We start from the raw sequence: 66,512 nt of genomic DNA on the forward strand, positions 1-66,512 counted from the left end.
CTTGTCCAAAATGATCAGTCACACTTGCAGGGTAAGAAGCGGGATGTTTCCTCACATAAGAAAACGCGACATTTTAATCCACAATTTAATCGATACGAGAACACACAAATTAATACTAGTTAGGGTTAGGAACAGCACTTTCTATCGAGCATGTTTTCGAAGTGCACTGAACCTTTTCGATAATGAAACTTGAAGTGGAAAAGAATAATGATTTGCAGGTGGGTGAAAAGCCTAAATTTCCCGCTCTATATTCCTCTTGTGCAGTGGACAGACTTTACAGGATTGGTTGTGCGTCTGTTTACTTTAAGAACAGGTCAGCGAAAGTATTTCGAGATGTTTGCACCTTTTTGTTAGAGGCTATGCAGCATGTTTTGCGTTGAAGTGATATATATTGAGATAAACTTGGAAAGATGTCCTCAGTCTATTCTGAGATGAATTTAAAATTTAATATGACGTTTGATGAATAACCAGATTGGGATTAGATTAAATAGATGGCATTTTCTCTCGACTCATTGAAAGTTTAAGCAGTTTTGGAAGGAAAAATATAAAATTAAAATAAAATAAAAACAATTTTGCTTGTTGTCATAGATTCCTGAAAGGGTGGTTCTATTTCTATATCCGAATCCCACGAGTGTGTTGCTCCGAATTACAATGTTGATCTCCCAAGGACATTCGGACCCTTAATGAGTTGAACACTTGATGTTGGATAAGTGCGATGACAACTGGATCAACAGTGAAGAATTAATGTGGAAATACAGTGAGATCAAACGTAATAAGACCATTTTGATACTAAAAGAAAGAAAAAGATAACTAATAAGCTTGTGCAAATGACCATTTCAAATCTTCTTTCGACACAACGCAAGGAATTTGGTTTTAGAAGTTACACTTTAACTCGGTAGGGAATAATCTTCCGGAGGGAAAAAAGATGAGGGATATCTCACTTCCTTCCTGCGTTAGAAAGCCCCTCAGAGGGCATTTTCAACGATGCCGCACTGAAAAAGAGATCTATTTTCGATTGAAAGAAGTGCTCTCAGTGCACCCAAAATTATGCTGAAAACATCAGAAAGCGATTTATGGAAAACCAGCCGAAAACTGTTGAGAATATCCAAAGCTTCGCGAAGAAAATATCTGAAACTATCGTTCACTCACTCTAAACCAGTATTTCTCAACGTTTTTTGGATTCATGCCCCACCTCAACGCCTCAAAGATTTTGATGTCCCCCCCCCCTCGCCGACAATGGTGAGTGTTTTGAGAATATCAGTGATGAGGTGACGAATGCAACATCATTTTCTAATTGCCCCCGAAAATGTTCAAATTTCCCCTCTGTGTGGCGTACCCCCCATGTTGAGAAACACTGCTCTAAACAAAACTAAACACTCTAAACATAACCAGTGCACGTGTAAAAAGTAATATATATATATATATATATATATATATATATCGAAATATTTCAGAATTTCTGCTTTAAAACTAATCAGACACATTAACCCAATCCTTCGGTTTGTATTTGTGTCTTGCAGAAATAGGCTGCATTTCATTTCATATGATTTATAAGGCGAAATCGGCGAAGAAGGGAGTGAAACAGGTAATAAAAGGGCGAGGAAATACAACATGAGGAGAAAAGATTGCCAAATCAGGAGGCAATGACGTTAGCCGAGGGCAGTTGGACGAAGGATAACACTCGTGCCTCATACAAACAGGGAATCCTGCTGTAAACAAGGTTAAGACTAACGTGCGCTCCATTTGAGCTCACGCAAACCACCTTTGTTTCAATTAACGCTGACACAGGCGAGCGGGAAAATGAAATGCGTGACGTCAAATCCAACGGGTACATTTCCGGTTCAGTCCGGGGTCGTCTGCTCAAAGTAACGACCCTTATAAGGAAGAAAATTTTCTTCTGCGGTTTGAATTTGAACTGCGAAGGGGTTGAATAGCCAGTGGACGTGTTTTAACGAGATGATCAGAGAAGTGTGGAATGACTGATGCCAGCAGCGATGAGGGGTCACCAAGAAAATGTTTGTAAAACGTAAATGCTCTTTGTTCGAAGCGGAGCATTTTTGGAGACCTCAGGGAAATCACCCCCAAACGGATAGCAGTATTCAAAGGTTAAACAGATTTACGAAATGTAAAGAGTTAATAGCTGTGCACAGTTAAAGTAAAACATTGAGTGAAAGAAAAAATCTCATTTCTTGGACGATGAGGACGCGTAACATTTATGTTACAGCAATCCCAAGAGGAGAAGTCCCTTCTCTTATAGAGATTTGGATGTTGTCTCAAACAGGACTGAAAGAAAAAAAAAAACTTTTTTTTTTCTTTCAGTCCTGTTTTTTTTGCAAGAAATTAAAACAAAACTGAGAAATAAGAAAGATTATTGTAATAACCATTTCTTAAATCTCATTGGTGATGTTCGAAGATTAAATTTCCAGGTGAAAACTAGGTTTTTTAAGTCTTTCTTAAGTCGTGCTATTGTAGTCAATGCTCATCCTTCGTGTGTAGAATTCACAATGAAATCTTTCTGTAAACAGAATAAAGGTTTAAATGAAAATTTGGAGGAAGATTCAAACGATCTTGCATTGATTATAAGAAAAGGTGTTTTTTCTTGTAAAGTTGGAGGAAACCTCTTTCAAATGCGTAAAACTTCCTTTCTCCCAAGAATTTCGTTTCAAAGTGTTCGAAAAGTCGCGATTCAGTTTCTCAGCCTCTTCAGAAAGAGTAAATCCTCGGTTTAAAGAATTCCGTGCATCTTATCAGGTGTAAGAAGATGATTTTGAGTAATTGTGAAAAAAGTTGAAGTGCGTGAGGAAAGTTTGAAAAGAAAAGATCGATTCCTTTCAAGGAAAAGGGGGGAAATTATCAAACTAGGAGCGACAGTTAATGCGATTTTGTTGTTGAGAAGTAAGGCTGATTTTGAATTAACTGAAGTTGAAGAAGTCGCCTGTGAAAGGGCTCATTTTTAGGATCTAAGTAAATGATTTTCTTGTTTGTCATACTTTCCAAGCTTGACGAATCCAAATTTATTCTACATCATAACATGAAAAAGTTGAATATAAAAAAAGGATAACAAGGAGAAGGCGTCAGAGCTTCCTTTTTTATATAAATCTCAGCCCACGGAAGCCTGTTAGCCCTTAGCGTATTTGTGTTACATTTTATAAATGGTGTTCTACAGACTTTTCACTTTTTTAAGCCAGTTTCGATCTTCAGGGGTGGAGATCTTTTACCGCATAATGAAGTTTGCTTGTTAGGTAAAAGCATCTACAAACATCTGTGCTGTGATGCGATTCGAATTGAGATTCAATGGATAATTTTAATGTGACACTGATAAATGTTGCCACTGAAAACTAAATTGATAAGTCAGTTAACTGAATAGCTTGGTGGACGAGTGCAAATTTTACTTCTTCTCAATATTAAAGACCACTAAAGAGTGGCGGATTTCCTGCTATTTCATAAACAAAATGAACTGGTCTCAAAGAAGAAACAAACGCTCACGTTTCTTTTCTACATCCCCTATTTATGAATGCGTTTTTTCTGTGCACGTGTCTTCCTATTTTATTCTCTGTTTACAGTCCGGCTTCACCCTACTGATCGGCTCGATGCACTAACTGTCAATTGCAGAGCCATCATGGACTGAGCCGAACGATGGATTCATAACTTGATTTTAGGAATGGAAACGAAGGCAGCCACCCTATTTCCAAATTCCCAAGTTCCAAATTGAGTAGAGCCACTTTCATTTTTAATACTTACTGGCAGTAATTTATTTAAGCTGTTCCAGAATTCTACGCTGTTGTTTTTCTCTTTGCACTGCATTTTATAAGCTTCCCATGAGGAGAAAAAAAAATTATATTGGATTAGAAATGATGCTTTGCCGTTTGGCAATCGTTGCTATAATCGATGAAGAAACTATTTAAATCTACTGGAATAAGAGCAGGCAACGAGTGCCTCATACTTCTTTTGTACTCGAAATTGAGGAAGGGATGAAAGGTGGCGCATACTCTAAGGGGTTGCGTGCAATCAGAATTCTACTCAAAGAGAGTTCCTTGTTGTTATCAATATGAGGTGGATTCCGATGTCGAATGTGGATCATCAGTCGTGTTTAATGGCAAAAAGGAAAACTAGAATTACACACCACACAGTGTTCCTGATACACTTTCTGAGCCTCTAAAAGCGCTGCCTCTTTAATCTCAAAGTAGAATGGCTGAGCAATGTGAGTATGCGTTCGCTGAGAACATTGGCGTAAATTACGCATCAAATATGAGTTATATTCCCCCCCCCCCCCAAAAAAAGTCGCTGTCTATTGAATACAGTGTTACTTTTAGGAAGCTAATTAATGTTTTCTTTAACTTAACTACCAAAACATATTATTATTTATTCACGTAACTTCAGAATCCAGAAAAACTGACATATGCTGTATATATATATATATATATATATATATTTTTTTTTTTTTTAATTCATTGATGTTATATTAATTTTAAATGCAGTTATATTAATTTCCATTATTAACGTCTTCGTAGAAGGCAAAAATTCTTTGTGAACTGATTCACTTTATTTTAGTCAGACTAGGCACCGCAGACAGAACTGGAATTCTGGATATTTTTCTTGATCTTTGGCAATTAAATTTCCGTCGTTCATCCCCCACTAATATGTTTGACTCTACTTTTCAGATTCTGGATAATCAGAGTGGGTCGCATCTCTACAAGAGACGGGACTTCTTTTCTTGGGATTGCTGTAATCTCCAATCTCTCTTCGCTTAAACACGCCACAAATATCTTGTCCTCAGATTCCAAGAAATGAGATTTTTCTTTCACTCAATGTTTTTCTTTAACTGTGAACTGCTATTAACTCTTTACAATTCATAAATCTGTCTAACCTTTGAATACTCTGCTATCCGTTTGGGGGTGATTTCCCTGAGGGCTCTTAAAGTGCTTCACTCAGAACAAAGAGCATTTCCGTTTTATAAACGCGCACCATCGCCAACTCATTCCACTTTCTCTCGCATAAATTTTGGCATTTTTCATGATGACCTTTTTTTCTTCACGGCGTATCAGCTATTCCAGCGTTTCTCAACCTCTCTAAGCCCAAGGACCAGTAAAATGCCTAAATGCCTTGCTGTCTATGCCAGGGGTGGCCAAGACGTCGACCGCAAGGCACCTGAATGTAGAAAATTATTCGTTTCTTAACGAATGTAGCAAATTGAACGAATAAAGAGATTGAAAATGAATAGATACATGATAATCAAAATTATGAATTGATAACAAAATTGTCGAACTAATTTATTTCTAATCTGATGTAAAGTTTATAATTTAGCGGTTAACAACGAAGCCATCGCTTTTCAGCAGTCACGTGATTCGCGGCCAATGGTAACACGTTTGATGACGTGTACACTGGCAGTTGACAGTCCATCTGTGTATTGTTCTTGATCGACACTCTTGCAGCCAAAGTGTCCCGATTATCTAGTATATTAGTACCGAGTAATCCCATGAAATCGTTTTCCGTTTTCATGGGATTATTGTGTATTATTTTAAATGAAGCAAGCGAATGCAATTAGTATTGCTAAAAAATAAAAAATTAAGGATAACAATGAGTTAGCCAAGAACAAGTGTGAAAAAAATAAAAGTTTATCACTATCATAAAGAATGGGACGAAGATTTTTTCTTTATTATGATGAAAGACACTATCGAACTGTTCCTAAAAACTACGAAGAAGATTATCCACAGGGCACTGCCTTAAGAAAAGCAAATGTACATCAGATAAAGACACTGCTGACATATTTTGACGAAAATATTTTCAACAAAATATTTTCGTCAAGTATAACGCAAGTGTAGCGCAAAGGCTGCTACAATTGCGTCATTCAAAGTTGCTGAAACTTTAATTAAACGTAATAAGCCGTTTCAAGATGGAGAATTATGGGAGGAAGATTTCATCAAAGCTGGTGAAATATTATTTCAAAATTTTAAGAATAAATCAGAAATAATAACTGCTATTAACAATATGACATTATCACGAAACGCAATCATGCGCAGAGCAGAAGAAACCACCCGGAACCTTCAAGTGCATGAAAACATAAAGAAGTGCAATTTTTGGTCAGTACAGTTTGACGAATCCACTGATTGCGCTGGCACTGCACAATTGTGTATTTTTATTCGAATGCTTTTTGAGGATATGCGGCCACAGAAGAATTATTAACCATTATTACAATTCAAGGACGAACAAGAGGTCAAGATATCTATGATTTATTTAAGAATTACATTCTGCGTACAAGTTGGATGGAGCGCCTGTAATGGTAGGCAATAAAATCGGTTTCGTCACTCTTCGTAAAAACGATGAAGATATGCCAAGTGTTGTGAACTATCATCCATCAGCAGGCCTTGTGTTCAAAAGTACTGAAATTCAATCATGTTATGAATGTTGCTTTCAAAATCGTTAATTCAATAAGATCAAATAGCTTGCATAATTCGGGCTTTGCTAAAAGAATGCGAGAGTGAGCATCGTGAATTATTGTTACATACTGAAGTAAGATGGTTAAGCCGGGCCACATTTTTAACAAGATTCAGAGAACTTCTTCCACAAATAAATTCGTTTTTGAAAAACATCCAGAATTAAATGATAAAGAAGGGCTACTTGACCTCGCCTTTTTCTGTGACATTACAGAAAACCTAAATAACCTAAACTTAGAATTACGAGGAAAAAATAAAACCATCATTGATATGATAAGCTCCTTAAAATCATTCAAGGAAAAAATAAACATGCTTGAAATACAATTAAAGCGGTGCGAATTGAAACATTTTAAAAATTTGGCCGACCAGTCAAGGGATATACAAAACGTCGCCTTTAATAAACACGCTGAAAGCATAAGACTTTTAATGAACGAATTCGAGGTAAGATTTGTAGGAATCAGTAAGCTCGATGATGTCGCTACTTTTTTAACACATCCCTTCAATGAAAATATTAATGTTGAGAATACAGCTTCAATATTGAATGAATTTCTCGACACAAATAGAGTAGATTTTTTGAAGAAGAAATAAATGTGAAATGCGATATCCACCTCAAATCAATTGCTTCAAATAATAGTTTTTGGAAGTTGATCCACAAAAGTAAATATCCAAATATTTGGAGAATCACCCCTTATTTTAACGCATTTTTGGATCAACTTATCTGTGCGAATCGATATTGTCATGCTCGTATGAATGCTATGAAGACAAAGCATACATCGCAGCTAAGTGATCAACATCGGGAATCGTGTTTACGAATTTCTTCAAGTTCGTACGATCCAGATTATGATCGCTTAGCTGCATCTATGCAGTGTCAGGTATCGAATGATATAATCACGTAATCACAAGAAAGATATTTATTTAACCAAATATTTCGGTCTGGAAATAGCAGACCATCGTCAGTGGTATTACAAGAACAGTTTAAAAAATACAAGCTAGAATACTAACAATAGATCGTTAAAATTAGAACATACCACGTGATGTTATATCACTAAGTATGAAACGGAATATTTTGAAGTAGAAACATGATTGAATTTGCTATCAAAAAAAAAAATAATTAATTAATGTGTAATCTTGATTAGACTTTCCCAGATTTTTGATATAGATATACAGTCATTACGATTCAGGTTGAGGCGATGGAGCAAGGCCTCCACGCTTTCCTTGAACAAACGTTCGAACCTCAAACGGGATCTATGTAAGAGGCGAGTCCTGGACCAAAGGATGCTGTGGTCAGTTTCAATCCCGTGATGAGCCAATCCAGACTTTTCAGGTTTGTTGTGAAGAATGGGGGATTGATGTTCTCGGATTCATTTTTCAAGAGAACGTCCAGACTGTCCAAAATAGGAAAGATCACAGTTGCACGAGATTTGATAAACTCCAGGAAGAGATAAAGTTCAGCGTTTGTCTTTAGGAGAAGGAAAATAAGAAGAAAATTTGTTAATGGGTGAATACGTAGTTGTTAAATCATATTTCTTTAAAATTCTTGCGATAGGTTCAGAAATACCCGAGATATAAGGAATAGGCACTCGACGTGTTGAAACTTTGTTGTTTTGTGGAGGATTATAAGAATTGAGAAGACGTTGAGTACTTTTTTCAGAAAAGCCATTGAGTTTCAGGTGTTGTTTGATAGTAGAAAGTTCTTTTTGTAGATAATCAAAAGTAGAACAATTAGTTTGGGCTCTTCTGATGAGGCATTTTATAATTCCTGTTTTTTGACATGGATGATGGGCTGATTCTTTAAGAATATAATGACCTGTGAACGTTAGTTTCCTGTATACTGTAGTTGTAAGAATATTTGAAGGTGATCGGATGAGGAGAACGTCTAAAAAAGATAACTGGTTGTTTTCTTCTAATTCCATAGTAAACTTTATGCGATGATGCAAGGAATTAATACTGTTTAAAAAGGAAGGTAAAGCGTTTTTGCTGTGAGGCCAAATAGTAAATATGTCATCTATATATCTTACCCAAAAAGATGGTTGAGGGAAAATAGATGTGAAGAGGACTTTTTCTGAATGTTTTAAATAAAAGTTGGCTAAAGCCGGAGAAAGAGGACTTCCCATGGCCGTTCCTTCTACTTGGCTATAAAATTTGTTTTGATATACGAAATATCCAGAATGTATTACGAAATCAAATAGTTTTATAATATCTTCTATATTCTATATCAAAGATTCTATATCAAAGCTAACCATACGATCTGTAGGTTGTAATGAGACATTTTTTAATTTTTCTAAGAAATCTGAGGAGTTTTTTAAAAACGAATTAGAGTTGCCAATGTAAGATTTCAATAATTTAGCTAGATATTTGGCTATGCAGTAAGTAGGAGAATCAATACAATCTACTGTTGGATGAAGAGGATAGTCAATCAATGGATTTCTGGAAGGTCATAAAATCTAGGAGGTCTTGCAAAATGAGTTTTAAATCTTTAAATTGTGTCTTTATCCAAACTGATGACTTCATCAAGGAGAGAATTTAATTTCTTTAGTTGTCTGTTGGTTGGATTGTAATCAATTTCTTGATATGTGGAGCGATCTCGAAGCAAAAGAGAAAGTTTTCTTTTGTAATTTGCTGAGTCCATAACTACTGTTGCTTTCCCCTTGTCAGCTTTGGTGATAATGAGGTGATTGTTTTTTCTCAAGGACTGTAAAGATTTCATTTCAGAAGGAGATATGTTGGAAGGAGGAAGTTTGGCCTTAAGTAGAGAAGAAGCGACTTCTAGGCGAAGAGCATTAGCTTTATCACTGGTTAGATGATTGAGATTCCTTTCAATGTTAACTAGGAAATCTAGATACGGTATCTTATTAGGAACAATAGAAAAATCATGTCTTTTTGACAGGATGAGGGTTTCGCTTTTAGTCAAAGGACGTCCGGATATATTTACAATCCAATTATCTGGAGTTATGAATGGCTTGGATTGTCTAGACGAAAGAGCTTCGTATTTACGGTTAAGATGTTGACTTAGTTTATTATAAGCACGTTGAGCAGAACGTTTAGCCACATTTAGAAGTATGTGAGAAAGATGTGGATCCAAATTTGTGGAAATATAGGTGCGCAGATCAGAAATCTGATGACTGTGAATAGCAAGGTTACGTTTAGCAGCTTTAAGTTGATTACGGATTAGAGATAAACTAGTGTTCCAGTAAATATTATGAGCTCCAGGAGATTTTATTGTTTCTTTAATCTTAGCGAAATTGGGAATAATCTTGTTGTCGCGGCACTTTTTTAAGAAATCACATGCTTTCTTATCTGTCGCTGTACCAGTACTAGCTTGATTTTTGTTGTCGCTTTTTTGCATTATTTTTTATTATTAATTTGTATGATGGATCCAGTACAGTCAACAAGTTCTGTTGTTACACGTTTCAGTAGCGCTTGCAAAAGAATATTGAATAATGTGCTGACATTCTGCGAAAGAGAATCGTCTCCTTGTTCCCCTTTCTCAAGTCATAAAACGTGCAAGTGCAATTGCGGGCGTATCGGGGTCGACTGTTAAAAGAATTCGTAGGGAATCAAAAGGTGAAGGTAAGCCAAAATTTAAATGTCCTAAAAAAAGAAAAGCGCTAGAGAAAGAAAACCATCGAAACCGTAGCTTTGAATGATTTTGATGTAGACATTATAAGAAGAACTATTCACGACTTTTACGTGGTCGAGAAAAGAGTGCCAACTGTTCCGAAATTGATTTCTGTGCTTAAAGAAAAAATTAATTTTCCTTGGAAAAGAGAAACTTTAAGGAAAATACTTCATGAAATCGGATTTTGTTTTAAAAAGTCCCAGAATAAAAGGAAACTTATCATGGAGCGAAGTGACATTGCTTTATGTAGAACGCAGTATTTGAGAGCAATAAGACGTCTCAGGAAGGAGAAAAGACCGATTGTGTATCTAGATGAAACTTGGATTGATAGTATTTTGACTTATGAAAAATGTTGGCAGTCTAAAGAAGAACGTTGAGTGCTACAAACCGGATATGCCTCGCGGCGCATAATAATTTCGTGTGCGGGTGGAGAAATAGTTTTTTTTTTACCGAATTCAAACTTGCTATACAAAGCCAATTCAACTATTGGAGATTACCATGGGAAAATGAATTCTACGATCTTCGAAAAGTGGGCAGAAGAAAAACTGATTCCAAACCTTCCTAAAAATGCTGTTGTTATAATTGATAACGCTTCATATTACTCTATTCGATTAAAAATTGGTCTAATAAGAAGCAAGTTCTTATGGATTGGCTCTCTGCAAATAACATTTCTCATTCCCCAGATATACGAAAAATTGAATTGCTTAATTTGGTCAAAAGAAACTCGCCCACAACTAAACTATTTAAATTCGACACGATGCTCAAAGAGCATGGATTTCTAGCTTTGAGGCTACCACCATATCATTGCGATATTAATGCTATTGAGTATGTTTGGGCAGAAGTGAAAAGTTTCATTCGCCATCGCAACGTAACTGGGGATATTGACATGTCGAAACTTTTTAAGCTTTCAGAACAGGCAATTGAAAGTATTACAGTTCAAAACTGGGGAAAATATTGCTCTCATGTCACCTCAATGGAAAATATGTATTGTTACACAGACGGAATTATCGAAGAATTATGCGAACCTTTGGTGATCAGTTTAAGTGAAAGTGATGGCGATTCGGACACCGATTCAGATGACTCTGAAGATTAAAAGGATTTGATAATGGTATTTTTTTTCCAACATTTTTTTTCCATGGGTTTGTTAAAAGAGTCACAACAAGTCATAAATAATTAATCGGTTTAGGACATTAAAGTGTCTCCGTTCTCTCAACTGTAAGTTTAGAATATCTAAGTTCATTTGAAAAAATTCCTGTTTTTCTGTATAATTAGTTTTATTTTATAGAAAACTTTCTTAAAAATACTCTAAGTTACATTTTTGTTTTATGCTATACCTTTTTTAATTTTGTTAATACTCTACGTACATTTTTCCAACTGTTATACAAGCAAAATAGTTACACTTTAAAAACAGCAATGTTCATAAAAGAAAAGCTAAATTTTCCGACCTGTAATAATAAACAAACTCATTCCAGAAGACAGATTGATTACCCTATTATCGGAATGGATTCCCCTTTTTCTGACATGTGCGGAAGTGTCGAGGGGCCTCTAATCGGTGGGCGAACTATAGCCTCAGTCCAGCTGCCTTTGGCTAACTTCATTGCCACCAAATAATGCAATCTGTTCCTTTCATATGCACTTGCTCGACCTCTAATCTTTGAACTGCTATCCGTTTGGGAGAGGGGGTTGGGTGATTTCCCTGAGGGCTCTTAAAATGCTTCACTGAGAACAAAGAGCACTTTTACGTTTTAAAAAAAAGCACCCATCACTAACTCATTTCACTCTCTTTCGCACAAATTTTTCTAGTTTGCATTTTTCATGACTTATCTTGGATAACCCCTCTCGCTCGCTCCCTTCTTCGCCGATTTCTCTTCACAAACGACACAAAATTGAAGACCGCAAACTATTCCTGCAAGTGGCAAATGCAAACGTGTCGTCTTCTCCAAAGGATTGAGTTTAGTGTGTGTCTGATTAGTCTTAAAACAGAAATTTTCGCCTCCCCCCCCCGCTACGCTTTAAATTAGTGTCATTTCTCGGAACAAATCTGCTCTAAAGTCCTCTTGAAGCATTTCTGATGTTTTCCGAAATGCACATCCTTTCAGATGCAGAAAAAAAGTATCCGCAGCAAGGGTTTAAATTTTATTCCTTCTCCAAAATCTATCCCAAGAGAATCATTCCTCACCAAGATAGAAAAGGCTGCTTCCTTCTTCCCTTCACAAGATGCAAAACTTCTCCGGATTGAATCCATCTTTATCGTTAACAATGCTAAACCACCCACAGATAACATCTCTTCGTCGGAACGACAGGCTCTTTAGAGTTTAAAAAATAACAGAAATATACTTATCCTTCCCGCAGATAAAGGCAATGTCACAGTTGTGCTAAAGTTTGAAGATTATAAAACTAAGATGCTTGAATTACTACAGAGCGACACTTATTAAATTCTTGAGAGAGAGATCCCACTCGTGAACTTCAAAATCGTACCAACAATTTATTAAAAACATGTTCTGAACTGTCTGGAAACATTTGCCTTTCTCTTCGCTCTCTCCATCCGCTCCTGTCACGCTTATATGGAGTCCCCAAGCTCTACAAGGAAAACACCCACTTCGTCCCATTGTTGAAGGCATTGATTCACCAACATACAACCTTTCAATATATCTCGCAAAATACCTTAAATTCTTTTCTGGCAAGTCATCGTCTTTTATTAACAACTCTGCAGATTTTGTGTCATACATTAAGGATATTACTGTTCAAGAAAATGAAATCATGGCTAGCTTTGACGTAGTATCCTTGTTTACAAATGTTCCTACAGACGAAGTCCTGACACTTCTCAAAGATAGGTTATCTAAAAAAATGTTAGCCTTACTTACTTATTGCATCAAGTCTGGATACGTTAGATTTCAGGACATCATCTACAAGCAAAATCATGGTCCAGTAATGGGTAATCCTTTATCTTCTGTACTTGCCAACATTTATCTGAAAGATTTGAAGTTAAAGCTATCTCTTCCTTAACACCTCGAATTTGGAAATGATATGTGTACGACATTTTCCTCATTTGGAGCAACGGACATGATTCTCTCCCGGATTTCCTTGAACATCTCAATAGTCAACACCCATTAGTATGAAACTCAGCCGTGAATATCCAATTCACGGCTGAGTTTGATACTAATGGTTCCCTGCCTTTCCTGGACGGTTCTTCTGAAAAACTTAAAATTTCGATGTACAGAAAACCTACACAGACCAACAGATCTCCATAATTAGCCCCATCAAAATCCCTCCTCATAAACTTGGAGTTATTTCTACTCTGGGACATAGAGATCGCTCTCTTCTTGACGACCGAGTTGAACTTCGTAAAGAAATCAATTTTCTTAGATCTACTTTCAGACTGAATGGTTATTCTCAAAATATTACTACAAAATTCCTTTTTAATCCTCCTAGTCGCCATTCTGAAGAAATGAATGATGTTAAAGGCAATATAGCTATGCCATACATAAGCTCACTCTCTCAAAAATTAGCCAAGGTTCTCAAAATAATAACATTAGAACTTTATTCACTCCACTTCCTAAGATCCGCTCTCTAGTGAGCCTCCAAAGTCCAACCATCACAATCTAAAATATCCCGGTGTGTACAAGATATGTGACTGCGACATTCCTTACTTTGGCCAAACGGATAAGTCTATTGAATTGCGCATGGAGGAACACAGGAGGGACATCGCTTACAAGAGAACACGTGCCTGTGCTTTATCCAGCCACATCCTTTTTTCTGCCGATTCTGATGATCAAAACCATCGTCATACAATCATTTGAGAGAAAAATAGTAAAATCTAAAGAAATCATCCTCAACCCTGTACTTTTAAATAATAATTTAAGCTACAACCTCCCAGACCCTCATTCTGCTGTGATCAAATACTGGCGCTCGCGAGATGCTATACGCACGCACTCACCCAACAATGTGGCCAACGAAGGAACAGCTTTGAATATGTTAACTAACTACAACGTTTTAACTTTAAATATGTATAGTGACTTTCCTGTGCTGTTCACAGTTTTTATCTTCAATGTTTAATGTTTTTTTCTTTTCTTTTATAAAAACACCTGAAGAAGGCTGTAAAAAGCCGAAACTAGTCGTATGATACCATTAAACTTTTTTTCCTTTTCTCTCGGTTTATGTTATTCAAATTCTTTTAAAAATATGTTTAACAACCGAGTAAATCAACCTCAATGCGTGTATACACACACACACACACACACACACACACACACACACACACACACACACACACACACACACACACACACACACACACACACACACACATATATATATACATACGCGTTTCCTTATAGGAGGAAACACCCTGGTTGTCTGTAATAGTGACTGATTATTTCAGACAGGAATATATTTCTGCGGAGGATTAGGAAAAATGTCCGTTTTCTTTTCTCCCGTTCTCTCTTCCCTGATGCCTCTGAAATCGTCAATAGCCGCAAGCTCGTCTATCAAGGATATTCGCTCGCTCCCTTTGGAAATAAAAGGAGTTGCACAATATTTATTTATTTTATTTATTTAGGATTCTTTTAGAAGCAATTTGGTAAATATACATTTTCAACTCCTCGCCGCCATCTTTTCTTCCCTTATTCCCAGGAAGGTTTTTTCTCTCTGTTCTCCTCCTTCACGCAGTGATTTTGTTATCATGCAACATCTCAGTTTTGTAACATTTTCCAGTTTAATCCCCCCCCCCCTTTCTAATTACTGCGATAAATTTTATACATTTTCGGCATTCAAGTCAAAAGTTACTGAATGAACCCGTAACGGTTGCTTTAAATGTACAAGTCTCGTTCAGTTCCTGAACTTTTTAGCCGAAGCGAATCCCTCGAAAACAGCTGCACACCCCTGAGAGCTAATGCGAATCGTTGAACGCTCAAGTGTGTCGAATCTTAATATTGGGATGAAGTGTGACAGATGACAAAAATGCACGACAATTTCTGAGAACAATCCTCCTCCTCTTCATGCTGAGGGGAAAATAATAAATAGGGATAGTTGGTTGATTGCAAATTATTGGTTTCTCCCCTTCCCAAACCAGGGGTTCATTCTGCCCTGTTACGAAGTTTTTCTGAGGAGATACGCACAAGTATTTTACGCACAAAATAATCGGGTGGAAATAATCTCATTATGTTAATCTTTTCCCTATTAATCTTGCAAAGTTATGTTTGCCATGATAATAATTAATAACTGTAGTTGCCATAGATATTCTGAGCTATATCCTCACACTTTACTTGCGAACGATATATACAAGGAAAATAAATGACTTTATACCGTGAATGACAAATTTATTGTTAAGATACAATTAGTTTCGTTGAAATACAACTTCTTCAGGTATCATTGGCAAAGAATAAAATAAAAAATAACAGACACATGAAAAAACACATTAATAGATCTAGTATAAAACAAGTACATTTACAAGGAATGCGTGCTAGAGTTCCAACTGAAGTTGATTACGTGCGTGAGCTGGTATTAGTGCGCCAGTATTGGACAGTGGCAACGTGCGCATCAGAAATATTATAGCTAAGGCTGTTATTATTATTCGTCTCATATTATGTATTAATATGAGACGAATCAAGTGATATTTCTTTAGATTCAATTATTCTTCTTTCCAGGTCATCATAGCACACATGGATATTAGAGGTTTTTTGCCAGTGAACGACGTGTTGGCGGCCATCATCTGTGTTGATGGAGAAGAGAACGTGGCTAGAGAGCGCTGGCTCTGGTTCTGTTGTAAGAAATTTCTCTTTGATGTTCTTCCATGCGTAAAATGATGGATTTAGCAGTTTGGCCGTAATATGGTTTGCCACAATCACACAAAATCTTATAGACTTCTGGATACTGAGTAGGAAGATGTTTCACTTTAGGTCTACTTAGTATGGATTGAAGTTTTGGAAACGTAGTGAAGCAAGTTCTAATGTTGAATTTCTGAAGCATTTTTGCCAGTTTCGGGGAGAGAGAGAGAGAGAGAGAGAGAGCTGATGTATGGTAACGAAATGAAACCTCTTGGTGGAGAAGAATCTTCAAGAGCAGTTGAGTGGTGGACAGAGAGAAATTTATTAATCTTTTTAAGAGAGAATCCATTGTTAACGAAAGACTTTTTGAGAAAATTGAGTTCATATTCAATTTCTGTTTCATCTGTTAATAAAGATCTGGCACGATGTGCCAGAGTTGAAATAATGCCAAACGTTTGTGGAGGGTAGTGATGGGAAGAAGCATGAAGGTATCTGTCTGTGTGAGTGGGTTTTCTAAAAATGGAGATTTTGATGTTCTCACCGCATCTCGTAAGTTTTAAGTCCAGAAAGGGAAGACATTCGTCGGATTACAGTTCACAGGTGAAATTGATTTTCTGATGAAACTTGTTGAAGTGGTCCAGAAAAAAGTTGAGGTTGTCGACGCCGCGTTCCCAGATGAGGAATACATCGCCAATATAGCGATACCCTACTTTAGGTTTAAGAGTCGAGGAATTAATTGATTTTTCTTCAAAATCCTTAAGAAATATATCAGCAAGAATCGGAGAGAGCGGACTGCCCATTGCTAAACCTGAGTTTTGTTTATAAATCTTGTTATCGTATTTGAAGTATTCTGAGTTCACACAGTGAGAAAGTAAGGAAAAAACGTTTTTGAATAGTTTCTGCTGGAGAAGGTTTAGAACTTCTTGAGTAGGGACATTCGTGAAGAGGGAACCAATATCGAAACTTGCCATTAAATCTGATGTGTTGAGTTTGATGTCTTTTATTTTGGAGACAAAATGAGCTCAATTTTTTACATGAGAAAAGGAAGTACCACAAAGGTTTTTTTAAAAAAGAATGCGAGGTATTTAGAAAGGTTGTAAGTAGGGGGAGTTTATGCCCTCAACGATTGGTCTCAGTGGAGAGTTTAATTTATGGATCTTAGGGAGTCCATATAACCTAGGGATTAGAGGATGAATCGACTTAAGGGAAAGACGGATGTTTCTTGGTAACTCTGAGCTGGTTTTCAGTAAATTGTTTGTCCCATTGTGCAGTTCTTTAGTAGGATCACTATTTAGTTTAGAGTAAGTGTCAGTGTTTAGTAGTTCTAAAATTTTGTTATGCTAATCCGATCTATTTAAGATGAGAGTAGCATTCCCTTTGTCTGTAGGAAGAATAATGATGTCATTATTGTATCTCAAACTTTTAATGGCTGATCTCTCAGAATGAGAAATGTTATCAGAATACGGTCTTGCATGATTTATGGTGAAAATAGCTTCCATACGAAGAAGGTTTGCCTCTGGGATTGGTAATAGGGATGCTGCTTTTTCTATCTTTGTTGAGAATAGTTCTTTAGGTATTGAAGTAGGAGCTATAACAAAATTGAGACCTTTAGCAAGTACACTTTCTTCTGCCGTTGAAAGTGGATGGGAAGAATTATTAATTACAACTTTTTTAAATAGGCAGAATTAAGATTGGAAGCGTGACGATCCTGAATACATTTTAGATAATTGATATCTGATACCTAGGATACCTGAAGAAGTATTTCAACGAAACTAGTCGTATCTTAACAATAAATTTGTCATTCTCGGTATAAAGTCATTTAATTCCCATTTTTATATACAGTTCTACCGAATAAATAATGAACATTAATATATATATTAGTGTTACCAAGCAATTTTATAAGCTTGGTTATTTAATTAATTACATATATGTGTGTGTGTGTGTGTGTGTGTGTGTGTGTGTGTGTGTGTGTGTGTGTGTGTGTGTGTGTGTGTGTGTGTGTGTGTGTGTGTGTGTGTGTGTGTGTGTGTGTGTGTGTGTGTGTGTGTGTGTGTGTTCCTGCCATAAAAAACTGTCTTAGTTTGATCTTTTCATTGCTGATCTTTATGCAGAATTTCTTACATCTGTCATTGAATTTAGTTAGTGAATCCTGGAGTCTTGCACTAGATGTGTTTTGCAGTACATCATCGTCTGCATAAAGCAAAGAGCTAAGTTCGACATCTACAATTCTAATATCAGGTTTGATGCTACTTTCTTTCATAATGTGATCCATATGTAGATGATGAATAATAGTAGAGATAATGTGCATCCTTGTCTTACCCCTGACGTTACATTAAACCATCTTCCTGTATTTCCTACTCAATTCTAACTGCTCACTGACAACTTAAATACAAACTGTGGGTTGCTCTGTATAATGTTTCATGTATAATGTCCTCTGCATAATGTCTCCATGTAACTGTAGTGTTTCGAAAAGCTTTTTTGTAGGCACCCTGCCATATGAGTTTTCCAGATCTACTAAACTTGAGCCGAGCCTTGTAATATTCTTATGATTTCTCAACTATTTGTCTTAAATTGGAAATCTGATTTAACAACCTCTATTTTGCTGTCAGGAGTGCGTAATTCAAGTTTTTCTAGTTTTTAGGGCAAAAATTAAAAATATAACACAAGCAGATGAAAAACAGAAAAGCAAAGCAAAAGATGTCGTACGTCTGGTAGATATACCAGTGATTTCATTAGCGATAAATTCAGTAGGAGAGTGGACATGAAGGTTGTTGGAAGAAGCGAGAGTGAAGAGTGAGAAAGTAAAAATCGTTAGCATATTACCTCGATGTGACGGAGACGAATTACGAAGAAAGGCTAGGATATTTGCAAATGGTTAGCTACAATGTTAGATAACTGTGTTAAAGAAGGAAATGGTTATTATTATTATGGAAATGATTATGAAGTCAGAACGATTCTGCGTTCGTCCAGTTCGGACCTGTGAAGCATGTGTAAACGATGCCTAGTAAGGAACTAGATAAGAACAGGGATTTGCAAGTTGTCCAACTGTATCACGCAAAGTGCAGACAAAATATACCAAAGAACAAACAGGTAGATTATTATGTTAGTGCACGAAAGCTAGGAGTATCAGAAACAAAGGAATAGAGTTTGGTTTATATCTTAGGACCTCATATTATAGGCATTAGCGAGACCTGGCTATCAGGAGCAGACGTGCTAACTGGTATCGAGTGCAAAGGGTACAGGATAGACAAGATAGGAGAGGAGGGGAGGGGGAGTTCTGCTAATGATATAAAATAATTTGAATCCAGTTAGAATTGAGACCGATTACTGCAATACTACAGACAGTTTTTCCTGTGGTAGTGAGTTTGAAGCCATTTGATGTGAGGTGGAATCTAACGAGATCAATTACATAGTGGGGCGTTGTTACAGAGCAGGTGAATCGGTTGCTAGTGATGAAGAAATGCATCACCAAATAGAAAAGGTGAGCGCGAAAAGAGCAATCATCATGGGAGACTTTAATTATCCAAATATTGATTGGGTAACAGTAGAATCTCGTGAGAAGAATGAAAATGCATTTATTGAGCTGCTGCAGAACAACTTCCTCAAGCCGAAGGAACTCGAGGTCAAAGAGTGTTAATTTGAGTATAGTGTCAGAGGGCGTTTCAGTTAAAGACCTAACTATTCTGCCTCCGGCTGGTGAGAGTGATCATGCGGTACCCACTTGGATGTGACTAAGTTTATGAATGTTCCATTCAGAAACCGTTACGTGTTGTGAACTACAAAGCAGGAAATTATGACCAACTGAGGAGTATTCTGAGTTCAATGGAATGGGATCGGCTGCTGGATGGAAACGATATCGACAGTGAATGGGAAGCATTTAAACAATACTTAAACGATGCGATATGAGAGGGTGTCTCGAGAGTTCGAAGAATAAATAAATAGGGCATGAGCCAAACGTGTAATCTTATCAAGAAAGAGACTCGTAAGAAAAAGATGATGTGGAAGGAATATCTTGCGAATAAGAATGATGTCAGTTATGTTAGTTATAAGCAGGAGGACAGAAGAGTCAGAAGTGTTGTACGAAAAACTAAGTCAGAATATGAAAAGAAACTAATTCTGCAAGTTAAAGATAACCCACAAGAAACACAGAATAAATTTGAAAGAATAACTACTGAATGCAAATGGTATGCCAGTGGCTGATGCAGAAGTGAGAGTAGCCATTTTGCTAAAAGCTATTAACCTGGTATATACAAAATTGAACTCACTGCTACCTCTTCACCGTATGAGAAAACTCATGGATGAGAAGGAAGTACAAAATCTGTTGCACAAACTGAATAAGAATTCTGCAACAGGAACTGATGGGATATCAGCACTGATGGTAATAGGGTGTTCAGATGAAATGGCCATTCCTTTCACTAGGCTGTTTAATATGAGTCTCAGAACAGGGAGGATTCCGCAGGAATGGAGGAAATGTATGGAAATCCCATTGCACAAGGGTGGTGCAAATACCGATGTACCAGCTATTGAAAATCAGTATCTCAGGAGTGTTGGTTATGATTTTGGAAATGTTGGTTAGGGCTCGCATTCAAAAACTGGTTTACAGAGAATCTCTACATTGCAATGAACAGCATGGGTTTACTAAAGGAAGGACATGTTTTAACAAATTGCTCACATTCTATAACAATGTTACCATCGAACTAGACAAGGGGAATGGATACACAATGACACTTTTGGATTTTGCTGAGGTTTTTGACAGAATACAGCATGGAAGACTGTTGCATAAATTGGAGAATATGAATCTGCATTATACAATATTAGCGCGGATAAGAGTATAGCTGACTGACATATCAAAAACTGGTATTCGGGGGATGTGAGTCTACAAGATTTTCCACTTTAGCTCTTGTTCCCTCTGTTCATGACAAGAAGCTTAAGGTCGAGACTATGGTGTTTTCCCTGCAAGGGAGGCCACTGCATGCCTTGATCATCCTGGAAGAGCATAGATACCTCAGAATCATGTTCACCGCAACGGAAAGGTTTTCTTTCCTAGAAGCTGGGATCGCTTCTTTGAGGAAAGCTACTCTCAAGCCCCAGCAAAGACTGTTTCTGCTTTCCTAATATCTCCTACCTCGCTTTTACCACAAGTTGGTGTTTGGTAGGACATATATCTCGGTACTGTCCCGAATGGACAGGGCTATCCGTTCATCTGTGAGATAATGGCTCCGACTGCCGCCTCACACCCCTACTGCTTATTTCCACGCGAGGGTGAAGGACGACGATCTCGTGGTTCCATCACTTAGATGGCTGATCCCACTCCTCCGGCTGTCAATAATCGCGCAGTTAGAACTATCTTCTTCCCCCATCTGCAGAGAGGCTTTCTATAGCCCATTAATACAAGAAGACTTTAGGCTGGCCAAAGGCTGGTCCCATTATCAAGGTACTTAATTGAGTCAGCACCCGCAGAACACAAGAGGTGAGCATTTCTGCTGCACCCTGCTGTAGATGGTGCTCCTTTAAAAGAGTCATATCTGGTGAATTCTCAGCATCATTGGATAAGAGATAGCACCAGACTCCTCCCTGGGTTCGAGTATATTGACCTTATTAGGTCGAGGATCAATGCTCTGTCCACTCGAGCCCGCACAACTCGATGGGGTAGTGGCGACTCAAACTGTAGGACTGGCTGCCATTACAGTGGGACATTGTCTCATATAGCCGAGTGTTGCTTATGCACTCATGCCTCCGCACGCGGACGCATGACGCTGTTGTGTCCATTCTGAACAACCTCTTTAAGAACAAAGGTTGGGAGACCGCGGTGGAACCACATTATAAAACCTCCGCGGGTTTGCGTAAGGCAGACTTTGTGATTAAAAGAGATGGTGACGTTTGGTAGTTGATGCCCATGTGGTGGGAACAGGGCGCCCACTAGCCTATAACCATAATAATAAGGTAAACTATTACAAGAATAACCAAGATCTAGTTAGTAAGATATGGGAGGAACATTGGGCAACTCCGAGATTTTCCAGCGCCACCATCTCTTTACATGGCGTATGGAGTGCAGATAGCTATAAGAACTTAAAACCGCTTGGGCTTATGCACGAGGATATAAAAGTTCTTTCCTTGAGGACCCATTGGTGGCATGGCGTTGCCACCAGAGAATGACAACAATGATAACTAGAACAGACATCGGGTAAAACACTTGTAAAAGCTTAGGCCTATATCAAGTCTGGACGAGATGTCTGGAAGTGATGTAAAGGTAGTACTGTCCGTAACCAGTACAAAGATTAATAAAAAAAATAATAATAACCACAAGGATCAGTGCTTGGCCCACTGTTATTCAATTTGCACATTAATGATATTGGGAAGAATTTGACATGTGACACGCAGCTATTTGCTGATGATGCAAAGATAGGTAGGGTAATCAGGAATGCTGCTGATATGCAGCACTTGCAGAATGATTCGAATAGGCTGAAATTGTGGGCATGGGAAACCGGGTGTCAGTTGAATGTCAGTAACCGTAAAGTCGTTCACTTCAGCATGATCAGATATCCAATGTCGTATTATATTGATGGGATTAGGCGAGAAAAAACTGATGAGGCTAGGGATCTTGGAGTGTTAGTAGACAGGAAGTTGAAATTCAGGTGTCATGTACCAAAGATTGCAAATACAGTTCAAACATTCAAAAGATAACTGCAATGCCGAAACGAACGTTCACATGTAAAGATAATATTGTCATTTGGCCTCTTTACAAGGCCTTGATAAGACCTCACTTGGACTATTGTGCGCAGGTGTGGTCTCCAGGTTTCCATTGTGATTCTGATATATTGGAGAACGTGCAAAGGAGAGTGATAAAATGATATCACGATGTGGAATACTGATTATGAAGATAGATTGAGAATTATGAAGACAGAGTAAGAATTATGAAGAGAGATTAAGAATTATGAAGACAGATTAAGAATTTGTAGGCTGCAGACACTAGCAAACAAGATAAAGAGGGGCGATATGATTGAAACTTACAAACTACTGAAAGGGTCATACAAGATTTCAATTGATGGAATTTTTCAATTTATGTAGGGTGGGGAAAGCACGAGAAGACATCCTTGGAAGCTGAGATTGAAGGTCGCCAAGAACTGAGGTGAGGGCTAGATTATTCTCTCATAGGGTGGTGCATGATTGGAATGGATTGCCATTGGATGTTGCTTTTGCAAGTAGAGTGTATGAATTCCAGAAGAGTTACGACAGCTGTAGAGAATAATACAGCCTCTCCCGATGAGCCTCTGACTCTCTGGAGGTCACTTCTATTGATAATAATGATGACATCGTCTACTCCAGCTGCCTTTGCACATCTCATTTTAGTCATTTACACGTAAATAAATGACTCCAGACAGCTAAGATATCCTTATCTTCAGTTTACATGTCACCATTATCATTATTAATTTCTTTTTAAGTGCTCTTCCCTCCATTAATAAGGATTTCAATATCCTCTCCAACATTTTGCGGCAATTCTAATATTTTATATTCTTTTCGAAGTCTTTCACTGCCTTTGTTAACTACTTTTAGACATTTTCAAAACTTCAGAAATCCTTATAAATACTTCGAGTCATCGATGGAATCCGCACCTCGATCTTTCCAACCAAACAGCAACTCTCTTCATGACTGAGCTCACGAGGCTGCCGAATACTGTTGGGTGTTCGCAGTCCACAATCTCTGAACTCACACTGCGCAAAGCCTAGTCCGCTACCCTACGTTACGTGAAATACAGTTAATAATCATCGACGTATTGTTGAGTGGTGGGAATATTTATTTGTTGTGTTTCTTGTAAAAGTAGCTGAAAATATTCAGAAGAAAAGCAGAACTTCTAACGTCTGCTATTTAATGAAGTGACACATATTCCAAGAGGATCCATATGACGCCGGAATGATGTACGCCGTGAGCAGTGCTGGGCAGAGATGCAATTGTGGCTGAAGGAAATGACGGAAAAACCTCAGAATTTGTTGCTGATTAGTCTGGCAAAGAAAACAACGAGAAGTAAAACAGAAATGTCTGTCAATAAATAAAATACTTTATTTATTTATTTTTTGAGTTATTACACTTGAAGACGTTAATAAGTTAAATGGATTCATTATTTCGAAACATCAGAAAGTCTTTGCTCGTATGAAGGCAAAACGCTGGGGTTGTACATTTTGTTTTTTGAAATCATCTTCACCGCTGCATCAAATTACAATGGAATGTTTATCGTAAGCCGGTGGTATTTTCTTCAATCCATTTGAGAAACTCCGATACTCTGGTGTACACTCCCGGAAATCCAGGCTCGGCACATCTGTACCCAAAGGAAACGATGCCGACCAGAGTCCATCCACCATCTTCAAACATCACCAAAGGACCGCCGGAATCTCTCTGCAAACGACACGAAAACGAACTCAATTAAAGTGGTGATAAAACGAAATTCAAAAGGAAACAAAACATTACATAAGAAGACCGCGTTCAGCTTTTATTTTGTAATCTTAATTTGGCGTTCACATGATATGCACGTGAATGTGAGATACTCTCTCTGAATCGGGTTGGACTGTTTTAGAAGAAAATATGCCTGCTTGGATCAGAAAATAGACTGACACTCCTTTACGGTATCTAAAACAAATAAAATGCTTTAAATTTTTGAAAAGGAGGTGGGCGAAGTCCTAAAATATAATCGGTCATAAAGTGTTATGTTTGCAAGATTTATTTCTTTATTTGGTGTTACAATTTATGCATTTGAACTGGTTTAGAAACAGTTGAAACGTGTCACTTGTTTTCTGTGTTCTTCAAGGAGAATGCGGTTGATGTTTTCTCAGTTCCTTCTTATTTTCATAGTCGCTCTCTTCTTTTTTTTTTTTGTTGATTTTCACCAGTGTTTTTTTTCTTTGTCTTCAGTTATTGAGTTTAGTTAAGCAGGTCCTGGAGTGAGCGTTATGATATCACAGTAGATTGTCTCCTGTTAAAACTTTTAAGCAGCGGTTCTAAGTTTTTCACATGTATAATCCCACTCATAAAAACCTTTAAACAAGTCCAATGAAGCTTTGGCATCTTCGTAATCTCCGTAAATCACGCGTGCTGGGTTTCTGCGGTATTATCCTGTCAAGGTTCCAAAATCATTGGTAGCCTTGAACCAGCTATCTGTGATGGCTAACGGTGCAGAATGGCTTCGCGCTGCTCTTTAAAAGTTAGATAAAAGGCTTCTTTCTGGAGAATAAAAGGCTTTCGAAGATTTATTTATTTTGTTTTATTTTTTTCTATGCTCCTCCCGATTGAACTTGTCGATTTTGTTTCCTGCATTTATTTCCTCTTTAAGCTGTGACCGTAAAAATAAATAAAAAATAATCACAATCATAATTGAAGTAGATGGACAACTAGTACAGCTTTCAAAATAAATAACTAAATAAAGAAATAAGAAGTCGAAGCAACTGTTTTTGTACTTTCGGTTCGTAGCACTGAATTTAGCTTTCGATAAACGATGGTGGCTTGCAAAAAGAGTATTGACGGAATTCGGTTCTTTTATTAACACTTCACTGTCCTTAAAACTATGAGACGAAGAGAACGAAAACATTTCCCGTCCGTACTTTACCTGGCAGGCATCCTTTCCTCCTTCGGACAGTCCTGCACAGAGGAGGTCATTGGTTATCCCTCCAGGAAACGAAGCCATCGATCGCCGACTGTAGGAAGTGTTGCACTCTCTGTTGGGAACCACTGGAAAGCTGGCTTCCTGAAGAACGTCGCTACTAGGACCACCTGAAAAGAGATCAAATAGTCAGAAGTGTCGTGATGTAAAATCTCGTACGATAAATTGTTCGGTAACTTATCGAGCGCGATTTTACAAGGGTCTCAAATCAGAATATTACATAAATTATAATGCAAAGTGATGTGAAATGTAAATGAGAAATCAATTCTATTTTTGTATGATTTAATGTCATCTGTAAAAACTATTTTGTTCAAAACAAATGAGAAGTGATTATTCTTTGGGATGAGGCACCAGTCAAGTTGCCCAGATTAGGAGAGAACAAAAGAAACACCCTGAAGGTAAAGGCGCAAGGATTTGCGAAAATTGTAAAAAACATCAAGAACAAACACCTCTGAAAAAAAGGACGCGAAAGTGAATTCAGGACGCCTGAGGATAGCGTGAAATTTGCGGAGGAGAAGACAAAAAATGAAGGAGATATTTCAAGGACTGGGTGAGTAGGAGAAGACGTTCAGTCGTCCTTCAGCGGTGCACTCTTCCATTAGGGTTTACGAAAGCTCCCGAGTGTTACGTGAATCTCCAAAAGTAAGTGGTGTAGCTCTAGAGCTTTTGCCGCACGATACGACCCTTGAGTTTGCCGCCCCTTTCAATACACGGCAAAAATGCTACAAAAAGCCAAAACGACCTATTGGAAATAAATTAAAACGCTATGTTTATTTTTGAAGTAAAACTTTAATTTCAACATTCTAAAATGTTATTTTCCTTTCTTTTCTGTTAGCAAGATCGTCGACGACATTGTCGAAGTCAATTTCATAGTAACCTAGGTAATTCGTAATCTATTTTATTTAGAAAAACTCCTCTCACAACTAACAACACTTACAGCAATTGTGAGGAAAATTCGCAGTAGTATTACAATATTTGGAAATGAGTTCCAGACTGTATTTTAGAATTAACTGCAAAATTTCAAAACGGTTCAAACTGCCGTACGAGGCGGAGTGCCCCCTCCCTCTAGTTACGCCTCTGTCCGAAGTTGCTGTGTTTCTTGCTGACCACCAGCACCTGTGGCCGGGAACAGATGGAACGGTATCAAGAGGGGATATCATCCAAGTCTCCCCAGGATTTATTCTTAAGAAAAAGCATCCAGTTGTCGACTGCAGAGGAAAAGAAAAGGAAACATATCGCTTGAGCCACCACTAAAGATGAATGAATAGCGTTCAAGTGAGAACAAGAAGCATCCTAATCAAGGCAAAGGTATGAGGTGTCCTAACGGAACTTTCGCTTAATGCAACTTGCATAATAGAGTAATGTAGAGTATTGCAATGTAGAGTGACAATCAAAATTTAGGTAAACTATGAAGGAAAGCCATAACCAATTACTTGTCTAATATGTACTTACATTTTTTTTTGGGGGGGGGGGTTAAAATATGTAACTTGTTAAGCAACACGCTGATCTGAGTCTTACCAATGCACGATCTCGAAAAAAATTACGAACTTTTACGAACCCGACTAGCTTAAGTATTAAGCAGGATGAAGACAAGTTTCTGTTAGAGTTACAAGCTCTTGCATTGTCGATGTTCCAAGACGTCAATCCTTCACTCCCGGAAATTCAGTCTGGCTGGTGCAGTCGAAAAACAAATAAATTTGCCAGGCTGAAGGGCTTAAGGGACTGAATAAGTCGCAGACCTACTGCTGGCCTCAATTGAAATTAGAGCGGTCATTTTTGCAATTTAGGATTAAGGAAAGGATGAAAATGGGAGGGGGACAAAAATCGGCATAGGTGAATTAAAAACATACATTAATTAAGGAACAATTAAATTAGAGACATAAATTATAAAGACACATTTTACAAATAGCGCAGCAGCCGATGTGGATAAAAAATTATAACCAGAATTGTTGCATTACAGTAATACCGAAGTGTAATTTAACAGTGAAATAGAAAGATATCTGGGAAAATCTAATAGAGGATACTTTGGAAAAGCCAGAATACGCTAATCTATTTTCTTTTTTTTCGCACTGAATTCCCATTAGCGCCATCTAAGACCGAACTTCACATTATTTGAAAACCTAATAATTTATCCCCCCCCCCCGGTCTAGTTATCATATTCAGCTTTCCTGTACTTACTGAAAGAAGTGTCTCCCCATCCAGTGACCGTGACGGAGCGGCCCTCAATATTTCTTGTAGACATTTCTGGGGTCGGCAGACAAACGTGTCTCATCCTCTCCGAGTAGGGAACGCTTTCTCTGAGACGGATCACCGCAATATCGAAGTAGTTTTGGCTCGCGTCGTACCTTTCATGTATCTTGATGCTCTGAACGGCGTAGTCCGTACCCTCATCGACTCTGTGGGCTCCTAATCGGACCACGAACCTCGAAGGATTCCTGGACAGTAGAGAAGCAGGAACATTGAGAAGAGGATTTTGTTCCTTCGTTCAATTATGTTTCTATTCGGAATAAAAACAGTAACAAGAAGGAAATGAATACTCACAGACTGGGTCTACTAGGAAAGCAGTGTGCGGCTGTGAGAACGTAGTTGGGACTGATGAGAGTCGCTCCACAATGCAAGCGATATCGGGTGCCTCGCACCCTCATGAGGGCTGCCTGAAAAACAAACGCAGAAAAATTTTATTGAATTCATTGAAATGCATTATTTTGTGGCGCCTTGCTTTGATAAGTTTGAGATTTTAAAAAAAACGTAATAAAGTGACGAGATTGGTTTCTCTTTTTATTTATTGATTTCTGTCATGTTTCTCGCATCACAGACTTTCTCTCTCTCTCCCTCTCTCTCTCTCTCTCTTTTCGCTTATTCACCTAGTTGCTATTAAACATACGTACCATCCATGGCCAAGAGTAAGGGTCTGCTTCTACGCCGCCTACAACTGTTATGTGGAATTCACCGTCGTCGTCTTCATCAGGGGGATTCGATATCGTAAAGTTTTCATCTGCAATAAATTCATTACAATTTCAGTACATTTTCGACTCTTTATGTTAGCCAAATATCACTAAACTTATCTAAGAAACAGATTTTATTGTTCGTAATTAAAATCATTCAAATACAATGCCACCGTTATTCGTCCCTGATCGCACCGAACGGTAAAAATAGAGCCGATTTCACTCTCCGATGCAATTCAGATGATCTGGGAACTTAAGCTCTGCATACCAGCACGTGCCATTCAAGGCCAGGGATGAGGCGTAGTTTTTTTTCCACCCACAACCTCTCTCTTCTGAAGAATAATTTCACGTCTTCTTTTGACTTGAGTGAAAAGGCACCAGTTGGTCGGGGGTTCTCGGATGAGCTTAAAGTGGCATCGCCTGGAGACCTCAACAGATTCGTATATCAACGCTGACCATGTTAAACATTGTGTTCACCATGTTTCGTGAATTTAATTCGATATCAGAGTGCGTTTGGTTACCGAGATGTTGAGAGACTTGCACTCATTTGCAGCATTTCATCGTGATCTGGAAATTAAACTCCAGCAAGCAAACCGTAAGGAATTGATACGAACTGTGACGTTTGTTCCTCGAAGGCGGTTTCGGAAATGTAGTATGAAATGGGATAATAATACTGGGGTGAGAAAAATCGCGTCTTTGCCAGCGCATTTCACCATAAAGGGCATAAATTCTCTCTACCTTTTCTGGATTTAAAAAATAAAAAAATAAAATAAAAAAAAATAATCGAAAACATTCTAGCAATCAATCGTCCTTGAGATTAAGTTCCTCAAGAAATTTCCATGCCATCTTTATTCTTCATCAAACAGAAAGCAAAGTCTTGCTTCCCCAGCACTCGCTAATGCAATCATTCATTCCTCTTTCTTTGACAGCTTTTCTTATCCGAGAGTATTTTCGCGACATCTGCGCACATTTTCATTCTAACCACGCGTCTTCTCCATTTTTAAACATCCAAATTTGTCTTGGGTGCTTCCAGTTTTCTCATGTACCGCGTTCGCTCTGTTCAATAACCCCCAAATCTTAGATCCCCCTTTCTGCAAGAATCATCTTCCTTGACTGCATTCTCCGTAACTAATGAGGCCCCTGGACTGTAATGCCCACGCAGCCACTCGAGAAGTAACCGACGCCAACTCGTAAACTATAATGAACTCATCGCTTCGTCAAGCTGAAACTTTCATCATCTTTGGGAGCATCCAAATTAGAAAGTGCCGATTGGATCCTCAACAATACCCTCCTGAAAGATTCAGATAATAAACACTCAGACTTTAATAACTAAATTCACTCATTCGATAGGAAATACAGAACCAACGAAAACATGGTGGCCTCATCTAAAATCACGAATAAAATCCTTCACGAAGATCTACAGTCACTAGAAAAATCCAAAGAGAAATCTCAGCATCCGATAACTTGAAGAACAGTTGAAGTATCTCCCACAAGAAAGCCCTGAATATAATTCAGCCCCCACCCAAGTCATGCAAAGACACTTAGAGTTATCGGCAAAAGTGCCCTACTCTTAGCTGGCGGCATACACATATAAATCTTTCGGATTCACTCACGAAATATCTTTTCTTTTTGAAAAAAAAAAAAAATACCAGGCAGCAAACTGCATCTCCGCTATTAGACTACAAAGATGGCAGCAACACAGAAGATCCAAGTAAAATCACCTCTGAAATCCTAGAACACTACAAGAATACATACAGCTCTACAGGGACATCCCTTCACGCTATTCACGAAAGACTGAAAGAAAACCCATCGAAAAAAAATCCTAACACAGACATATAATATTTATTGTATTTATATTCAATACAAAACATACACACCAAGCGTATTTCTTTCCCGCTCATCGCCGCACCTGTATACACTAGCAATGATACATTAATTTAAAGCACGAACAACTTGGTCCTTTTAAATGAGCGCAAGATTTTTCGTTTTTAGCCTTTTTTTATGCTTCTTATCAATACCTTTGAAATTAAACTTATATGAATAAGTTTAATATATGAATATATAAATTAAACTTATATTCATTAAGCGCCGAAATATGCAGGACTCAAAATAAGATAAAAAAATATCTACTTAGTCTTAAACCATTTTACATTTGTTTTCATTATTTCACGGCCCCCCCCTCAAGAAAACTAACGGCAACCAAAGGGGCCGCAGCCCATAGTTTGGGAATCACAATTATACACACTAGCTATGGAACCTTTCTTTAAAAAGAATACACAACACCATGGTCGCAGAACCACATAAAAAAATAAGCCTATGAGCATATGCTGATGACGTCACCATAATGACGAAGAAATGACAGTAACCGATGAAGCACCCAGGTTATATCCACGAGCCTCAGGGGCCAAATTAAATTCCTCAAAAACCACTGGCTTGTGGTCAGGCAAATGGAAGGCTTGAAATGATTCGCCGATTGTATGTACCGTTCAAATGAAAGGCAAACATACTTCAGTGTTCACCTTGGCAACACCAAAACATATAACACATTGAACTGGGCGACACAGCTCTACAAAAGATTTAAACAGGTGCTAGTAAAATGGAACAGCATTCGTTCAATGTCTTCACTTAGAGGAAGAGTCCTAATAATCAACCAGATGGCTGCTAGTGTGCGATGGAATACCCTCAAGGTACTGGCACCGCCTGAAGACTTTCTCCATCACATTCAACAGGCAAGCAAACGTTTCCTCTGGAAAAATGGACAACTTATTCTGTACTCTGCAAGCCACTCAATAAGGAAGATTAAGGCCTGATGTCCCTTAAAAAGAAGATTAGATCCTTCAGGATAGTCTTTCTCCTAAAGACACTTCAGTCCAATCACAGTTATGTAACCAGCCTCGATTATGAAATCCTCCACCAGAGGACATACACTTTCCACAATCCTCCGAATGGCCAGTTCTGCGCTATCACCTCCTAAGGTACCCCATTTTTTACAGAGATTCTCTACAGCAGTGGAAAAATACAGAACTTCATCACTGACAAGATCAACAGAGTCAGTTAAGCACAGTTTTCTGTTCGAGAACAGTGCTTAAGTATAACTGGCCACCCTTTCTTTTCCCTACATGGAACTAGGCAGTAATCAGAATCATATGCGACCTTCTTATCCAGATCCTAATGTGGAAAACATTCACATGCCTACCACTGAAAAACCCAAAATATGAAAAGAAACATCAACAGATGCAAGCTACTATTATAAAATGCCTTTCCAGATATTGCTGCACCTCAGGGAATCCGTATTTCTTTTAGTAACTGTGGAGAGCCCGCCTTTCATCTTGTATCATCTAAGGCCTGTCTTCCAATTCTTCCTTCCAACACAAGAAAATATACCACTGCCTCATGTCAGGGCCTCCAACTTCGTCCTTCTATATTCATCCTTATCCCTCTCATCTACAAACCTACTAACCGACCACTCCGTTTTCAGTGGGATTTGCATATAAATCGAGGTGTAGCAAACCAGATTACGACATACAGTAGAGGCTATGGCATAACATCTTGCCAAATCGTACAAATTTCAACTTAGAGAATCGGATATGTGTGTTTCTTCTGCGAAGTTTCAGGAACCTTGACACACATATCTAACCTGTCCTGCAAAAAAGGCGATGAACACCTATGCCTTGAATACTGCCTCTAGTACTTGAACTACACACACACATACATACAGCCAAGAAGACCACTGGAATTTAGTTCATACAGCAGAGAACAGATACAGAATATGTAATTTCCTTTTCATCTGCGCCAAGGCCGTCATCTACAGCAGCGCTTCCCAAACTGTGAGCCGCTGCCCCCTTGGGGGCCGTTAATTTTGTTGAGGGAGCCGTGAAATAATGAAAAGAAATTTAAAATGTTTTAAGACTAAATAGATATTTTTTATCTTAAAAGAAACGTATTCAATTTTTATTATTTATTATTTCTCTTCTGTTATTTTTATATTTTAAAGGAAAAAATCACACATCGGTGTTGGTTCACAAATTTTGTTTCCTGCATATTTCGGGGCTTAATGAATGTTAGTAAATATACGCTTATTCATATAAGTTTAATTTCAAAGGTATTGATAAAAAGCACAAAAAAAGCTTACAAACGCAAAATCTTGCGCTCCTTTAAAACGGCCAAGTTTTTCTTGCTTTAAGTTAAAGTTTCGTTGCTGATGTACACAAGTGCGGGCGATGCGCTGGAAAGAAATACGCTTGGTGTGTATCTTTCGTATTGAATATAAATACAATAAATATTACAATAATATATGTTTGTGTACGGATTTTGTTTTTCGATCGGGGCAGTGAAATCTTTTCATTTTTCCAAAGTGGGGCTTAACATCCATAAGTTTGGGAAGAACTGACAGTTCTACAAGAACCGTCGCGAAATTCATAGAAGAGTGGAATCCTACTGGTACCCTGTTCTGGATTGCCTACGAAAAAACACTTTAACTGAAAGGTAACTAAGAGTGATGCTGAACTGTATTGTTGACTATTGCATATATATATATATATATATATATATATATATATATATATATATGTAATAAAGTTTTTAACATGGGGATATTGTATATTAGGATAACCAAGCAATTTTATATGCTTTGTTATTTTAACTCCTAATCCCAAGTATGCAAACAGTTAAGCTTGCGCCTGAAACAAAGTTCAAGTCAAAAGATGGTGCAATACCAGGGCAACTCATTGTAAAGGTGGGTAAAGCTCTGATCACTATTCTTAGTATTTTCCCATAATTTATAGCACATCTCACTAGAAGATGTATATACTGCAATGCATTATGGGTGGGGTCACTACCCAGACCGGTTTCAACCTTTTTTGAGGTCTCCTCAGTGAGTAGCTTGACCCTAAATACCAGGGTTATAGTAATACGGAGCCTTATCAACTTTACCTATAGAAGTTGCAACAAGATGTATTAATTTTTAATAAAAATCTCCGGATGAGATATAGATGTAATAAAGTTTTTAAATTGAGGATATTGTATATTAGGAGTTAAAATAACCAAGTTTAAAAAATAACTTGGTTATCCTATTATATATATGTCTTTTGTAGGAAGCTTAAGATTCGAGTGAAATCAGTGACATTAAAAGGGAAGAATGCACTTGAGCTGTTTTCATTAAAAAATCAAGACGTATCTATTTAAAGCGATTAGCTGCTACTTAAACAGTTCAGGATTCCTTTTAAAGATAAATCTTTTTTTTTCTTTTTCAGCGAATCTTTGCAACTTTTGTGTTTATGCTGAACTCGTCCCTAAGAAGAGATCATTCAAACTGTAGTGCGTTAGCCATATGGAAAGAGAGAAAGGCGAAGAAACGGAAGAAAAGAATTGCTAACGCTGGAATTAAAGACCTTGAGACTGTACTCTTTACGAAGGGTTTAAGAGAAGAGGGCGTTTCAAAAGAAAGCGATAAAAAGAATGAACGAAGAGGAAGAAAATGAATCGCCAATGAGTTTGGAGTTGAATTGTTGAATGAGTGTCGAACTCGTTTTCACAGATTTAGGAAGTAAGGAGTTAGGAAGGAATTATCGATGCTATTTCTCATGAGCATAACAACGGGCCACGTGCTTAGTAGCGTGTTCGACCTCCAAAATTGCCGAGTAATTCCGCTCATCTTGGCATTGACTCCGCCAGGCCACGGCAAGTGTCCGAAGGTGCACTGCACCAACTTGACAGAATCCCTTCCACAGGTCAGCGACCGAGTGACGAACTGAAATGATGCGTTCCACTTGAATCCGCAAATGTTTGATGGGATTCAAATCAGAAGAATTAAGTTGTTAGTGGAACCACACTAGACGCTGGATCATCTATTAAACCACACTTGCACGATGCGAATCTTGTGAAGCGAGGCGATTTCTTTCTCCTTCAGGCTGCATTCTCATCGAGTTGGATTCCGAAACAATCTGCAGACACTCTGCAGCCCTCGCCTGGTTTCCTGCAGTCTAGCGATTCGTTGACAGTCTGTGTGGTGTTTAGGAGGGTGTTTGTTGAAAATGCAAAGAATGCAAAGCAATCTGTCTGCACAGAAATTTGGTGATGTCAAAAGTAACAACAGGAGATGTTTTGCGGAAATGAAACAGGAATGCGTTTTACTGGCACCGAAATTATCAATTTCTGAGAATCCCGTTGAAGAATGGAGTGGCGATCACAAATAAGATTGCATAAGGGGTTGGTATTCTGGAAACTTTGGCGGCTTGTGTAATAACAGAGGGATTGCCGTATGGGAAGAGGCGTGAAGTGCACTTTCATCAACTAAACTGTGGGTTGGATTATGCAGATGACATACAGAAGAAGGAAGAGAGCATTCGCAAGCAGTCATGCTCTTATAAATAACAAGAACGAGGATAAAAGAAACCACTTTTTATCTGGGATGAGTGATATTAGTCCCTGAGAAGTGGCGATATTCTCTTAGAAGCAGGTTTCCCAAATATAGCAAAATTAATAATCTTATCCCACCCGCTAAGCGGAACAAACCAAGACAAGCTTTTGTATTCATTTTCACGTTTTTGTACACGAAACAGCAAACAGGGAGCTCTGGATTCTTTTATTATATCATGCATCGCTAAATATTACCTTCAGCGGTACTGACAGGATTTTAAAGCCCTGATGAAAACCAATCAAGGCATCGTTTCTTTGGTTTTCTAGTCATAATTTAAGGATAATGCGGCATTCTCCAGGGGACGGCGTTTTACATAGAGGTAGACGGGTAAGAATACCCTGACACCTCTCCATAAAACCGCCAACACGATTGCAGCTAAAAATCCCTAACAAATCATGAGGTAAAAGCAGTTCGAACTCAAGTGTTTCACACCCAAGAACATCATCGAATTCGTCTGGGCCAGGAGGGTTCCTAAAATATTCATTTCGTTTCCGTAAAAATGGAAAAATAAAAGTGTTCAATGTAGACCTAAACTTTTATTTATCTTTCTATTATGGCTGTTTTCTTTAGTATACTTTAAAGTGTACGATATGTCAATAATGGAAATGCAATCCGAAATATACGCATAACAAAACTGGCAATCCAGGTCTACTCACCAGTACGCTTCACTCTTACGTAAAGTGGTCGAAACACCGCTGGTTGATATGAATCATCATCATCATCCGTTATTAATGGCCGAATTCCACAATCTACAAAAGAGAATATAGCCAATAATCAAATGAGGGATCTCTCTCTCTCTCTCTCTCTCTCTCGTACGCACGCACACACACACACACACACACACACACACACACACACACACACACACACACACACACACACACACACACACACACACACACACACACACACACACACACACACACACACACACACACACACACACACAGAAGAAGGTACTTGCATTTCACATCAGTGATTGAAATCACATCGTTTAGTTCTGCGCTTGCACAAAATGAAAATATTTGCCTTAAAGTAAACTGGGAGCAATTAACAATTAACTTTAGATATTACGTAGTACGACGTTAGATGTCGTACTACGTAATATCTAAAGAGAAAGAACAGATAGTTCTGAAATTAGTTTTTCATTGAACAGACAGCTCGGTTCAAATGATTCCCAAGTGGAAAATGCTTCTCAGAGCTGACTTGCGATGAAATGCAACACACGACAAGGCATCGCCATTGTAATCATCGAAAAAGATTGACAGAATGAGTTACTTAACAAAGAATCCTGGGATGGATCTAAGCTCCGGTTAAACAAAAGAATTCTTCGAAAAAAAACTTTGTGATCTTAATTCATTTTAGAAATTATGGAATTTACAACCTTTATAAATAACTGTTTTAATATCCCGACGTTTTGACTTTCATAATAAATGATCATCTGGAGTATATACAAGTATATAAGGACAAGCTGAGTTACATTTCACACAGTAAGTCAAAAAAAACAAGGATTTCATCAACGGGTAGTGTACTGGCATGACATCTAGTGGAAAAAAATATTCAGATAAAATTAAAAAATTAATTAACTATTTAGAAACTACATGAAAGCTAAATTCTATTTAAGATAAGATAAGAGAAACATTCTTTCTTATAGAAGTTTTCTTACACTTACAATGACGTCCTATTTTTAACATGACAAGTGTTATATTAGATTTAAGATTCTGGATTATCTACAGTCCTGTTTATAGTTAACTCTTAGAGAGAAAGGCTCGGTGGGTCGAATATGTGCCTGCCATATGCTTGGGATTTTTAAACCATCATGATTGTTCAGATTGGGGTAGTTGATAAGAATCTCACAGGCTTCCTTAAATTTGCATTCACATCATGTTTTGGTGATGTAAACAACTGGTGCTTTTCCAGTCAATTTTATGTAAAGTGTTCAGGGCATGAGCAGAAACGGAACCCTTTTCATAGAATTGATGCAATGCAAACAAACTGGTTCATCACAATCATGATGGTCTAAAAATCCCAAGCATATAGAAGGCACATATTCGAACCACGGAACCTTCCTTCCTAAGAGCTAACTATAAACAGGACTGTAGATAATCCAGAATCTTAAATCTAATATAACACTTGTCATGTTAAAAATAGGACATCATTGTTACTTTGAGAAAACTATCTATAAGAAAGAATGTTTCTCTTATCTTATCTTAAATAGAATTTAGCTTTGATGTAGTTTCTAAATATTAATTTTTTTTTAATTTTAGCTGTAATTTTTACATTTTAATTTCCCTAGAGGTCGTGCCTGTCGAATAACCGTTGATCAAATCATTTATCATGCTGTGTGAAATGTAACTCAGCTTGTCCTTGTATATACTTCAATATGAAGGTCGAAACGTCAGGAAATTAAAATGGTTATTAATATCACGGGTGTAAAGTCCATAATTTCTAAAATGAATGCTGATCACCGAGCAACACTAAAAAAAGGATTCGTACTCTTGAGCAAGATTCATGCTTACCTGCGAGCCTCAAATTTGGCGCCGAAATCAAGCGTGAAGAAACGGATGCACAGCACACGAAAGGAATATTTCCGTGCCAGTTGCAAGGGGGTTCTCCGCAGTTCGGTGTCCATCCGGAACACTCTGTGACCATTTTACATACTCCGGCTGAACCATTGATGGTAGTACAAGGTCCATGTGGATCTTTGTCCTGTAATACTAACCATGCAGAGGACCTGACACTTCTTAATGGAAGTTTGCCTCGTGAACCTGAAAGATGCAGAACAACTTGTTACTCTACAAATAAATTAAAAAAGAAAAAAGAATAAATTAAAAACAGATTTAGTGCAATGTTTCGTTTTTACTGACACAAATACAGCAAAACAACAGAAAAAAAATAAAATGTGACATACCGCGTGGAACAAGGACGGTAGCTAAGCAGCAGGAGGTTGTTACTGCTGAGGTCAGTAAAAGCATCCACGCGGGGTTCATCTCTAAAAAGAAAATTCAACATGAGTTTCGACAGTGACTGCAAAGACTTTGTAATCAAAACATTTTTATAGCTTTTGGGATGATGTTTGCAAGCTACGTCAGAAGCGAATCATTTTTCAAAATGAGATTGCACTTTTCTTATTTAGGATGGTTAGCTCAATCAGTTAATGATGCGTCTAACTTAAGCAGCAGCTTTCATTTTTTGATTGATAACAAAAACTGCATCCTTTATGTGCATCTTCCATTCTCCAATCAGAGCAAGGAACTGCAGGTCAGAGTGGCTTCTTTGATGTCTGCTCGCAAATAAAGTAGAGGAAGACAACAATCCAAAGATGGATATTAAGATTCCGCCATTGAATGTGTACTCATAGTAATTTGAAGGGGAAAGTTAGGACAGGATCGCTCTGAAAATGGAAGCAGTCTCATAAAACCTCTAAATAACACTCTTACGACATTCTCACAATATCCTTGTCTACTCGTGCCAGATATCCAAGAATCTTCTCCACAAGAAAGTGCGCTTCAAAATTCAGATATGACAGACTTCGTATAAGTCTGTCAGATGCGATCCTTGGATGTCTCTTTATTTCGAATGACAGGAGAAAAGCAGAACGGAAGGAGGTATTAGAAATACCTTCAAAGTTTCGATTTAAGTAAAAGAATTATTGCACGTCCATTGAACTCCAAAGTTTCAGCGAAAGTCGAATAAGCGATTGCTGACGGCAACATTCAAAAACGTAGCTGCTAACCACCCAACAAGTTTGTAGTCGTCCATCACATCGTTCAGTAGCAAAATATGTGTGTTTGACCCCTGAATAATCGGTTATTTTAATGCAGTTTTAATTCAAAGTCACTAATATTGTTCACTCATGATAAACTGGAAAAAAAAATGGAATTATGATCCCAAAGTGTTGGTTACAGAGCAGAGACGCTATCCATTTGACCAACACGGAACTGTTTAATAGCAGCGAGAATTGGTCGGGTTTAGCAAAATGCCCTTAGAACCAGAAGCTAATGGAAAAGAGGACGAGTCAAATACAGCTCTTGATGCAATGAGTGCAGATTTTATTATTATTATTATTATTATTATTATTATTATTATTATTATTATTATAACTAAGACGGACCTCCAAGGAGTCAGAGACTCATCGAGAGAGACCACATTCTACACGCACTAGCTATCATACTTATTCTTTTATTCATTCACACTGCTTGCATTCAAATCATCCAATGACAATCCATTCCAATCACGCACCACCTTCTGAGAGAAAAATCTTGCCCATGTAACCTTCTTAGCGGCATTCATTCTAGGCTCTCTTCCTTTCCCCAACCTGTATAAAATGAAAAATTCCATCAATATGAAAAATCCTGTATGAACTTACAGAAATCTGAAAGTCTCAATCATATCACCCTCTCTTTCTTCTGTTTTCTAATGTCTGCAGTCTACAAATTCTCAATCTGTCCTCATAATCAGTATTCCACAATCCTGATATCATTTTTAACACTCTCCTTTTCACACTCTCTCCAATATATCAGAATCACAACTGAAACCAGGAGACCAGACCTGCGTACATTAGTCCAAGTGAGGTCTTATCATGGCCTTGTAAAGAAGCAAAATAACATCCTTATCTTTATATGTGAAAGTTCGTTTCAGTATCGCAATTATCTTTTGAGTTGTAATTGCAATCTTTGCTACATGGCCTCTAAACTTCATCGTCCTATCTACTACCACTCCAAGATCCCTAACCTCATCACTTTTTTTCCTTCTCGCCTAATCCCACCAATATAATACGACATTGGATAGGTAATCATGCCGAAGTGAATGACTTTACATTTATTGACACTGAACTGACACCCATTTTCCCATGCCCACAATTCCAGCCTGTTCAAATCATTCTGCAAAGACTGCATATCAGAAGCATTCTTGATTACCCTCCTTATATTTGCATCATCAACAAATAGCTGTATGTCGCTTGTCAAATCCTTCCCAATATCATTAATGTGCAAATTGAATAACAGTGGACCGAGCACTGATCCTTGTGTTACACCACTTGTTTTTTTTTATTTGTAATTTTAATTTAATTTTTTTATTTTATTTTTTATTTTTATTTTTAAATCTTTGTACTGGGTATAGGCAGTACTACCCTTACACTTACATCACGTTCAGACTTGATATAGGCCTAAGCCTTTAAAAGTGTTTCACCCTATGCCTGTTCTAGTTATCATTGTAGTCATTCTCTGGTGGCAACGCCATGCCACCAGTGTGCCCTGTAGGGCCCTCAAGGAAAGAACTTTTATATCCTTCTGCGTAAGCCACAGCTGTTATAAGTCCTTATAGCTATCTCCACGCCATACGCCATGTAAACAGATGGTGGAGCGGGTAAACCTCGGAGTTGCCCTATGCTCCTCCCGTATCTTACTAACTAGATACTGGTTATTCTTATAATAGTTTACCTTATTATTATGGCTATGGGCTAGTGGGCGCCCTGTTCCCACCACCTGGGCATCAACTAGCCAAACGTCACCATCTCTTTTAATCACTAAGTCTGGCTTACGCAAACGCGCTGAGGTCCTATAATGTGGTTCCACCGCAGTCTCCCAAACTTTGTTCTTAAAGAGGTTGTTCAGAATGGGGACCACGGCGTCATGCCTCCTCACGCGGACCCCATGGGTTCGGAAGCAACACTCGGCTATATGAGACAATGTCTCACTGTAGTGACAGGCAACCTTTACAGTTGGAGTCGTCAGTACCCCATCGAGCTGCTCGGGTTCGAGTAGGCAGGGCATTGGTCCTCGTCCTGATAAGGTCAATATACTCGAACCCAGGGAGGAGTCTGATGCCATCCCTTACCCAATCATGCTGGGGAGGCACCAGATATGACTCTTTTAAAGGAGCACCATCTACAGAACAGTGCAACAGAGATGCCCATCTCTTGAGTTCTGGGGTGCTGACTCGATTAAAGTACCTTGATAATGGGACCAGCCTTTAGCCCACCTGAAGTCTTCTTGTACTAATGGGCTATAGAAAACCTCTCTGCAGATGGGGCAAGAAGATAGTTCTAACTGCGCGATTCTTGACAGCCGCGGGCGTGGGATCAGCCATCTAAGTGATGGAAACCCAAGCCCACCATCCTTCACCCTCGCGTGGAAATATGCAGTAGGAGTGTCATAGTCGGAGCCATGATCTCACTGCTGAACGGATAGCCCTGTCCATTCGGTAAAGTATCGAGATATATGTCCTACCAAGCACCAACTTGTGGTAAAAGCGAGGTAGGAGATAGTAGGAAAGGAGAAACAGTCTTTGCTGGGGCTTGAGAGGAGCTTTCCTCAAAGAAGCGATCCCAGCCTCTAGGATAGAAGGGACAGAAGACCTTTCCTCTGGGGTGAACATGATTCCGAGGTATCTCCATTCTTCCAGGATGGTGAAATCATGCAACGGCCTCCGGTGCATGGCAGGGAAAGCTCTATAGTTTCGACCTTAAGCTGCTTGTCACGACCAGAGGGGACAAGTGCTAAAGAGCATGACTTCTCTACATTAATACAAAATAAGTCAACTGCCCGGTCAAGGAGTTCCTGCTAGCCTATCTTAGTACAGGCTATGAGAATTAGTTAGTCTGCAAAGGCATTAAAGGAAGAAGCGCCTAGAGAGTAGCCTACATGGCTAGGAAGAGAGTGAATAAACTCATGTATGAAGCAGTTAAAGAAAAGGGGTGACAGAGGATCACCCTGGCGAATGCCCCGGGAATAGAAGTTGCACGGGACCCTATAGTGATAGTGAAGGAGCGACCCAAGTATAGCTCCCTAACATAGGAAAGAAAAGGGTTCTGGACATCCAGCAATAGACAGTGCTCGAAGGAGAGCAGGAAGGGAGACTGTGCAGACTCACATTTCCCGTATACCACTTTTTGATATCTGTCAGTCACCTATTCTCTTATCCATGAGAATAGGTGACTGATTTGGGTTATACAATATCTGATATTGTATAACCCAAAACCATTTTCTCCAATATATGCAGCAGTCTGCCATGCTGTATTCTGTCAAAAGCCTTAGCAAAATCCAAAATTATGATGGTGTATCCATTTCCCTTGTGTAGTTCAATGGTAATATTAGCACTCAGTTGCAGACACGCGATCACAAATATTAACAGCAAATATTGGCGGCCCCTATGCCCCTTCTAGCTACGCCTCTGCTGAATTTTCCTTCCCGAAATCATCCACACAAGACCAGTTAAGAGAAGACTTCCTGAATATTTCTCGAGACCAAAAGCAACACAACATCTTTCAGACCCAGTTACGGAGGCACTTTACATTTTAGAAATATTATCCCGACACACACACACACACACACACACACACACACACATACACATCAGAACACATTCTGTTAACGCAAGTAAATTATATATCCGACTCACCTGTCAGCAGTGTGCAAAGCTCTCTCTCTTTCGTTCTCTCGCCCAGCAACGATGGATTTCTGCTGTGATTGCACGTGCGAGAAGCACTTTAAGAGTGAAGCACTGCGAACCGAAGTTTCTGTCACGAGACCTGGAATTTCCGTCAGATGTGAAATGGCTTTTTGTCACGTGTCCTCAATAAACGGAGGGATGACTCGGACGCAACAAGCGAGAAACATACACAAACACTCCGCTAGTTAGCCTTGTCTGTGTGTGTGTGTGTGTAAGAAGACTGAAAGCGCCAAAGCTATGCACGAGGTGATTTTCTGCTGGGGCTGATTACCTTCAAGCCATCGTGCGGTCACGTGAGGTCTCTTTTCTAACCAGTTTTCATGACAACAAAATTTCACGTGAGGGGAACCACTCTCGGTTCATTCGCTTCAGGCGATTATTTAATCACTCGAAAGAATGAGAAAAAGGAATTCGATTCGGATTATGGAATTCTCGGCGAACAGCGTTTATCACATGACGAAGTTGAAGCGACACATTTTACTGCAGATGACGTCTTTAAGTGTTTTTGTTTTCCTTTATCTTTATTTTTTAATTTTTAGATTGCTATCCAAACGAAGAACTTCACTGCTTATGGAAAATGTCGTCAGGCATTTCAGTGGGTCATAAAAAAAAAGCCAAAAATGTTTTTTTTTAAACCGAAAGAGGAACAAAAGGGGAACGGAGTTAATTGTCGTAAACAAACTTTGAATGTCTGCAGCAACCTCATCTCAAGCTACAATTTTAGACTAATGAAAGGCGTCTTTACGATTTCCCCTGCTGCTTTTCCATCTAGAAAATCTGCTTTAGTTCTTTGAGTTAATGATCATGTGCTTAAGCGGCCTAAGATTATTGGAAATGACATCACCGTAGTTTTAAATGCAAGCAGAAACACGCTCTTTTCATATTTGCAGTTCCGAATCGAAGGAGAAGAGGTTCTAATTCTGTTTGGAAACCATCTCACATTGCCTCACCTTTGTAACATCCAAGAGGAAAGATGCTCGCTAGTGTGATGGCACAACAACGGAACAGGAAGACCTTCCCACCGGTCTGTTGATTTGTTTTTCCTGCAAATTTTCCATTGATGAAGTGAAAATATTACTGGCACTTCCTTTCCCTTCCTGCAAAGTTACAAATCGGTTCCCTTGAAGTAAACCTCATCCAAATACGAGAAAAACCAAAAACGTAATTTTTAATTTGTGAACTTCCCCTGCAAGAAAGACGGGAATTCAAACTGCTTTGATCGGGAAGCGAACGTTAAAATTAACTCGGGATTGTCAAGTTACTGTAACTTAACTTTCAACCCACGTGTCTGATGTAATAAGAAAAATACAGTTTATTTTAAATCGAAGTTAATTTTGTATTGAACGAATTAATACAGATGTTAACTGTTAATAAGTAAGGTTTTTGAAAATGTTAATAAATGCACTTAGTTGAAAGTATTTTCACTTAGATGCACATACAAGTCCTTAACTTTCCAGAAATCAATGGTTTCCGTATAGACACGCGACAGCTAATCCTAATCCTCTTTAACTCCCTGCGCATAATTTGATTCATGTGTCACCATAGTTTGGTGACACATGAATCAAGAACGGACTTCATTAAATGCCTCAGTCAATTGATACACACAGGAAGTTCTGTTTGTCCGTACAATCTTCTCAGATGAGGCAATCTCGTTCTTGACCAATTATCTCAAGACCACAGTTACGCTTTATAGACAAGCAAAGTGGGTTATTTTTCCACTGATTGAACACGCCGTATATCTCACCTGTACAGAAACCAGTCAGCTCAGCTGTTTTCGAAATCCTGGCTCAAACCGGACGGAAACCCGTAATAATCTCTTTATTGAACTCCGAAAGATCTTCTGTTTTTCGCACTGTGATCACACCGTTGACGATGACCATTCAGCAGCATTTTTAAATAGCTGGCTGCGACCAACTGTTCCGAATATTCGCTGCGTGAGTGATGTTTACGTATATCTGCATAAAGGGTTCTGATTGAGTGCCGTATGTATTCGTCTATTGGTTACCGCAGTTCTTAGAAAGAGAGAACGAATGTGTAGACATCGATGAGATTCTTCATATAAACCACAAAACAAAAGAAAATAAAAGAAATGATGCATAAACTCTGCGAACAAGAAACCTGAACGTAGAAACTTACACCAAGAGGTGAGAAATTCTTCATCCCCTTCTACCAATAAGAAATGAAGATAAACCAAACAAATAAAAATAGCGTCATAATAAGCAAAGAAAATCTGAGATGAAACACATGTCAGTTCTTACGACAACGGAATGAATTAAGAAATTTACAAGAGCAAAGTGAGGCGAAATATGCACGAAATTATGCTGCTTCTAGGGTCAGAGTGTGTTTATAATGAAAAGCAATTCATAAAACCATCTGATAATAAAAAAAGGGAACCAAATACTCAGGAAGCACAAGACTGGCAATATTTTTTCTTGGCTAACATCGTTTTTATTGATTGGTGGGATCGTTGTTGCTGGTTTGAGGCTCTTAGAATGTCAGAGAGAAAGTAAGTTCCAATCTCAGCCATTCAAACAATATCCTCTTCTTTACGCTGATATCCACCGACGAAAGGTATTAATATGTCCTAAAGCACATATTAATACAGCGCATGGGCTAACGGTGAGGCAATTGATAAACCAATCGATGGAAGTTTTCAGATCACTCCAGTCGATCAGGGTGGTCTCCAACCAGGCATTGAAATTCATTCCCTCCCTAAAGACATCACAAAAATGTGTGGTGGGATTCGAAGCTGCAGTTTCTTCATTGGCAATTGGAGATGCTACCCCATTGGTCAGTCAGGCAACAAATTGTTCCGCACTTCGGTATTTAGTCGCGCTTTACATATGCATGAGGTGGAACTGAAATGAAGTGGGTCAAGCAACTGAAGAAAGAAGTAGTGTTTGAAATTATTTGAACGAAGGGATCCACAGCAGAGTCTTTAAGATTTCCTTTCTTCTCTGTCCGGTAAATAAAGAAAAAAAAACAACAACTTCTATTTGGATTTAGATTTGCAAATTTTAGTGGAAATTTGGTCGATCTCAAGAGACGAGAAAGATGAAGGAGAAAACAATGCCGTTCTGAACATCAGTCGCCATTCTGAAGTGTTTTGCATTTATTTATTTATTGATCATTCAGTTTACATCTTTATTTAATCATTTATTAAAATTTATATCTATTAAAGATATATATTATTAACAGCCTAAATTTATGCTGTTAATCCTAAATTGAGCCTTTTCTTTTTTCAGATTATTTCTGAGCTTAATTTTTCTTTCGTTAATGCATTTTACACTTTTCTGCAGTCGAAAGTTTTAAATTTGCAGAGAACGTCTGCCTTTATTGATTTCAAAAACGGGGGTGGGGGGAGTCAACCCTTCGTCTCAACTGTGGACATCAACACGTGTTTTATGACGAAAGTTCTTTGTTTATCAGGTTTTTGCACTTGTTCGGGTGCGACTTTCATTTGCTTTGATGTCATCGAAGGTCATCGCAGTAGAGACATTTAACCTTTAACCTGTGTCGCTCAAAGTAAAAACCCAAAGGAACAAGGAAATGGGACATCCAACACCGACAGGGTGCAGTAGTGTCATGTTCATTTTGCAACAGATCGCTTGAAACGGTGTTCGTGCTGGCAACAAACAGTAACAGCGCTCCCAATACGAGTTTTGAGGGAGGGGGGGGGATTACTAATAATTCAGTGGGTATAATGTCGGCTTATTTCTTCTCTGCACTGTTCCCAGTGAAATCCGCGCAAATTTTAATCAGAAATTGTCAAAATAAATTTGAGCTTCCCTCTACTTTGTAACTGATTAAGCGACCGTCATGACACGTCCTGTTATTAGTATTGTTTTTATTTATTTGATGCCACTTCTTAGCATCAAAGGGCCACCTCTGAGTATCAGCAGTGATATGCAGGAGTATTCCGATTATTATAACAGTTCTATGCGACGTCATTCAGCTCACGACGTGCCGACACAGTTACAACCAGTCCCTCACACACGATTAGCACCCAACAGATCGGAATTCACAACTTCTCCGAAGCAAACCACCCCAACGTTGTTGACGTTCCTGCGTGCATTACTCGGGTTCGACTGTGTTTGAAAAATGCCACGACCGCACGTGCGACACCTGAGCGTGAGCATTCAAAAATAAGATGACTCCACTTGCAATCCCTGTTTGCATCTCACAAACAGAATACGAACGATAGCAAAAGTAGAGTAGAAGCAATAAAGCCACTTAAAAATAATATCAAGGAAATTTTCCAGGCTCTTTTTGATATTACGGAAGATGAAACTAAAGATATCGATTCTAGAGTTCAGGCAGCAACTTAATTTCAAAGATTTATTCGTTTAAATTTATTTGTTCTGTTCATGTTTGGCACGAAATCTTAAACCTCGTAAATGTTGCAAGCAAAATAATGCAGAATCCGACATTTGATACAGGAAAAATTACAGAAAATCTTGATTATGTTATACAAGAATTAAATACTCGCCGAACAGACCAATATTTTGAAAATATTATTAGAACTGCAAAAGAAGTAGCAAACGGTCTTAATATTGATCCCATTTTTCCAGACATTCGCCAAAGAACAAAAACAAAAATGTTTGGTTACGAAGTATCAGATGAGACAACGAATGATCCTAAACAAAATTTTAAAATAAATTTTTTCTACGCGATTTTAGACACGACCATAACTTCAGTCACGGAAAGATTCATACTCTTAAAACAACATAGTGAGGACTTTAAAGTTATAAGAGAGATTAGCAAATTAAAAGATTGGAGCGATGAAGATTTAATGAAACATTGTAAAGATTTGCACTTAAAACTGAGCGACAATCAAGATTCTGACAATCGCGATGTTGATGGTATGACTTTATTTGAGGAATTAAAAACTTTGCAATGTTTTATTAAAAAAAGAGTCGGCTCCTCAGGATGTTTTAAATTATATAGACGAAAATAAATTAACCGACACGTTTCCGAATACTGCGATTGTAATACGTATTTATTTAACATTTCCAATATCCGTAGCATCAGGGAAAAGAAGTTTTTCCAAACTGAAACTAATAAAAAATTATTTGCGGTCAACAATGTCTGGAGAGCGTCTAACGGATTTATCAATTGAAAATAATATTATGGATTCATTAGACATTAAAGATATTATTAAAAATTTTGTGGCGGTTAAAGCAAATGAGTCACGTTCTCAAAATGTTTCTGAAAATAATTCAAAAACGAATATACAGAAAATGTGAAGTGATACCCAATTGGGCTTTAGAAACGGCTTGGGAAAAAAAGAGGCCCTTTTATGTTCTCAGATCTTATTTCAAAAATGTATTGACCAAAACAAGGTAATATTCATTTGCTTCATCGACTTCGAGAAAGCATTTGTCAAAGTCCAACATGCTAAAATGATTGTACTATTAAAAAGAATTGGATTAGATGGTAAAGACATCAGGATCATTGGATTAGATGGTAAAGACATCAGGATCATTGAAAACTTATATTGGAACCAAAAGACATCTGTTCAAGTTGATGACATTATTACAGACCCCATTAACATCAAACGAGGAGTAAGGCAAGGATGTGTGCTGTCACCTCTTCTTTTTAACATCTACTCAGAAGCCATATTTCAAAAAATCTTAAAAGAAAGAAAGGAAGGGATTCGTGTAAATGGTGAAATCATCAGTAACATCCGATATGCCAATGATACAGCTCTTCTGGCTGACAATATTCAGGATCTTCAAAATCTTTTGGAACTAATAAATGAAGAGATTGAAAAAATGGGATTAAAAATAAATATCACCAAAACTAAATTCATGGTCACAAGTAAGAAACCAATTCTTAATTTAGCACTTTCTTTAAATAGGAAACAAACAGAAAGAGTGGCAAAGTTTAAATATCTCGGATGCTGGTTAAATGAAGATTGCAATACAGAAATGGAAATAAAAGTTAGAATTGAAATGGCAAGAAAAAATGTTCTCTTGATGAAAATCAACATTGTGTATCCGCAGTTTACACTTAGAGCTTAGAGTACGCATGGTTAAATGCTATGTATGGTCTGTACTGCTGTACGGTGCAGAAACTTGAAGACAACATCAATAAAAATTCCTGAAGCCTTTGAGATGTGGTTATACAGGCGAATGTTAAAAATCCCATGGACAGCAAAAACGCCCAATCAGGAAGTACTGGAACAAATGGGGAAATCACATGAACATTTAGATACCATAAAAAGAAGGAAAACTGCATATCTTGGTCGCCTACTTCGTAACGAAAAATATAAAATACTTCAATTGCTTATAAAGGGGAAGATAAATGGAATAAGAGGACAAGGAAGACGAAGAAAATCATGGCTGACAGATATCAGACAGTGGACTAGTATGAACTCTGAGAGACTGCTCAGAATAGCTGAGAATCGCTCAAAATTTGCCAAGGTGGTCGCCGACCTCCGATAAGAGATGGCACTCAAAGAAGAAGAAAGCAAGAGGGATAAATATGTATAATAAATCTACATTTATACTAATTATTATATAGTTAAAAGCATGAATCCAAATTATCTTCGTTATGTAATATTTCTTTTTATATTAAAATAAAAGTAATATATATATATATATATATATATATATATATATATATATATATATATATATATATATATATATATATATATATATATTTATTTATTTATTTATTTATTTGTATATATAAATATATTTAATATTCATTAAATTTGGTAGTTAATGATGCAGCTAAGATATCCTGTGAAACTAAATTTTTTTGGGCGAATGCAGAAATTATATAATTATTTATCAATATTTGTGAAGCGTTGGGCTATATTAAAAAAAACATATTCGTGTTTTAAATTTTAAACCACTTTCTGCTACTAGGTGGGAAATTTTAATTTTCAGTGAAATTTTAATCTTTTATATATATATATATATATATATATATATATATGTTACAAATACCAAGCAATTTTAAACCTAGTTTTACTCCATTTCCCAAGTAAGCAAACAGACAAATAAGTCAAGTTTGCGCCTGCAAGTCTAGCTGATCCTACAGATAGTGCAAGACCAAGGCAACTCGTAGTAAAGGTGGCATAAGCTTTGATCACTAATCTTAATATTTACTCTTATATTAAAGGCAAGGGGCCACTACCCAGGCCGGTTTCGACCTTTATTGAGGTCTCATCAGTGGGAACTAGGCTAGAAATACCAAGATTTAGTAATACAGAGCTTATAAGTATTTTACCAGAACAAGTTGCCATAAGGTGTTTTAACCTTATTAAATAAAAATCTCTGGAGGAGATATAAATGTAAAGTATTTTACCTTGGGTATAATAAATTATAAATGTAGAAATTTATTATACTTATTATATTATACATTTATTATACCCAATGTTAAATACTTTCTACACACACACACACACACACACACACACACATATATATATATATATATATATATATATATATATATATATATATATATATATATATATATATATATATATATATATATATATATATATATATATATATATATATATATATATTGTTGTATTTATATATCAAGGAATAAACATTTTTGAAAAATTTTATTATTAAAATTCCTTATTAATGAATTTCAGTGATTACAATGTTCTACTACTGTTAAATAACATTTATTTTTATGCATGCATATTAACTGTTTCGTACTTTTAACAAAGTCAAATTTTTCGCAAAATTTTTCAAGGAAACGTATTTTATGGAGACGCTGAAAAGCGTTTTGCACAAGGGCGCCTTCTACCCACCACTCGGCACTAGTATCAGCTATTCCAGCGTTTTTCAACCTTTCTAAGCCCAAGGATCAGTAAAATGCTTAAAACAATTCTATGGGCGACAGAGGTGTAGCTGGGGGGGGGGGGGGGGGAGTTCCACCCCAGGCTGCACTTTTTTGGCGTTTAAGAAATCTTGCCTTACTGTCTATGGCAGGGGAGGTCAATGAAAATAACACATCCGTCATTGTCGTCATGTTTTGTTTGATTGTCTAATGATGGGTGTACTAATTTCCAATACATTTTGGGGTATTTCTTTCCTGTTAAAGGTGGGAATTCTTAGAGTAGAGTACAGTAGTGATGGCGGCCGTGTTTAGGTTTTTCTGAATAATTTAATTATATGCTGGTGTCCCTTGAACATACCCACCCACACACACACACATATAAGGCATGAAAAGACGCTAATGTATCCATGTTGATACTTTAATATATACCCTATGAGTATTCTTATGAAAAAAAAAAATATCCAGTATTTGAATTACGTTTACCAAAACATACGAGCAGCGATTATTGAAATTACAATTACAATTGTTATGTTTAAGTTAAAATAAAACAATAACCTACATTTCTTTCCAGGATGGGAACATCTTGGTACTATCTAGGTTTTCTGAATATTCCAAATTGTTGATTTTTAACATATATTCACAGCACAGAACACAAACACAAGTCTGAAAATGCAGCTGACTTTTTCATTATAGGTTACTGGGGCTACATAAATTCACTATTATTCCAATTCAAGGACGAACAAGAGGTCAAGATATCTATGATTTATTTAAGAATTACATTGTACGCACAAGTTTTCCAATTCATAAGTTAGTGTCAATAACTACGGATGGAGCGCCTGCAATGGTAGGTAATAAAATTGGTTTCGTCACTCTTCGTAAAAACGATGAAGATATGCCAAGTTTTGTGAACTATCATCCATCAGCAGGCCTCGCCTTCAAAAGTACTGAAATTCAATCATGTTATGAATGTTGCTTGCAAAATTGTTAATTCAATAAGATCAAATAGCTTGCTGCGTCGTCAATTTCGGGCTTTGCTAAAAGAATGCGAGAGTGAGCATCGTGAATTATTGTTACATACTGACGTAAGATGGTTAAGCCGGGCCACATTTTTAGCAAGATTCAGAGAACTTCTTCCACAAATAAATTCGTTTTTGAAAAACATCCAGAATTAAATGATAAAGAATGGCTACTTGACCTCGCCTTTTTCTGTGACATTACAGAAAACCTAAATAACCTAAACTTAGAATTACGAGGAAAAAATAAAACCATCATTGATATGATAAGCTCCTTAAAATCATTCAAGGAAAAAATAAACATGCTTGAAATACAATTAAAGCGGTGCGAATTGAAACATTTTAAAAATTTGGCCGACCAGTCAAGGGATATACAAAACGTCGCCTTTAATAAACACGCTGAAAGCATAAGACTTTTAATGAACGAATTCGAGGTAAGATTTGATAAATCAGTAAGCTCGATGATGTCGCTACCTTTTTTTATCATATCCCTTCAATGAAAATATTAATGTTGAGAATACAGCTTCAAAATTGAATGAATTTCTCGACACAATTAGAGTAGATTTGGAAGAAGAAATTATAAATATGAAATGCGATATCCACCTCAAATCGATTGCTTCAAATAATAGTTTTTGGAAGTTGACCCACAAAAGTAAATATCCAAATATTTTGAGAATCGTCGCTTATTTTAATTTTTTTTTGTGATCAACGCGTTTTTTGGATCAACTTATTTGTGCGAATCGGCATTCGAATGTATAAATGCTATGAAGACAAAGCATAGATCGCAACTAAGTAATCAACATCTGGAATCGTGTTTACGAATTTCTTTAAGTTCGTAGGATCCAGATTATGATCGCTTAGCTGCATCTGTGCAATGTCAGGTATCGTCCAATTAAATTAAAATATTCCATTTTGTTTGTGTAATTTTATTTAGGTTTTTGAATTTTATATTGTTATTATTTTTTAATAAAGTTATGAACAATAAATTTTCTTTTTTTTATATATATTTATTGCCTTATAAACTTTTAAAAATCTCGAAAACATTCCACAATTTTCGATCGCATCTATAGTCGCCCGCAGAGATATTTTCACAAGGTAAGTAGCCTCCAACGTCTAAAAGTTTGGCCACCCATGGTCTATGGCAATAAAACTATATTGTTGTTGTTCACCCCTCTTTTATTATTCGTCATTTCGCCGCTACAAATTTGGCGGCAGAATGACTAATAATAAAAGAGCACACATTTTTGTAGTTTGCATTTTTCATGACTTATCTTGGATAAAAGTGAAGCACAATATGATTTTATTGCTTCTGCCTTGGAACATTCTGACGCTATTTGTTGCCATTTGATTTCAATAATTTTTACTTACTTATTCAATTTTAATTTGTTTTGTTTGGATAATTAAAAAATATAGATTTATTTAATTAATTTAAGTCTGCCTGCGGACCATCTTTCCCATCGTCGCGGACCACAGGTTGAGAAACACTGAGCTATTCCCAACGTTCGTATCATCTTATTAAAAGACGTCCAGTGGCTATTCGTCACCCCTCACAGTTCAAACTCAAACTCACAAAAGAAAAGTTTCTTCATCTTCATTATAAGCAACTACTGTAGTCTATTATGCACGTGCAAGAGAATTGCTTCCACCTGCCACCCTGAACCGAACCGGAATGTCCAAATGTGCCAGTTGGATTGGACCTCACACATTTTATTTCCTCGCTCACCTGTGATCGGTGGTAATTGAAACAAAAGTCGTTCACGTGTGCTTAACTGAAACGCCCTTAAGTGGGTTTACAGCAGCATTCCCTGTTTCAGTGGGGCACAACTGTTAGCCTCAGTCGAACTGCCCTCGGCTAACTTCATTGCCACCAAATGATGCAATCTGTTCCGCTCATATGCACTTGCTCGACCTCTAATCTTTGAAATGCTATCCGTTTGGGCGAGGGGTTGGGTGATGTCCCTGAGGGGTCCTAAAATGCTTCACTCAGAACAAAGAGCACTTTTACGTTTTATAAGCGAGCACCCATCACTAACTCATTCCACTCTCTTTCGCATAAATTTTTCTAGTTTGCATTTTTCATTACTTATTTTGGATAACCCCTCTCTCTCGCTCCCTTCTTCGCCGATTTCTCTTTACAAACGACACAAAATGAAGACCGCAAACTATTCCTGCAAGTGGCAAATGCAAACGTGTCGTCTTCTCCAAAGGATTGAGCTTAGTGTGTGTCTGATTAGTTTTAAAACAGAAATTTTCAAAAATGTTCGTTTTTTTTTTTTTTTTCCTGCTACGCTTCAAATTTCGTTCTCGGAACAAATCTGCTCGAAAGTCCTCTTGAAGCATTTCTGATGTTTTCCGCATAAATCTTGATGCAATGAGAGTACTTTTTTCAATCGAAATGAGATCTCTTCCATGTGCGGCATCCACCATTGAAATCGCCGTCTGAGGGGCTTTCTAACGCGGGAAGGAAGTGAGATGTCCATCGTCTTTTTTGCCTCCGGAAGATCGGGTTCAAGTGTCACTTCTTAAATCAAAATTCCAGTGTTCCGTCGAGAGGAGATTTGAAATCGTCATTTAAACAAGCTTATTATTATCTTTATTCTTTTTATTTCTTTAGTTTTCTTATTCTATTATTCCTTTCTATTTCTTTTTTTTTACTCAAATATTCTTATTACGTTTCATTTCGTTGTACTTCCACATTTATTCTTTCTTTCTAGTTGATCAGGTAGTCATCGCTCTTATCCAACAGCAAGTGTTCAACTCATCAACCGTCCTGAATGTCCTTGAGAAATCAGCATTGTAATTCAGAGTACTCGTGGAATTCTGATACAGAAATAGAACCACCCTTTCAATGCAAAAATTGTTTTTATTTTAGTCCATTTTATATTTTTTTTTCTCGCAAAGGTATTTAAACTTTCAAAGAGACGATTGCTAATATCATAAGTTTAATGTAATCGCAGCTGAGTATTTCACAAACCTCATCTTTAAATATATTATCTTCCGATAACACACTGAGCACAACTTTCCAAGTTTTTATTTAATATAATATTCATCCAAGCTTGGTTTTGCTTCCTCACTCTTAAGTAAAAGGCGGGTTATACAAATTAAGGGGATATTGAATCCAACATTATTTCAAAGCCGAATATATAGAAACTGCAAAAATTTCGGCTGATCCAAGCGTAAGCAACCTTTCATGACAGAGGCAACTCGTGGTAAAGGTGGAGTAAGTTCTGATCACTTTCCTTAGTGTTTTCCATAATGCAAAGCATCTCATTTCACTGATTCGAGCCCTACTCTACCCAAAGTATGAGTTGTGGAAGTACTTTCTGAAAATGAAAGCTGTGCAAATTGAGATGAAATGAAAATGAAAATGAAAATGAAAACTGTGCAAACAAAAGCGGCCTTTTGCAGCTGCCTAACTTTTAATCCACTTAACTGGAGTGCTTTTAAAGCACCTATTATTATGGGAACAACTTTCGTTTTCTTTTGCCAGATTCGTTCAACTTCGATTTGCAAATCGCGATATTTTGTAATTTTTTCATTTTCTTTGTTGACTATCTCTTGGCATACTGATATTTCGATAAACCGAAAACCCTTGTTTTCACTTTTTTCAACCACTGTGATATCGAATGTATTACATTCCAAGCTTTTGTCAGTCTGGATTTTGAAATCCCAGAGTATTTTAGCTTTTTCATTCTCAACCACTTTCTGGTGAACTTTATGCTTCCAATAGTCTTTAGATACTTCAAACCCATACTTTTTACATAAATGCCAGTGGTTTATCTTAACTACGTTATCATGCCTTTTACGGTACTCAATTTGTGTGCTTTGGCTGCACCCACTTATAATGTAGTCTACCGTTTCTTCCTTTTCTTTGCACAATCTACATTTACTGTCTTCTTGAATGTTTTGTATTTTTGCTTTCATAACGTCGGTTTTAACGGCCTGTTCTTGTGCTGCAAAAGTTACCGATTCTTTTTTTTTCTTTAGGGCTCCATTTCTGAACCATTGCTAGGTCAAGTTGCTGTCTGTCAGGCTGTCATCTATGCTGTGAAGGTATTTTCCATGCAATGCCTTATTTTTCCATCTTTCAGTTCTCACTTTACTTGATCGGTCTTATTCTCCAATTTTGTTTTCATGGGTTTAAATAAATCCGCTTTCCTTGCATCAATTAGACATTTTTCCGTTGTTTGCTGCAGATAATCATTCAGATTTCGTTTTCCGTCTTCAATAACTTGCTTTACTTGTAATAAACCTCTGCCTCCTTTTTTGCGTGATAGATGGAGCCTATCAATGTCACTGCGAGAATTGAGGGCATGGTGCATTGTCATTAATTTTCGAGATTTTCGGTCTAAATCCACCACCTCTAGCTGGGTCCATTCAACAATGCTTGCGGAATATCTCAGAACAGCAATTTGATAAAGGAAATACTAATTGCTTTTATCAAATTTCCAGCATTAAGCATTGAGTTAAGGAGTTTCCTTAGTCGCCTTATGTATTTTGCTCTAGATTTTTCTTTGACCTTATTGCGCAGAATTTCCGATGCTTCTAAACTTCCCCAATATTTGTAGCTTCTTCGAATTTTATTGTCTTTATTTTGTCACCATTAATGAGCAGCTTGATTTCAATCAGATCTTCAAACTTTCCTCTTGTTACTCCAGCAGTTGCACATTTGTCTAAGCCAAAATCCATTGATATACCTTGACTGAATATGTGCGCAGTGTTCAGCAACGATCCGAGTTCAATCTCTGATTTTGTGTACAGCTTGAGATCGTCCATGTAAAAAAGGAGAGATATCTTTGCACGTTTTTGCGCAGTTTGATAACCACGATCAGTTTTATTTAAAATTCTAGTTAAGGGGATCAATGACAAGATAAGCAATAGAGAGATAATGTGTCTCCTTGAAACCTACTCCTTTTTATATTTACCTCTCCAATTTCTTCTCTATTCAGAACCAATTTTCCAATTTTTCATTCTGGATTGCAAAACGTTTCGTACGTTTTCGCTAATACCGAATAGTTTTGTGCATTTTAAAATCGAACTGTGTGAATCAAACATAACACACGTGAACCACAGTAGTAGGTTTTTTATTACTTAAATATTTCGTCCTCGGTATCTTAGGTCAACATCAGTACAGAAAGGCAATACTAGGAATGACAAAAGAAAGGGTGCGTGCGTACAAAGGAATCCAAATTGCGTGCAGTGGAGCGTTGCTGCCGGAACTTGAATTAAATTAAATTGAACTAAATTACTTAAATTAAATTAATTACAGTTAAGTTATTATTTTATACAATTTGTATGACAATTTCCCATACTTTAGGGATGACAAGAACATCATTGCGGTTTAGATTTGGTCTGTGAAGTAGGGCTTCAGCTCTTTCTTTATATAGACGTTCATATTCATACGAAGATCTGTGTAGACGTTTTGTCTTTTTCCAATGGATCTTGGGGTTTCGGTTTTCACCTCCGTGTTGAGCGAGGCCTGATTTTTGCGGTTTGATGAGGCGGAAATGGTCTTGGTGTTCCGAAATGAGTTTAAAAACTGATCTGCCTGTCTGAGTGCGTTTTTTAAATGCATTTCGGACCATCAAGACCATTTCCGCCTCATCAAACCTCAAAAATCAGGCCTCGCTCAACACGGAGTTGAAAACCCAAACCACAAGATCCATTGGAAAAAAGACAAAACTTCTACTTCATATGAATATGAACGTTTAAATAAAGAAAGGGCTGAAGCCCTACTCCAGAGACCAAATCTAAACCGCAATGATGTTCTTGTCATCCCTAAAGTATGGGAAATTGTCATACAAAATTGTGTAAAAATAAATTAACTGTAGTTTAATTTTAATTTAATTTAATTCGATTTAATCTAATTTAAGTTCAGGCCGCAACGCGCCACTGCACGCAATTTGGATTCCATTGTACGTACGCACCCTTTCTTTTGTGTCATTCATTTTCTACTGTACTGATGATGTCCTAAGACACCTACAACGAAATATTTACGTGATAAAAAACCTACTGCTGTGGTTTACGTGTGTTAAATTTAGTCATGAATTATCCACGGGTTTCTCTATGTAATCAAGTGAATCGAACAATTTTTAATAATCTATTCAAGCCATACATAAACCGAGAGCAAAGGGGAAAAGGTTTAATAATACCACACAATTAGTTTCGGCTAATAACAGCCTTCTTCGGGTGTTTTCATTAAAAAAAAGAAAAAAACATTAAACATTGAAGATAAGAACTGTAAACAGCACAGGAAAGTCACTATACATAGTTAACGTGAAAACGTTGTACTTAACGTATTCAAAGCTGTTCCTTCGTTAGCCACATTGCTATTCGCACGCATTTATCCAAATACGTGCGAATAGCATCTCGCGAGCGCCAGTATTTGATCAGAGCAGAATGACAGTCTGGGAGGTTATAGCTTAAATTATTATTTAAATGAACAGAGTTCAGGATGATTTCTCTAGATTCTACAATTTTTCTATCCAATCGTCATGGCAACGTAAAATATTGTTAGGTCTATCCCAAAGGATTGTATGACGATGGGTTTCATGATCAGAATCGGCAGAAAAAAAGGATGTGGCTGGATAAAGCACTGGCACGTGTTTGGCACAGGAGGGACATCGCTTGCAAGAGAAGTCCCTCCTGTGCTCCTCCATACACAATTCAATAGACTTATCCGTTTGGCCAAAGTAAGGAATGTCGCAATCACATATCTTGTAAACACCGGGATATTTTAGATTGTGATGGCTAGGCTTTGGACGGCTCACTAGAGAGCGGATCTTAGAAAGTGGAGTGAATAAAGTTCTGATGTTACATTTTTTGAGAACCTTGGCTAATTTTTGGGAGACTGAGCTTATGTATGGCATAGATATATTGCCTTTAACATCATTCATTTCTTCAGAATGGCGACTAGGAGGATTAAAAAGATTTTTTGTAGTAATATTTTGAGAATAACCATTCAGTCTGAAAGTAGCTCTAAGAAAATTGATTTCTTTACGAAGTTCATCTGGGTAGACAAGCAGAGAGCGAGCTCTATGTCCCAGAGTAGAAATAATTCTAAGTTTTACGAGGAGGAATTTTGATGGGACTGACTGTGGAGATATTTATTAGTGTGTAGGGTTTTTGTACATCGAAATTTTAAGTTTTTCAGAAGAACGGGTCAGTTTCACGTTCAGAAAAGGCAGGAAACATTAGTTTCAATCTCAGCCGTGAACGGGATATTCGGGTGTTGACTATTGAGATGTTCAAGGAAATCCAGGAGAGAATCATGTCCATGGCTCCAAATGACGAAAATGTCGCCCACGTATCGTTTCGAAATTCTAGGTGGTAAGGAACAGGAAGAGATGGCTTTAACTTCAAAATCTTCCAGATAAATATTGGCAAGCACAGGAGATCAAGGATTACCCATTGCTGGAACATGATTTTGCTTGTAGATGGTGTCCTGAAATCTAAAGTATCCGGACTTAAAGCAATGAGTAAGTAAGGCTAACATTTTTTTAGATAACCTATCTTTGAATAGTGTCAGGACTTCGTCTGTAGGAACATTTGTAAACAAGGATACTATGTCGAAGCTAGCCATGATTTCATTTTCTTGAACAGTAATATCCTTAATGTATGGTACAAAATCTGCAGAGTTGTTAATAAAAGACGAAGACTTGCCAGAAAAGCGTTTAAGGTATTTTGCGAGATATTTTGAAAGGTTGTATGTTGGTGAATCAATGCCTTCAACAATGGGACGAAGTGGGTGTTTTCCTTGTAGAGCTTGGGGACTCCATATAAGCGTGACAGGAGCGGATGGAGAGAGCGAAGAGAAAGGCGAATGTTTCCAGACAGTTCAGAACATGTTTTTAATAAATTGTTGGTACGATTTTGAAGTTCACGAGTGGGATCTCTCTCAAGAATTTAATAAGCGTCACTCTGTAGTAATTCAAGCATCTTAATTTTATAATCTTCAAACTTAAGCACAACTGTGGCATTGCCCTTATCTGCGGGAAGGATAAATATATTTCTGTTATTTTTTAAACTCTTAAGAGCCTGTCGTTCCTACGAAGAGATGTTATCTGTGGGTGGTTTAGCATTGTTAACGATAAAGATGGATTCAATACGGAGAAGATTTGCATCTTGTGAAGGGAGGAAGGAAGCATCCTTTTCTATCTTTGTGAGGAGTGATTCTCCTGGGATAGAGTTTGGAGAAGGAATAAAATTTAAACCCTTGCTGAGGATACTTTTTTCTGCATCTGAAAGGATGTGAGATTATTTATTAATTACAACTTTGTCAGGGTTGATGTGGGGTTTCGAGAAGTTCAGATTATTTTGTACTCTTTTTAGTGCTTTAAATTTCCTAACAAGATTTAATTTGTTGTTATTTTGGATTTGGGCAGCTTGAGACTCACTAGGCATATTAAAGAGATGCCAACTTTCATTGTCTAGAGATTCTTTAAGTATTTGCGATCATGTACGTTTTTGGCAAACAAAAAAGCGAGAGTACGTTTTGTGTCGAATATTCTTTCAGCAAGAAGATCTAACTTTGCTTTGTGATAGATTCTTTTGGCACGTTCCGTAGTAATATTCCCTCTAACAGAAATAAACTTAGGAAAGACTGCATGGAATTTACAGCGTTTCAGAAAGACGTAACCTGTTGATGTTCAGTCCTATCTTCTTCAGTGTTTTGTTGATGTTTCTTTTATTATTATTAAGAGAAGCCTCATCATGAAGACTATGGATGCATTGAGGTTGATTTACTTGGTTGTTAAACATATTTTAAAAGAATTGAATGATATAAACCGAGAGCAAAGGAAAAAAAAAAGGTTTAATAGTATCAAACGACTAGTTTAGACTTTTTACAGCCTTCTTCGGTTGTTTTCATTAAAGAAGAGAAAAAACATTAAACAGTGAAGAGAAAAACTGTGAACAGCACAGGAAAGTCACTACACATATTTAACGTGAAAACGTTGTTTTCACGTTAAATGAAATTGATACAATTTTGAAGTTTACGCGTGGGATCTCTCTCAATAATTGAATAAGTGTCACTCTGTAGTAATTCAAGCATCTTATTCCTTTCGGATGAAAAAAAAATATCCTCAGCAAGGGTTTAAATTTTATTCCTTCTCTAAAATATCCTAAGAGAATCACTCCTCACCAAGATAGAAAAGGATACTTCCTTCCTCCCTTCACAAGATGCAAAACTTCTCCGTATTGAATCCATCTTTATCGTTAACAATGCTAAACCACCCACAGATAACATCTCTTCGTAGGAACGACAGGCTCTTAAGAGTTTAAAAAATATCAGAAATATATTTAACCTTCCCGCAGATAAAGGCAATGCCACAGTTGTGCTTAAGTTTGAAGATTATAAAACTAAGATACTTGAATTACTACAGAGTGACGCTTATTAAATTCTTGAGAGAGATCCCACTCGTGAACTTCAAAATCGTACCAACAATTTATTAAAAACATGTTCTGAACTGTCTGGAAACATTCGCCTTTCTCTTCGTTCTCTCCATCCGCTCCTGCCACGCATATATGGAGTTCCCATGCTCGACAAGGAAAACACCCACTTCGTCCCATTATTGAAGGCATTGATTCACCAACATACAACCTTTCAAAATATCTCGCAAAATACCTTTAATGCTTTTCTGGCAAGTCTTCGTCTTTTATTAACAACTCTGCAGATTTTGTACCATACATTAAGGATATTACTGTTCAAGAAAATGAAATCATGGCTAGCTTCGACATAGTATCCTTGTTTACAAATGTTCCTACAGACGAAGTCCTGACACTATTCAAAGATAGGTTATCTAAAAAAATGTTAGCCTTACTTACTCATTGCTTTAAGTCCGGATACTTTAGATTTCAGGACACCATCTACAAGCAAAATCATGTTCCAGCAATGGGTAATCCTTGATCTCCTGTGCTTGCCAATATTTATCTGGAAGATTTTGAAGTTAAAGCCATCTCTTCCTGTTCCTTACCACCTAGAATTTGGAAACGATACGTAAGCGACATTTTCGTCATTTGGAGCCATGGACATGATTCTCTCCTGGATTTCCTTGAACATCTCATTAGTCAACACCGGAATATCCCGTTCACGGCTGAGATTGAAACTAATGTTTCCTGCCTTTTCTGAACGTGAAACTGACCCGTTCTTCTGAAAAACTTAAAATTTCGATGTACAAAAACCCTACACACTAATAAATATCTCCACAGTCAGTCCCATCAAAATTCCTCCTCGTAAAACTTAGAATTATTTCTACTCTGGGACATAGAGCTCGCTCTCTGCTTGTCTACCCAGATGAACTTCGTAAAGAAATCAATTTTCTTAGAGCTACTTTCAGACTGAATGGTTATTCTCAAAATATTACTACAAAAACCTTTTTAATCCTCCTAGTCGCCATTCTGAAGAAATGAATGATGTTAAAGGCAATATATCTATGCCATACATAAGCTCAGTCTCTCAAAAATTAGCCAAGGTTCTCAAAAAATGTAACATCAGAACTTTATTCACTCCACTTTCTAAGATCCGCTCTCTAGTGAGCCGTCCAAAGTCCAACCATCACAATCTAAAATATTCCGGTGTTTACAAGATATGTGACTGCGACATTCCTTACTTTGGCCAAACGGCTAAGTCTATTGAATTGTGTATGGAGGAGCACAGGAGGGACATCGCTTACAAGAGAACACGTGCCAGTGCTTTATCCAGCTATATCCTTTTTACCCGATTCTGATGATGAAAACCAACAACATTTTCCATTGCCATGAAGAATTGTAGAGAACAATTGTAGAATCTAGAGAAATCATCCTCAACCTTGTACAATAATTTAAGCTACAACCTCCCAGACTGTCATTCTGCTGTGATCAAATACTGGCGTTCACGAGATGCTATACGCACGCACTTATCCAGCAATGTGGCCAACGAAGGAAATACTTTGAATACGTTAACTACAGCATTTTCAGGTTAAATATGCATAGTGAATTTCCTGTGCTATTCACAGTTTTTATCTTGAATGTTTAATGTTTTTTTCGATTTTTTTTTAAAATGAAAACGCCTGAAGAAGGCTGTAAAAAGTTTAAACTAGTCGGTTGATACTATTATACCTTTTCTCCTTTGCTCTCGTTTTATGCCATTCAATTCTTTTAAAAATATGTTTAACAACCGAGTAAATCAACCTCAATGCAAATATATACGCTTTTCCTTATAGGAGGAAACACCCTGGTTGTCTGTAATAGTGACTGATTATTTCAGACAGGAATATATTTCTGCGGAGGATTAGGAAAAATGTCCGTTTTCTTTTCTCCCGTTCTCTCTTCCCTGATGCCTCTGAAATCGTCAATAGCCGCAAGCTCGTCTATCAAGGATATTCGCTCGCTCCCTTTGGAAATAAAAGGAGTTGCACAATATTTATTTATTTTATTTATTTAGGATTCTTTTAGAAGCAATTTGGTAAATATACATTTTCAACTCCTCGCCGCCATCTTTTCTTCCCTTATTCCCAGGAAGGTTTTTTCTCTCTGTTCTCCTCCTTCACGCAGTGATTTTGTTATCATGCAACATCTCAGTTTTGTAACATTTTCCAGTTTAATCCCCCCCCCCCTTTCTAATTACTGCGATAAATTTTATACATTTTCGGCATTCAAGTCAAAAGTTACTGAATGAACCCGTAACGGTTGCTTTAAATGTACAAGTCTCGTTCAGTTCCTGAACTTTTTAGCCGAAGCGAATCCCTCGAAAACAGCTGCACACCCCTGAGAGCTAATGCGAATCGTTGAACGCTCAAGTGTGTCGAATCTTAATATTGGGATGAAGTGTGACAGATGACAAAAATGCACGACAATTTCTGAGAACAATCCTCCTTCTCTTTATGGTGAGGGGAAAATAATAAATAGGGATAGTTGGTTGATTGCAAATTATTGGTTTCTCCCCTTCCCAAACCAGGGGTTCATTCTGCCCTGTTACGAAGTTTTTCTGAGGAGATACGCACAAGTATTTTACGCACAAAATAATCGGGTGGAAATAATCTCATTATGTTAATCTTTTCCCTATTAATCTCGTAAAATTATGTTTGCCATAATAATAATTAATAACTGTAGTTACCATAGATATTCTGAGCTATATCCTCACACTTTACTTGCTGTATATATATATATATATATATATGTGGTCTCTTGTCTTTGATCACCGTCTTGTGTACTGTTAGTTTGGTGTTTTGGCTAATTTCTTTCTTATTCAATATAAATGTATTTATTTCGCTTACCACCATACCAGCTTTGCTTATTTTGTTGTCAATTTCCCGATTTAATCTGCCATCTTCACTAAAAACTGTACTTAAATTAGCTGAAATATTTTACTTTTTTATGGGATCTCCACTCAGAATGCAGAGGAAGTTTTTTATATTCCCACCATAAAAAACTCTTAGTTTTGGTCTTTATATTGCTGATTTCTATGCCCAAAATGTTACAGCTGTTATTCAATTTAGAGAATTCTGGAGACTTGTTCTAGATGTGTTTAGGAGTACAACATCATCTGCATGAAGCAAAGAGCTAAGTTTGACATCTCCAATTCTAATATCAGGTTTAATACTACTTTCTTTCATGATGTTATCCATATGTAGATAATGAATAAGAATGGAGATAATGTGCATCCTTGTCTTACCACTCGTTTTACATCAAATCATCTTCCTATATTTCCTTCAGTCCTTCAATTCTAACTGGTGACTGACAACTTAAATACAAACTGTGGATTGCTTTGTGTAATGTTCCATTTATAATATCCTCTGCATAATGTCCCCATGTAACTGTAGTGTTTCGAAAAGCTTTTTTGTAGGCACCCTGTCATATGAGTTTTCCAGATCTACAAAACGTAAGCTGAGCCTCTTCATATTCTTATGATTTCTCAACTATCTGTCTTAAATTGGAAATCTGATTTGACAACCTCTATTTTGCTTCAGGAGAGCGTAATTCGTTACCTGCAATACTTACTACAGAAATTCCTGTGCGATTCTCACATTCTCCTTTTTATACATGGATCTAAGAGAGGTCCTGTTCTTTTGCAGTGTAACCACTGAAAAACGTTAATGTCTACATATTTGAACACGTCCGTTCGAATATAAGGATGCTGTTTGTTGGTGACTTTATATAAAACATGTGATTGATGTGAGGGTTATGATGTCAAGTTTTTCTAGGGCAAAAATTAAAACTATAACACAAGCAGTTGAAAAACAGAAAAGCAACGCAAAAGAGGTCGTACGTCTGGTAGATATACCAGTGATTTCATTAGCGATAAATTCAATAGGAGAGTGGACATGAAGTTTGTTCGAAGAAGCGAGAGTGAAGAGTGAGAAAGTAAAAATCGTTAGCATATTACCTCGATATGATGGAAATGATTACGAAGAAGGGCTAGGATATTTGCAATTGATTAGCGACAATGTTAGATAACTGTGTTAAAGAGGGAAATGGTTATTATTATTATGGACATGATTACGAAGACAGAACAATTCTGCGTTCGTCCAGTTCGGACCTGTGAAGCATGTGTAAACGATGCCTAGTAAGGAACTAGATAAGAACAGGGATTTGCAAGTTGTCCAACTCTATCACGCAAAGTGCAGACAAAATATACAAAAGAACAAACAGGTAGATTATTATGTTAGTGCACGAAAGCTAGGAGTATCAGAAACAAAGGAATAGAGTTTGGTTTATATCTTAGGACCTCATATTATAGGCATTAGCGAGACCTAGCTATCAGGAGCAGACGTGCTAACTGGTATCGAGTGCAAGGGGTACAGGATAAACAAGATAGGAGAGGAGGGGAGGGGGAGTTCTGCGAATGATATAAATAATTTGAATCCAGTTAGAATTGAGACCGATTACTGCAATACTACAGACAGTTTTTCCTGTGGTAGTGAGTTTGAAGCCATCTGATGTGAGGAGAGATCTGACGAGATCAATTACATAGTGAGGTGTTGTTACAGAGCAGGTGAATCGGTTGATAGTGATGAAGAAATGCATCACCAAATAGAAAAGATGAGCGCGAAAAGAGCAATCATCATGGGAGACTTTAATTATCCAAATATTGATTGGGTAACAGTAGAATCTCGTGAGAAGAATGAAAATGCATTTATTGAGCTGCTGCAGAACAACTTCCTCAAACCGAAGGAACTCGAGGTCAAAGAGTGTTAGATTTGATTATAGTGTCAGAGGGCGTTTCAGTTAAAGACGTAATTATTCTGTCTCCGTTTGGTGAGAGTGATCATGCGGTACCCACTTGGATGTGACTAAGTTTATGAATGTTCCATTCAGAAACGGTTTCGTGCTGTGAACTACAAAATCTTAGAAAGAATTTGTAGTTCATCTGACATCATTCTTATTCTTGTGAATAAGAATGATGTCAGTTATGATAATTATTAGCAGGAGGACAGAAGAGTCAGAAGTCTTGTACGAAAAACTATGTCCGAGTATGAAAAGAAACTGACTCTGCAAGTTAAAGATAACCCACAAGAAAGACAGAACACATTTGAAAGAATAACTACTGAATGCAGATGGTATGCCAGTGGCTGATGCAGAAGTGATTGTTCAGCTAATGAGTAGCTATTTTGCTGAAAGCTATCAACGTGGTATATACAAAATTGAACTCTGTGCTACCTCTTCACCGTATGAGAAAAATCATGGATGAAGAGGAAGTACAAATACTGTTGCATAAACTGAATAAGAATTCTGCAACAAGAACTGATGGGATATCATCACGGATGCTTAAAGGGTGTTTAGCTGAACTGGCTATTTTCTTGGCCTGTCTATATAATTTGAGTCTCAGAGCAGGGACGACTCCACAGGAGTGGAAAGAATGTTTGGTAATCCCATTGCACAAGGGTGGTGCAAAGACCGATGTACCAGCTATTGACAATTAGTACCTCGGGAGTGGTGGTTATGATTTTGGAAATGTTGGTCAGGGCTCGCATTCAGAAATTGGTTTACAGATAGTCTCTACTTTGCAATGAACAGCATGGGTTTACTAAAGGAAGGACATGTTTTAACAACTTGCTCTCATTCTATCATAATGTTACCATTGAGGTAGACAACGTAAATGGATACACAATGACACTTTTGGATTTTGCTGACGCTTTTGACAGAATACAGCATGGAAGACTGTTGCATAAATTGGAGAATATGAATCTGCATTATACAATATTAGCCCGGAGAAGAGTATAGCTGATTGACATATCACAGTATAGCTGACTGGTATTCGGGGGATATGAGTCTACAAGATTTTGCTCTTTAGCTCTTGTTCCCTCTGGTCGTGACAAGAAGCTTAAGGTCGAGACTTTAAGTTTTCCCTGCAAGGGAGGCCGTTGCATGCCTTGATCATCCTGGAGGAGCAGAGATAACGCGATATCATGTTCACCCCAAAGGGAA

General features: G+C 37.5%; 1 protein-coding gene across 1 annotated transcript; it reads right to left on the reverse strand.

The window, feature by feature from the left end:
* Positions 1-741: 741 nt before the first annotated feature.
* Positions 742-37,820, reverse strand: LOC150098301 (clotting factor B-like). The gene is made up of 8 exons (XM_090405126.1): positions 37,742-37,820; positions 37,350-37,598; positions 35,487-35,579; positions 28,356-28,462; positions 28,009-28,121; positions 27,646-27,902; positions 25,414-25,577; positions 742-789 (listed from the first exon to the last, which is right to left on the reverse strand). Exons 1-8 carry the CDS (start codon positions 37,818-37,820, stop codon positions 742-744), a joined length of 1,110 nt encoding a protein of 369 aa, XP_090261252.1.
* Between the last annotated feature and the right edge of the window lie 28,692 nt (positions 37,821-66,512).

This window comes from Typopeltis vanoorti, chromosome 15 (genome assembly GCF_054136105.1).
Source record: "Typopeltis vanoorti isolate ZY-2024b chromosome 15, IOZ_Tvanoo_1.0, whole genome shotgun sequence".
In the NCBI taxonomy this organism is placed as follows: Eukaryota; Metazoa; Arthropoda; class Arachnida; order Uropygi; family Thelyphonidae; genus Typopeltis; species Typopeltis vanoorti.

Bases quoted from the DNA above. Each gene is read 5' to 3' on its own strand.
- LOC150098301 (XM_090405126.1), bottom strand. From the start codon at position 37,820: ATGAACCCCGCGTGGATGCTTTTACTGACCTCAGCAGTAACAACCTCC. The intron at 37,599-37,741 runs GTATGTCACATT...TGCATCTTTCAG, and splicing joins TACCGTCCTTGTTCCACGCG to GTTCACGAGGCAAACTTCCA. The intron at 28,463-35,486 runs GTGAGTAGACCT...AATTTATTGCAG, and splicing joins CGTAAGAGTGAAGCGTACTG to ATGAAAACTTTACGATATCG.